The 71,414-nt window shown below is 42.2% G+C and overlaps 2 protein-coding genes across 6 annotated transcripts; one reads left to right on the top strand and one right to left on the bottom strand.

The window, feature by feature from the left end:
* Positions 1 to 9,780: 9,780 nt before the first annotated feature.
* Positions 9,781 to 20,695, bottom strand: ZNF394 (zinc finger protein 394). 3 transcript variants are annotated; one of them, XM_063088362.1, is made up of 4 exons: positions 20,214 to 20,695; positions 15,679 to 15,805; positions 12,533 to 12,647; positions 10,764 to 10,850 (listed from the first exon to the last, which is right to left on the bottom strand). In XM_063088362.1, exons 1-3 carry the CDS (start codon positions 20,607 to 20,609, stop codon positions 12,562 to 12,564), a joined length of 609 nt encoding a protein of 202 aa, XP_062944432.1. In that variant the 5' UTR covers positions 20,610 to 20,695; the 3' UTR covers positions 10,764 to 10,850; positions 12,533 to 12,561. The 3 variants fall into 3 exon arrangements, with proteins under 3 accessions (XP_062944430.1, XP_062944431.1, XP_062944432.1); XM_063088360.1 differs by lacking the exon at positions 12,533 to 12,647 and having other exon boundaries at positions 9,781 to 10,850; XM_063088361.1 differs by lacking the exons at positions 15,679 to 15,805; positions 20,214 to 20,695 and having other exon boundaries at positions 9,781 to 10,850; positions 12,533 to 12,641.
* Positions 20,696 to 28,344: 7,649 nt separating this feature from the next.
* On the top strand, positions 28,345 to 52,555 carry ZKSCAN5 (zinc finger with KRAB and SCAN domains 5). Of its 3 annotated transcripts, none has more exons than XM_063088347.1 (7): positions 28,345 to 28,778; positions 28,868 to 29,384; positions 34,077 to 34,215; positions 42,502 to 42,584; positions 42,870 to 43,005; positions 46,799 to 47,407; positions 50,141 to 52,555. In XM_063088347.1, exons 2-7 carry the CDS (start codon positions 28,971 to 28,973, stop codon positions 51,253 to 51,255), a joined length of 2,496 nt encoding a protein of 831 aa, XP_062944417.1. In that variant the 5' UTR covers positions 28,345 to 28,778; positions 28,868 to 28,970; the 3' UTR covers positions 51,256 to 52,555. The 3 variants fall into 3 exon arrangements, with proteins under 3 accessions (XP_062944417.1, XP_062944416.1, XP_062944418.1); XM_063088346.1 differs by having other exon boundaries at positions 28,345 to 28,594; positions 28,865 to 29,384; XM_063088348.1 differs by having other exon boundaries at positions 28,345 to 29,384; positions 42,873 to 43,005.
* Positions 52,556 to 71,414: the final 18,859 nt, after the last annotated feature.

A 71,414-nucleotide genomic window follows, 5' to 3' on the forward strand; every position in this document is an offset into this window, starting at 1 on the left:
AACAATTTATACTCCCAACAGCAATAGATAAGAGTTCCCACCACTCTACATCTTTGTGAATACTTGCAATTGATACATTTTAAAATATTGGCTAATCTGTAAAATGTGAAATATTATCTAATTGTGGCTTAATTTGCATTTCTCGTGACTCATATAACTGAGCATCTTTTTATTTTTACAGGCTTTGGTTCCGATTTTGTTTATGTCTTTTCCTAATTTTAATCAATCTTTTATAGTTAGTGCTTTTTGTTAGAGTTGCTGCAATTTGCTACCAGTTTACTAAGTTTGTTTTTTCCTCTTCCTGGACATACAGCAAGGCTCTATTTCACAACGTGTAGTTAGTTGTTAAATGTGGCTAGGCTAAGTGTCATGGAACGCAGGTGGAGATGATGGTTGTTGCTCTCAGCTTGGCTCATAAGAACCCTCTCACACCTCCACGCTCTTTTCTCCCTTCCAGCCCACTGGGTTAGAAACCCCCAGGCGATTGTGGAAGCCAAATATTGAAAATGGCAGGGCCGCCATCAGATGGCCTGCATGGAGAAGAGCCACTCTGCCAATCATGGACATGTGCCTCAAATTGTTACACAAGTGAAAAATAAACTCCTGCTATTTTTGAGCAACTACAGATGTTCCTTGACTTACAATGGGGTTATTTCCCATAATCCCATCATAAGTCAAAAATATTTTAAGTCAAAAATTCATTTAATACCATGATAACCCCATCAGAAAGTCGAAAACCCCCAAGTCAAACCATTGTAAGTCCAGATGCTCCTTAACTTACAGTGGGGTTATATTCCCAATAAACCCATCATAAAGTCAAGAAATCATAAGTAGAACCATTGTAAGTGGGGGACTGTCTGTGCACCTTTTTGGGCCTATTAGAACTGTTATCATTAAGCTAACATAACAAGTTTTGTTTAAGAAATTGTAATCGAAGGTCAGAACAATATCTTCTACATTCTCTTCCAAAAGTCAGGAAGCATTTCAGTAAAGAACTGAATGAATTATTAAGCAAATAATTAAATTTGTTCTTTTGGCAGTTTCCATCTGTTATGGGCTGAGTTGTGTTCCCCACAATTCATGTGTTGAAATCCTAACCCCCAGTACCTCTGAATGTGACTATGTTTGGAGACAGGGTCTTAAAAGAGGTAATCATGTTATAATGAGGCCACTAGGGTAGGCTCTAAACCAATATGACTGGTGTCTTTCTAAAAAGAGGAAATTGGGGTGTACACCTATGTAGAGCAAGACCATGTGAGGACAAGGAGAAGGTGACCTTCTGCAAGCCAAGGAGAAAGGCCTTAGAAGGAACCAACCCTGCCCACAACTTGATCTCAGCCTTTCAGCCTCCAAAACTGTGAGACAATAAATTTCTGTTGTTTAAGCCACCCAGTCTGTGGCACTTGGTATGGCAGCCTTAGAAAACTAACACACCATCTCAGCAAACTAAGGTGATAGTGGAACGAATCTGTCAACGTATGTATTCTACTGTTTGTTTCTCATGTGATAGCTAAGCTTTTATGGTCCTTGTAACTCCCATGTCCCTGGGTCTCAATCACCTCAACAGAAATTGTTTTCAACCGATGGCCCTCAGTTCCCTGCAGATCCAGAATCCATAACTCACCTTCTTGTTCTAGCTTGGAGACTAAGTGTGGAATGGGAAATGAAAATTCTGTCCATGGGAAGGCAAAAGGGACTTTGTGATTCAAACTGGCTAGACAGCTCAAAGCCAAGCATACCTACTAGCTGGGCAAACGGGAGCAGATTGAAAAATGTACAAACATTCAGAAGAAAAATAAGAAACTCTCCATAGAGACCATGGGGGAGAATTGGCCATAATCAGAATTCACAACTGCAGACAAAGAATGGCAAAAGGTAGAATTTAAGTCATGTAGAGGATGTCTTAGCTAGCAAGACCTGTTCTCAGCAGTGTTTCCCTTTACATGCTCTTCTGAACGGTGTCTCCTCCCTCCACAAATGCTGCTGTATCCTGAATTGATGCCATCGACAGAGTTGAGACTAGGAGGGGAAAATGGACTGACTTGTCTGAATACATTTAATCTCAAGGTGTAAAATGGTGAGGAAAGGGTGCTGAGGCCTTAGGGAGCAGCTATCTAATGAGAAATGTCAATTGCACCGAGGGATAGGAGCTAGCAAGGAAGGACTAAGGGACAGTTGGACAGAAAGGGGACATGAGCACCCTAAAGCAAGAGTCCCCCTAACTACTATCTTTGTGCATGAAAATCATGGTCAGAAAAGCATGGTCACCATAAAGGACAGCCTTAGAATGATTTATAATTAGTACAGTCCAACTACCTACTTGACCATGGAAAGCAGCTGGTTGACAAAATTTGTATTTATGATTCTCCACAATGACCACTTCAAGCATTCATGCACCTGTCAGTCACATTAATCCTTGTGCTTCAAGAAGGTACAAACAGAGGAGAATTGCTTCTAATCCACTGGGCCACATGGACCTGACAGATCCAGAGAAGGTTTGCCACAGAAAATGGGCAGTCATGTCCAAAACCCACCCATCCAGAGATGTGACTTCAAACCCTTAGAGGAGCTATGGAACTTGTCCAGGCCAGGGACCCTTCAGTTGCCATCGTCCCCAAGTAGCAGAAGCCAACATCATCTCCACCCCAGTCTAGCCACAGGTCTGTGCCCTGCATGTCTGTCAGTGGGCCACCACTGCACTGACTCCCCCTATCTGATATTCCTCCAAGCAGATGCCTTCTCTGCCTGACTGTAATTTCCACCCCAGCTCATCTGCAGCAGAGAGGAAAGTGATCTCCCAACCAAGATGGTAGGTGCCGCTACTGCAGCTGAGCACAGACACCCAGCTTCATTTTTATAGAACCAAGAATGAGGAAGCCCACTTGCTCTACTGGAGATGACTTTTATTTTCTATTTTATTAATTTCTACATGAAATATTCAACTTTTCTCTAATAAGCATTGTGATATTATAATATAATAAATACGTAGTTGGTCTTCATCCCCAGCTACTGGCACAGAGCTCCTATACCCCTTGGAGTTCCTAAGTGACGAGGGTGCTAGGAGCATCTTATGTTGGAATTTTCAGCCATCCCCATACACCCGGCCAGGGGAGAAAGGCCAAAGATTGAGTTAGTCCCTCATGCCTACACAACGGAGCCTCCATAAAAATATTTAAGAGACGGGTCCTGGAGAGCTTCCAAGTCGGTGTATGCATCCACATGCCAGGAGGGTGGTGCACCCAGCTCCAGGGAGACAGAAGTTCCTGAGCTCGGGACCCTTCCAGATGTCTATCTACTCTTCACCAGGCTGTTCATCTGTCTTCTTTATTATATCCTTTTATAATAAACTAGGAAACATAAGTGTTTCCCTGAGTTATGTGAGCTATCATAGCACATTATTGAACCTAAGGAGGGGGTGGTGGTAACTCCCAATTTGTAGCCATGGTGGACAGAAGTGTGGGTAGCCTGGGACCCACTACTTTCAACTGCTGCCTGAAATGGGAGGACAATCTTGTGGGACTGAGCCCTTAACCTGTGGGGTCTGCACTAACTCCAGGTAGATAGTGTCATAATTGAATTGTAGGACACACATTTGGTGTTAGAAGTGTTGTGTGAGTGAATAGAGAAATGGTGAGTTTTTTCTTTGTTAGTATTTCTTTGAATAGTTAAAAAAAAAAAAAACCCCAAAAACAGAACACAAAATTTAAAATCATACCATCTAATTGGCACTCCAATTGCCTTGAGGAAAATTAAGAACAGTATGGGACATCATTATACATTTACCAGAATGGCTAAAATGTAAAAGGTTGATACAACTAAGTTTTGGCAAAAATGTAGAACTGAAACTCTCACATTGCTGGTATGGGAACATAAATTGTTACCACTACTTTGGCAAACAATTTGCCAATATCTACTAGAGGTGAACATATCCTTAACCCTATGACCCAGCAATCCACTCCTGGGAATATTCCCACCAGAAATGCACATATATGTTCTAAAAATATATCATAGAATGTTCACAGAAGTATGAAGGTACTTCAAGAAGTTCATGGAAAAATAGAATTAAAAGATAATATGGGAGGGGAAAGATAACTCAGATCTTTCCATGAATTTTTGAAATACCCTCATACTATTCATCACATCCCCCAAATGGAGACTCCCAAGGTCCATCAACAGTAGAATGGAAAAATAAAATTGTGGCTTGTTTTAACAATGACATATTACACAGCAAAGAAAATGAACACTGTATTAGGCAACTTGAACTTCCATAACAAAATATCATGGACTGGGTGGCTTAAACAACATAAATTGATTTTCTCACAGTTTTGGAGGCTACAGGTCTGTGATCAAGGTTCTGGCCAATTCAGTTTCTGGAGAGGGCTCTCTCCCTGTCTTGCAGATGGCCACCTTCTCATTGTGTCCTCACTAGCTCTTTTCTGGTACGTGCACCCACAGAGAGCAAGCAAGCGCTTTCTAGTATCTCTTCTTATAAGGACACTTATCATATCAGGGTTCCACCTTTATGACCTCATTTAACCTAAATTGCTTCCTTAGAGACCTCATCTCCAAATGTAGCCACACTGGGTGTTAGATCTTCAACATATGAATTTGAGGGTGGGGGTGGGACAGAAACATTCAGTTCATAACAAATATCTACAACTAGATGCAACAATGTGGATTAATTTCACAATCATAGGGGAAACAAAGCAGACAGAAGACTACATACTGGGTGATTCTATTTATATAAAGTACAAAAATAGGAAAAAGTAATCTATTTTGCTTAAAGACAAGATAGCGCTCACCTTTGGGTTGGGATATAATAATTGGAATGGAGCACAAAGTGGAAGGACTTTGGGAGCTAGGGATATTTGGTTTATTGATCTGGATGCTGGTTACATGGGCATGTTCAGTTTGCAACAATTCATTTGTTTATATTTTAAATTGTACTTTATTAAAAAGTTTTTTTAAATGTGAGGGTCCAGGGCCTGGCTGGTTTGTTCAGTTGATTAGAGCACGGTGTTATGACACCAAGGTAAAGAGTTTGGATCCCCATACCGGATGGCTTCAAAAAAAACCACATATACACACACACACACACACACACACACACACACACAAAAAAAAAAAAAAAAAAAACCAATTCCCCCCCCCCCCAAAAAACACCACCAACAAAAAAACTGAGGGTCCAGTGACACAATGAAAGAGGCACTTCCAAATATCAAGATGTTTAAAATACCCATACCCTTTTAAAAAAATTCTGAAGTTGCTGTTCTTTGAGAAAGTGCTGGTGTAATGTATTTCACCAGAGAGAAGAGGAAGACTTGAACTTGGCTCAGTAGGATATCTACAGAGATGTAAATCCTAGAGAATTAGGGAACCATGGTCTTGCTGGGTAATGGCACTGTCCTTACAATTTGGCCTTGTTTATATCTTCATATATATAGTATCCAAGCCCAGTACATGTAAATGTCCACAATTCCAAAATCCAAAAAGCACTGAAGGCAAAAATGTTTTCTCATAACCCATTAGGTTACCAAATGTGAGCTAAGCGGAATTCATCTGTTGGTGAAATAAATTATTTAGAGTCTTTATCCCAATTGGCCTACTACTCATAAATGTGTTCCAGAAATATTAATGGGTTGAATTTATGGAGTACTGGCCCAAACCCCTATGCAGTGTCATATAATATACCTTACCTCTAATTGAAAAATTCTAATTTTTGAAAGACATATGGCCCAAGGCTTTAGATCAAATCTGCTGGCACCTTGGTCTTGGACTTCCCAGCCTCCAGAAGTGTGAGCAATAAATTCCTGTTGTTTATAACTTACTCAAAGGTATTTTGTTATAGCAGCTCAAATGGATTAAGGCATTATTATAGGTTAGTAAATATTCTGAGATAGAATAATTGAGAAGTGACATTCAAAAACTATGTTATGAGTGGAGTTTTTTCTTCATTAATTTGGTAGTCAAGGGGCTGGGGAATGGGAGCTATAATTCCAAGCAGAGGAAGAATCTTGACCAAAGGTATGTAAGTCGAAATATGTGGAAAATTCAAGTAGTATGGAGGCAACAGTAAGTGTCTATAGTAGAAGATGAGAAGAATAGAGGGAAGACAAAAAATGCAGAGAAGACAGTGCACTTCACTGTAAGTTTGCAGAGTTCCTGTAAGAAAAGCACTATAGGCTGGCCAGTTAGCTCAATTAGTTAGAGCATAGTGCTGATGACACTAAGGCCCAGGGTTTGATCCCTACACTGCCCAGCTACAGAATTAAAAAAAAAAAAAAAAGCCCTAAGATCAGAACCCTGTACCAGGTTTATATATGAGTATACTTATTATTTCTTTTTTTCTTTTTCTTTCTTTTTTTTTTTTTTTAAGATGACTGGCAAGGGGATCTCCACTCTTGACTTGGTGTTGTCAGTACCACACTCTCCCAAGTGAGCCACGGGCCGACCCTTTTTTTTTTTTTTTTTTTTTTAACTCTTCATTGTCTTTACAAGGATACTTCTAAGTACCCTCATCTGACTCTATCACTTACTAGCTACATGTCCTTAGTCAATAAACTTGATAAGCTTGGGGAAAACACTGGTATACTTTACAAGGTTGTCTCCTTATATGAGAAATGCTATAAAATAGAACCAAGAAACTGATGCACAGAAACAAAATCATACAGCTATTTCTTGGTCCTGCTTGAACTGATACCATGTACACATCTCCTCATCCCCAGCTCTGTTTGTTCGTTTGTCCTTCCTTCCTTCCTTCCTTTCTTTTTTTCCTTTCTTTCCTTTTTCTTTCTTTGTCTTTCTTTGTCTGTCTGTCTGTCTCTCTCTTCCCCCTTCCCCCTCCCATTTTTTTTTAAAGATGACCGGTGAGGGGATCTTAACCCTTGACTTGGTGTTGTCAGCACCACGCTCTCCCAAGTGAGCTAACCGGCCGTCCCTATATAGGGATCCTTACCTGCGGCCTTGTTATCAGCACCACACTCTCCCAAGTGAGCCATGGGCTGGCTCTCATACTATCTCATTTAAATAAAAGTTAAATTCACACCAAGGTCAAGGGTTAGGATCCCCATACTGGGCAGCTGCCAAAAAAAATAAATAAAAATTTAAAAATGACATAAAATCATCAAGTTAAAAACAAAGTTAAATTCTTAGCGAGACACTTTAAAAAATCCTATTAATAAACAGGGGACAACAGCAGTGGGGCTGCTCAGCGAGACCCTGTAACGGCTCAATGCACCTACGCCAGCCTTCTCAAAATTCCTTCCTTTGGGTATAAGAAGAGTCAAAGGAGAGAACATGCACTACTCCCCTACCATGTCTGAGGTCGAGGAGGTAAGTTCTAAAATGTAAGTGAGTTGGTTTTGGTTTTTATACATTTACGAAAAAAATTAATACTATGCAAAGTGACAAGGCTAGAGTAGAATTCAAATAATAGAATGTAATTTGGCACTCGCTTTGGGAGAAAGCAAACGGGAATTTGTTTTAAGAGCCAAGAAATAGTTCATATGCTGACCCAGGAATTCTATTTCTGGGTGCCTACCCTTAGATTCTAAGGAACAATCTACATCTTACTAAAATTAGATTAAGATATTCACTGCAGCATTGTTTGCAACAATATAAAATTAGAAATGCCTGAAATATGCAATAAAAAGAAAATGGTTCAATTATTATATTCACTTGATGAAAAATGCAGCCATTAAGCATAGACCATGTAAAATCCTTAAGACAGTTAAAGATATAAATGCATTATATATACATATACATATAGGCAGCTGCTGTTATGGGGATCCAAACCTTTGACCTTGGTATTATCAGCACCATGGTCTACCAAGTGAGCTAACTGGCCAGTCCATATAATTTTTATCATATAAAAATACACACGGAAAAAATCATAAGGAAATACCCAATAATGCCAATAATAGCCTGGATCAGGGTGGTGAGATTATGGGTAATTTTTTCCCTTTCTTATTTTCCCAAATATCTAATAATGTGCTTTATTCCTCTGCTTAGAACAATTTAAAGTTCTAAAAGAATTTTTTTTTTTTGGCAGCTGACCAACTTTGGGATCCAAACCCTTGACCTTGCTATTGTCAGCACCATGCTCTAACCAAGTGAGCTAACCAGCTACCCCAAGGTTCTAAAAGAATTGGATGCAATACTTGTTATTGGTGTGTAGAGCTGGAGAGATAGTAAGATATATTGAGGCTGGAACCTCAGTTCTTTCAGAAGATAGTTCTGTGCCTAAAGTTAAACCCAACAGGGTCATGAAAGCCAACTCCATAGCCTTCCTTCATCAGGTTACAGGGGTGAGGAAAGACAGTGCTGGAAAGTTAAGGAAGTCATGTTTCAACCTCAGAGCTTGAATTTCCTGCCATACTGGTCATGCACGCACCCACTGTCCTCTGTCGCTGCTCCTGGACTCCATAGCTGCCACTGCAGAGGCTCCAGCTGGAGCAGGTGCAGAGGAAGACAAGGCAGGGAGAGACAGTGAGTCATAGGGTGGGAGGTGTTCACTCAGGTAAAGGGAACACTTGCAATGACTGGACAAGCAGGAAGATCCTGAGTTCTGAAGTGTCAAACCTGAGTCTCAGTTTCTTCCTTTATAAACAGGGATAACATAGGTTGATTCCTACTTACTTTGGAGGGCTCCTTGGAAATCAAATGGGGAAATGCATATGGATGCATTTTATGAACAGAGTATTAGATAATGTCAGTGAATACTGCTATTCACAAAATGAGAATCAAAGGAGATTTTGCGCACAGCGACGTTTCTTCTGGAACACTCCAAGGTACTCCTGCTGGAGCACTTCCTCACATCCCACACAGGGACAAGCTTCCACAGAAAACACATTTGAGGCTATGTGATATCACAAAAGCCCTCCCTCTCCAAGCCCCCCCCCCCAATTCATTGAAAGGCTTAGTGATGACCTTTTTCAGAAGAGAAAAGTTACCCAGTAAAGGACTCCTATTCAATGAACTGTGAAAAAGTTACAATGACAGAAAATGTGTGTGCCTGGGTAGTTTATTTTATTCTTTTAAAACAAGCAAAAAAAAACCAAAAAACAAACAAAAAACCAACAACAAGCAAGTGTTCAGATCCCTGTACCAGCCAGCCACACACACACAAAAAGAAATCAACAAGGTATAAAACTGACCTCCTCCTAGACTCCTAGAATGGGGAAGAAAGAGGGATTCTGCAAAATTAATATTTTTTTTTCTTATTGGCAGCTAGCTGGTAAGGGGATCTGAACCCTTGACCTTGGTGTTATCAGCACCATACTCTTACCAAGTGAGCTAACTGGCCAGCCCCCTAAAATTAATTTTTTAAAAAGCCCCAAATATAGAGTGCCTCTTGTATGTACTGAACTTTACCAGGTGTTTTGAGGATTATGAAGTAGTTAAAACCCTCTTCAGCATCTAAGGAGAAAAACAATTGAGTGAATAAAATAATTCTTAGGGAAGTAATTGAAGTGGATCAGATTTGGTCCAAAAACAGAGGTAGGAACAGTGATGACAGGGACAGAATTCTGTCACGTCAGCCCTTGCTCTTATCATCAGAGGTCTCCTACATGGCACCAGCTCATGTTCTGGAGGGTTTCCTACTTCATTCGTCCTTCACTGAATACTCTATCAAAGTATGTGCTGAGCCTCAAGTCAGACAGAACCTATCTCATGGGGGATGGTGAGGAAATATGATCCGTAATTGACTGAAATACCCCAAATGCCAAAGAATGTAATTTCTGGACAATGAAATAAACACATAGGTCACACATGAGCATATCAAAATGATGAGAGTTTATTCTGATGGATTCTTTGGTGTCGGATAAGGTGTGTACTTTGTCTAAAGCTTTCCCCACACTCAAGACACTTGTAAGGTTTTTCTCCAGTGTGAGTTCTCTGGTGTTTAATGAGGGTTGCACTTTGACTGAAGCTTTTTCCACAGACAGAGCATCCGTAAGGCTTCTCCCCAGTGTGGATTCTATGATGTTTGAAAAGGTCAGAGCGCTGTTTGAAGCTCTTCTCACATTCCTCACATTTATAGGGTCTCTCCCCTTTGTGTAGTCTCTGATGTCTAAAAAGGTTGGAAATATGGCAGGTTTCCCCACACTCCTCACATTTATAGTATTTCTCTCTGCTGTGGGTTCTTTGATGCCGATTTAGATGTGAACTCTGCCTGAAGCATTCCCCGCATTTCAGACACATGTATGGCTTCTCACCTGTATGTGTCCTCTGGTGTTTAATCAGGGCAGCACTCTGACTGAAGCTCTTCCCACATGCTTGGCATGCATAGGGCTTCTCGCCTGTGTGGATTCTCTGGTGTTTAAAGAGGTCAGAGCGCTGTTTGAATCTCTTCTCACAGTTATCACATTTATAAGGTCTTTCTTCACAGAACTGCCTCTGGGTCTCGAAAGAGCCAGCACTATGGAAATTTTCTCCACTGCCAACAGCCTTGTGAGGTCTCACTATATCTAAACTCTGTCTGCATTTGTTCCCATGGTCATCGCTGTCAGTGGGCTTCTTTGTTGTCTGGATGTGCTGACAAAGAACAAAGTTGGAACTTTTGGCACTGCTCCAAAATTCGTTATTTTTAGAGTCTGTCTCTTTGGTGGAACCCTTCTTCTTGAGATCTGAGACACTGGTGGGGCCTTGCTCTTCAGGAGAATTTTCAAATTTCATCAAGGAGGGGTTTCTTGACTGCTTTTCTACTCTGTCCTCATAAATATCGCCACACTCGGAAAACAGGGGGGCCTTCCCTTGGGACACTTCTTGCAGCCAGCCCTGTGGCTCTGCTTCTTCTAAAATTTCTTGCTTTGGAATCAACTCTTTGTTCTCGACTCTGTTTTCCAAACCTGAAACATTAAAATAAAAATTGCTGCCATGTCATCCCTACGCAATAACGAAATAAGCAAGTGCTAGCAGAAAGACAACCCAAAACCCTCCTTTAAATATTCTCCATTAAATTACATCTGAAGTTAAATTATTTTAATGAAATTTCCAGAGGTGCTCACACTGACCAGCACAAACCCTGCTTCTTTCCTTCTATACATGTGCCTATTCCCACCAACCCATCTCTTTTTGCCCTGCCCCCTCCACTGCTTGGAAGTCACTATACTAGGAGAGGTCAATTTGGAAGGGGTGTCAAGAAAGGCCATATAGTCCTTAGCCCATAAATGAGGGATGGTTTAACAAGAGAAATCCTATTTGCATAATGAGTTATAATAGACACAGCCAGTGCCTTCAGTGTCTGCAGGCAGGTTCTGGGTGGAAGATCAATCTAGGACTTGGTGAAAGTCTATAAAATAAAGGAACAGTCAAGCCACCAGATTACATCCCCCAATAGCTGGAATTTTTGCAGTTTACTCTTCAGGAAGGCTGCAGTAGATAAATCCTGGATCATGGACATCTAACGGGGGAAAGGTACCACTATCAAATAAGGGCAATCAAGTGAAAACTGACACACAATTGGTAGAAAGTTCAATGCACTTTCCTCTGCTCAGGCCCCAAATTGTTAGCCCTAAAGCTTACATCCTCCAGGCAGAAAGGACAAGGATTTTTAGTCCGTTCATAGGCTTTATTCACAATTCTATCTCTAGCACCGAGAACAGCACCTGGCTTACTGCGGACACTCCAGAAATATTTGTTGAATGAATCTCTCTATGGTTGAACTTACCAGCCCAGGCCAAAAGACCTCGAGACACTGACATATGGGAATTCTCAAGTCAAACAACACCTGATAACTGACCCACAGCGAATATCACCAGTCCACAAGTCTTTTACCCTGTTACACAGAGTTTCCGGACAGAATTCTCATGTTTGACTATTAAATACAAATGGAAAGTGAAAGTTTACCAATATTTCAGGGAAACCTCCAATGTAAATGCTGGTGAAACATGTACCACATGAAACAAATGAAAATCTAATAACCTATATTAATATTCTTATAATATAAAGATAATATATCCAGGAAACAAGAAGCCTATAGGAAAAGGACTGTTTAAAGAATAAGAAAAGCTCATGAAAACATAAATGATAGCAGAAATATTTTAGCATAAGGGTTGGAAAACAAAGCTAAGAAAATCTCCTAGAAAGTGAAACAAAAGACAAAGAAATGGAAAATTTGTGTGTTGGGGGAGGCATGCAGAGAGAACCTTGGAGGATCAGTCCATGAGTTCCAACGTCCAGCTAAAAGAAACTGCAGAAACGGGACAGAAAAAGTGCAGATATAAACAAACAGATAGTTAGACAGATAGATAAAAGAATACTATAAAATATTTCTCACAAATTCAAAGAGACGAGCATCTATATAAGGGTCACCAAGTACTCAGAACAATGAAAAAAAACCCAAAACCTCTCACACTAAGCCACACCCATTGTGAGATTTCATGTTACCAGAATAAAGATCCTAAATGCTTCTACACAGAATAAACAGATCACGCACTGTTTTGTATTCTTTTTATGCGATGGTCAGTCAGGTATAGCCACAAGAGGAGACTGAGGAGAGGCTCAGGAAAACAAAGTTTACTATACTCACAGGTCTTAGAAACAGGAGGCATGCCAGGGCTATATGGGAAAGCACCAGCAGAGGTCAGGAGGCAGAAGGGACAGTAGCGAGGGGAGAGCCTGAGCCATGACCCTTATTGGAGTTTCTGCAAGAAAGGCAAGGCAGGGCAGGGTGAACAGTTTAGGGCTGGCTGGTTTGAATAATTTCAAAGGGCTCTAAGCCATACAGGTGGTCCTTAGTTGCCTGGTACCTGGCCCTGGGATGATGAAGGTGGAGGAATGTTGCCTCCTAGAGTGTAGGGGACAGAGAAAGGTGGGGTTCAGGATGGGTTAATTTGCCTATGAAAGGCATACATCAAAGGTTAAGCTCTTTGTTATTTCTAAGAATTAGCTAGCACTGGGAGGGGTAGTTTCTCTCTCTCGCCAGAAAGGGTTTTAAGACATCAAAACATCATAATATACAGAAAATAAAAAATAAACAATACGAACACCAAGGATAAAATACCACAATGGCATCAGATTTCTCAATAGCAACATGATAAACTAGCTAGAACACCCACTGTCTTCAAAATTATTTCTAACCTAGAATGTTATATTTCCCAGAGTTATGGCCAAGGGCCATCCTAATGACAGCTGTGGAATAGGCCTGGGGAAGAAGCAGCCCATTCACACTGCAACAGAGGAAGCTTTGGGAAGGGTCTCTCCAAGGGGATGTGTAAAACTGACAGCATATCTGATATATCTGAACATACCCAGAGGAGTTTTACATTTCTTTCTTTCTTTTTTTTTATTTTTATTTATTTTATTTTATTTATTTATTTTTATTAATCTTTTTCTTTCTTTTGAACTTTTTGTGCTTTCTTTTTTTTGTCGTCTTTTTTTTTTCTTTCTCGTGACCGGCACTCAGCCAGTGAGTGCACCGGTCATTCCTATATAGGATCCGAACCCGCGGCGGGAGCGTCACCACGCTCCCAGCGCAGCACCCTACCGAGTGCGCCACGGGCTCGGCCCATCTTTCTTTTTTTTTTTTTTAAAGATAACCGGTAAGGGGATCTTAACCCTTGGCTTGGTGTTGTCAGCACCACGCTCTCCCAAGTGAGTGAACCGGCCATCCCTATACAGGGATCCAAACCCGTGGCCTTGGTGTTATCAGCACCACACTCTCCCAAGTGAGCCACGGGCCTGCCCTGAGAATTACAAATTTTTAAATATGTGCATATTGGAGGAACAGAATTCTTCCTCTTCCTCAGTAGGCAGTTAAGAGATACTAATTGAAATTGGGGGAAAAAATAGTAGAATAAGCATCTTACGTAGAAATATGAAATACCTGAATAAACAGTCACAAGATTTTAAAGTTGCTGCCTCTACAAAATTGAAATTGGGATTGGGAAGGGCCTGCTATTTTCCTAAGACTCAAAAAGCACAAACCATTAAAGTAAGATTGAAAGATTTGACTATATGAGAATACTTCAAAAAGTTCGTGGAAAAATGAAATTAAAAGAATACAAATCTTTCCATGAATGCTCTCAAGAACTGTCATGTTAAAATTTAAAACTCTACAAAACATACCAGCCAGCTGCCAAAAAAAAAAAAAAAAAAAAAAACAAACTACATAACAAAAGACGCCATGGTAAAAAGGCAAGCCACATATATAATCAATAAAATAACAAAGGATTATTATCAAAAATTTAAAGAACTATCACAAAGCTGTTTAAAAAATGACAATGGAATAAAGGAGGGGAAACAAAGGATACAAACAGGTAAGTTACACAAAAGCAAGTCAGAATACCCAAGAAATGTCTGCAAAGATGTTTAACTTAGTAGAAATTGGAGAGATGCAAGTTAAAACAAGATACCATTAATTCCTTAATTCACCAAGTATTTACTGAGCACTTACTGTATGCTAGACACTATTCCAGGTGCTTGGAATATACTAATCAATGAAACAGACAAAAATCCCTCTCCACGTGGTTTACATTCTAGAAGGGGGTGGTCAGACAATAAACATAAAGTAAATTAACATAGGATATTAGATGGTGCTAAATGCCATGGTCAAAGCCTAGAACGGTGAGGGATCAGCAGTGCATGGGAGGAGGGGCTTCCAAGGAGGGGGTGGCCATCACTTCACAGAAGGCAAATGGCAGTATTAAGAAGCAATGTGAGAAACAACCTGAAGCAAGTCAGGGAGTTGGCTAAATGGCAAGCTGGAGGAAGAATATTACAGGCAGGGATCAATTAGTGCAAAGACCAGGAGGCAGGACACCTAGCATGTTCAGGAGCAGCGAGGCAGTGTGGTCGCAGCAGAGTGGGCAAGGAGCAGAGCAGGGGGTGGGCAAGCAAGGCTTTCACCCTGCATGAGATGGGAGCTGCTGCAGGTTCTGAAAAGAGCAGGCGCATGACTCCAAATGTGAAAGGGAACACTCGGGCTATTGCATGAAAACAGCATGCAACCAGCCAATAACACCAAATGTGATGAGAATGTGAAGAAAGAAAAATTCTCACTTACTGCTGGTAGGTTTATACATTGGTTATGAACTCTTTGGACAGCAAGATGGGCATATATCTCTAAGCATATTCTCTTCAGAAACTCTTATATATGCACACAGAGAGAAATATACAGGAATGTTCAGTGTAACACTTTAACGGAGAAAAACTAGATGCCTAAATGCCTATCAACAGAATGGATGAATGAATTTTGGAGTATTCATACAGTGAAATATATAGGTGTTAAAAAAAAGCTACATGTATCAACATGGATAAATCTCAAAAATGTAATGTTGAGTGAAAAGTATTATACAATAATAATATACAGTTTGTGGCTACATGTATATGCATGAAAATGATAAATACCATAATCAGGATATGGGGGCGGGGGGGGGTGAAGCCAATATAGCCAAATATTAAGGTCTGACAAACCTGGGTGGTAGCTTCATAGGTGCTCCTTATCGTTCTTAAAAATACTTTTCAATATGTATGAAACATTAAAAATGAACCAAAATAAAAAGCTGAATCTATCACCTAGCAATACAGAACAGAAAGGTCCTGCCTGGGTCACAAAAGAAACGTGAAGGCTCTCAGCCCATGTATGTGAATGGCGGACTGGCTCAGGGACTGTAGTGGACCGAGCCATTCACAAATCACATACCCCCATAAACCAGCAGGGTGAAAAGCACTCACTAGGTGGGACTGTGCTCCTGCAGTACTTCTGCACGCTCTCCCTGCAGAAGTCCCTCTCAGCTGGATCCAGATGCTCCCACTCCTCCCAGGTTAGAGACTTAGCCATGTCTTCAAATGTCACCAACACCTGTAACAACAGATCAGCATTCAGTACCTGCTGGCCCTGGACAGTGCTACCACTAGTTTCAGGATGGGGCCAGACTCCAGAGAGTAAAAGAGGAAGCACTGAGAATCAAGTAACAACCACGACTGCTGAGTCTTTACCAGAGGCGGTACTGACCAGGGAGTTTTGAAGAGACCAAAGACAGAAGCTGACATTCTTCTGTAATTCTGAAAAGCCTTTCTGTGGACTGGCTACATTAATTTGACATAGGAGCAAACAAAATATTTGAGTTATGTGTCAAAACAAAAACCTGATATAGATTAAAAATAAACACATAACCAGGAAGTCCCAAGTTCCAATGCTGGCTGAGATGCTGTTTCCTCCTGTGTGGAACATACAAATATCTGAAGATGATCAAGGTACTTTACCCACAGCAGGAGTTCAGTGAAACTGCCTTTCCCTTCCGTTGACCACTTCACAATAAGATAATTATCCAACAAGATGATCTTCTGAGACAGCTTTTTTTTTGCAGCTGGCCAGTATGTGGATCCAAACAGATGACCTTGGTATTATAATACTGTGCTCTAACCAACTGAACTAACTGGCCAGCCCTGAGATGGCTTATTTAAATGTAAGTTGACCATTCACAGAGGTTAAAGACACAATTCTTAAAAAGGGAAGGTTCTAAAACTGGTGAGGGAGATGTTTGTCCAGATTCCAGTGATGGGTCACAAACTGACTCCAAGGCTCTCTCGCTCATTGTATTGTACTGTATTGCGCGCGCGCGCGCGCGTGTGTGTGTGTGTGTGTGTGTGTGTGTGTGTACTTTTTACTTCCTATGTATTATGTTTTGACATCTTTAAAAACCTTTCTGTTGGATCCCCATACAGGCCAACCACCAAAAAACCCCCACAGAAAACCAATACCTTTCTGTCTAGGGAAGAAACAGTCCCTCCCAGATAGCCAATTCTTAGAGGAAGCAAAGGGCTCAGCCAGGAGCAAGCTTTTGTTATGCAAACTTACCAATCCAGAGCCCTCTTCCTCTATCTGGCCCCTGGCCCCTATCCCTAGGAGATGTTCCTCCGCCTTAATCATCCCAGGGCCAGGCACCAGGCAACTAGGGATCACCCCTATGGCTTTGAGCCCAGCAAAATTATTCAAACCAGCCAGCCCTAAACTGTTCACCTAGCCGTGCCCTGCTTTCCCTTTCCTGCTTTCTCATGGAAACCTCAGTAGGGCTCTGGCCTAATGCTCTCCCTTCACTCCTGTCTTCTATCTCCTGACCACCCTGATGCCTTTCCCATGTGGCCCTGGATAGCATGCTGTGCCGCCTATCTATAGGACCCATGAGTATAAATTTTATTTTCTTGAGCCTCTCCTGTTTCTGCTCTGTGACCACACCTGACTGACCATCTCAAAAGAGAATATAAATAACATCTCTCAGTGGTTCCCTCTCTCCCTCAAACAGCCAGGCCCATCACCCACCATCTCTTGCTTATATCATGTTAAGATCCATAGAAAAGACTCAGCACTCACTATAATGTGTGATATGTGATACCAGGGATTGTAGAGAGTGTGACAAATGCAAAAAACCTTCCTGGGTTCCTCCCTCCTCATATGAAGTGAGGAGGAATGAGATGGCTAGCCTCCTCCTTGGGCTTCCAGTGGCCTCAGCAACGTGTACCTTCCCTCAGTCTTTGGCTTAACGCCACACCTCCTGTAGTTCTATCTTAAGTTACACACTGTCCTTGCTGCTAGTTAGATGATGACTATGACAGTAACAATGAGGTTAAAACCAAAAGGCAACCCTGCCTGAATCTTACCATTGCTTCTCTCAGACTTTTCCCTGCTAGGCAGAATGGCATTGAGGTTAAGTGCATGGACTCTGGAAACAGTCATGCGGGTTTGAATTCTAGTTCTCTACTTACTAACCACCATGGTACCCTAGACAAGGTGAAAAAATCTTCTAGGTTATTCTGATACTTTACCTTTCCCTTCCTAGGCCTATCTCCTTTTATTTTAGAAATGTCAGGACTTTCAGAAAAAATGAAGGATGGACTGTATATCCTTCAAGAAATCCTCTATGAATATTCCTTTTTCTCCCAACAGGGCTTTTAATGACACTGGCCAGCCATTAGTTTGTAATTATAGCTAAAGGAAGTTTGTGGAAAGGAGATATACATTTCAAATTAAGTGTAGACTAACATCCTACTTGAAGAGTTTAACCAGAGGCCTCATATCTCCCCATGGAAGGAGAGCGACTGACCCAGTTCAGGCAGGGATAAGAGTGTCCACTGTAACACAGACAGGAATGCAGGATCAAAACCTTCAAAATTCTGTCTTAGATTGTTGTTTCTCAACTGGGGGTAATTTTGCACCCCTGGAGACATCTGTCAGTGATGGAGACACTTTTGGTTGTCAAAAGTGGTGGTGGGGGTGAATGGCATCTAGTAGAGGGTAGAGGCTAGGGATGCTGCTAAACATCCTGCATGCACAGGACAGTGCCCTGTAACAAAGTATCTGGTTCGAATGTCAATACTGCCAAGGTTGAGAAATTGAGAAACTCTGCCTTTGAACATGACTAAAATAGGAAATTTTTTTTTTTTTTGGCTCTGGAAAATGTTTCTTTCTTTCTTTTTTTTTTTGGCAGCTGGCTGGGGAACCAAACCCTTGACCTTGGTGTTACAAGGCTGTGCTCTGAACAAATGAACTAACTGGCCAGCCCCTGGAAAACGTTGGAAGATTAACTTTTCACACTGACAACAATTGTGAATTGTCTCACAAACAGCACATCCACATTCTATTTCAAAACCTGCAATGGAGAGTCTTCGAGAATATTACCCTGTTTTTCCAAGTACTCTTTTGGAGGGTCATGCATACTTCTCTATTTGAATATCTGCAAAACCAAAAATTACTAGGACTATAAATAAGATGTATGCAGAAATAGAGCAGTAAACCAGAAATCAAAGGTACAGGCTGCCCCTCTGCTGTTATTTCACTGAATGATGTCATTTCACAGATGAGGAAACAGAGGCCCAAGGAGACTAGAACATAAGGCTGGAAGAGGCCCATATGCTACTGAAACCTGGATCTTCTAACTCCCAGATCAGCGTATTTCCTATCTTAAGTAGTTATATGACTTTAAATCTTTCTGTGCCTCATATTCATCTTTAAAGTAAGAGACGATGGCATCACTAAGGTCTTTCTTAACTACAACATTATTTGTCTTAAATTGCTGCAAAAAAGCATATGCTAATACCAAACATTAATGACTTTGGCCTATACACTGTGGACAATTAAAGATAATTAAAACAAAACCTAAAAGCATGCTGCAGTGACACAAATGAACACATTTTCAACTCGGTCAGTGTTTAGAAACTACATAAGAGACACAGGGAATCTTCAGAGAAATGCTTTGCAAACAAAGTACTGGGATTCCTCAGTGCTCAGGACTGAAAAACCTACAGTTGTGTGATAAAGTCAATCTACTTCTTATGCCAATGACATTCCCTTCTTTCCACATTTAAAACCAAAGTTGGAGAACTTTGATCAGCTGTTTAATGGAGTTGATACAAACACAATAAAATGCCCTTTCAAATTTTTGTTTTTAGTGAAGAAATGATATGGGGTTATATGCAGAAGTATGAAAGGTCATCAATGAAAAAGCCTGAATAACTGACACAGCAATGAACCAAGATCCCACATTTCTGCTGTCTTAATACCACATCACTAAATATTTGATTCTCTCTACTACCGCACAGTATGTTTTTGATGACTAAAACTAGTTAGTTTTGTTAGGTCCAGCAGCAGTTGTATAGGATGAAATGACAAGAAACAATAAGTACATAATTAGGTAGACTGGTTGCCCCTTAGTGAAACAAGATTTATTTAAAGTTCAACAATATTCTATGAATTATAACTACATCGAATTTGCTTTTGCTGAAAGCCCACCAGTGCTGAACTACAAACTCTCCATGAAACACCAGGTAATGTTTGTAGACCGAAAAATAAAAAAGGACAACCACTATCAATGTGGGAGGAGGGGGTCGCCAAACCGTTAAAACGCAAAAAGAGAGCCTCACATTCAAATGGTGGACAACTGCTGTTCTAGCATAAGTTTACGGACATGAGCCCACTTTCCATCCTGATATCTTTCTTTCACAAAGCGTATAGCAAGACAAGAGGGTATCTTACAGTGGGTAAACAGCAATCTCTGTTGGTTTTATGCTGAGCTCTATAACTCAAGAGTCATTTCCTGCCTGATATATTTGCCACTGCTTCCGATGGAAAGGAAAAAAAAATATATATATACATGCACATCCTCCAGTTCGCACAAAATGTAACAAGGAAGGAAAAAGGTCCGAAACTTGGAGCACCACACACACATCTACTCTCCACTCCCACCACCCAGAACAGGGTTTTCACTTCTCACCTGGGGTGAGGTCCTACCGAGCGCTCTCTGAAGAGCCCTTACCACGGCCACAGCCTCCTCCCCGCTCTCCGGGCCGTGCTCCCGAACCCAGGCCTGGAACTCCTCGGGCAGAATGGACAGGAACTGCTCCAGCACCAGCAGCTCCAGGATCTGCTCCTTCGAGTGCACCTCAGGCCTCAGCCACCGACCACAAAGTTCCCTGAGCCGGCTCAGCGCCTCTTCCGGTCCGGACACCTGCTGGTAACGCAACTGCCTAAAACGCTGTCTACAAGTTTCAGGATCTTGCCAGTCGCCTGCCGGGTCGGATTCCCGACCTCCGGGGGAGTCTTCCTCCATTTTCACTACCAAAAGCCCCTCACGCAGGGGCGGCGCGGCGACCCTGGACCTCGCAGCCATCGGCGTCACTGCCGCGCCTCTGGGCGGTCAAGCTCGAACTCGCCTTCCTCCGGCATGCGCTTTCCCGGAACCCTGCCTTCAGGCGAGAAGACAGCAACCCCAAAGACCTCACCGGCCCTCCCCGCAGCGGGGACGCGCCACTGTCCAGTCCCAACACCACCCCGCCCGGGCCCTCTCCTGCACTCCCTCCCTTCGGCCGCTATGTCTCCTAGAAGCCGCTTGGTCACGTGACAAAAAACAAACATCCCAGGCCGGAAGTGCGCCCCCGACTCCCCGCAGGGTCCACCCCCAGCATTTTCGTGGCCTCTCTAGGCCTCCCGGAGGAGTGAGATGCATCTCGGTAGTACACCTTCCCCGCCTTGGCCTGGGTGGCTTCCTGAAGCCCAGGAAAATAATGGGCTTCCGAGCGGGTGGCCGAGCGCCGGCGCGAGAAACGTTCAGTGTCGGAAGAAAAAAAAAAATTTTTTTTAGACTAAGTGCTACCATGTACATCAGATGTTATTGCTTTTGATCCTAACAAAGATGAGGAAATTGAGGCTCAAAGAAATTGTGTCTTTGCCAGATATCAAGCTGCTGGTGATGTGATGGATGAGACCAACATTCCCATTTCAAACTCCCAAACTAAGGGCTTTCCACCGCTACAGTGTTAATTAATTTAAAATTTTTTTCGCCTAAAGCTGCCTGGTTCATTCGTTCATTCATTTATTCATTCAAGAAATGTATCTGACCACCTTCTGTGCTTCTGCTCCCAGAAAAGCAGCAAGTCGAATTTTATGTGTTGATATATTTGCCACAGCACCTCCCTAGCACAGTGCATGGCACACAATGTGCCTTCAGTCATCAACTGCCCGATAAATATTTCCCAGGCATCCATCGCTGTTGAGTCCATAAAGGAGGAATAGGACTCTGTCCCTGCCCTCCCTTATAGTGCTTGTATGACGTGAAGGGGGAAGGGTAGCGGTCATGGTGGGGGGGGGGGGGCGGAACAGCTAATGCTGCCATACAAAATACCACAAACTGGGTGGCTTAAACAACAGAAATTTATTGTCTCACTTCTGGAAGCTAGAAGTATAAGGTCCAGATGTCCACAGGGTTGGTTCCTTCCGAGGGCTGTAAGGGAGAATCTGTTGAAGCTGCTCTCCTAAGTTCTGGTGGTTTGCAGGCAATCTTTGGTGTTCCTCGGCTTATAGAAGCATTACCCCATTCTCTGCCTTCATCTTCACAAGGCATTCTCCTTGTGTGCATGGTCTGTCTCCAAATTTCCCCTTTCTATACAGTCACCCGTCATAATGGATTAGGGCCCACCCTAATGACTTCATTTTAACTTGGTAAAGACCTATCTCCAAGATCACTCTCTGACTTGCTGGGGATTAGGACTTCAACATATGAATTTCGGGGGGACACAATTCAACCCATAACAATATGCACTATATAGGTTTGTTAAATAAGTTTCTGAGAAGTGTCTAGGTTCTAAAAGGGCAAGTGGGAGGGAATATTCTAGTGCAAAAGAAGGAGTTAGAACTGAGAGCAGCCACCAATTCTCACTACCCCAAAGAATGCTCACAGGAAAACTCCCCAGCCTTCTCAACTTTCTACTTCTCAGTCTTTGCCCATTCTCTCCTGGATAGTATAATTCATAATAAAAGCCAACATTTATTGAGCACTTATTATATGCTAAGAACGCTGAAAGGCTATATCTCAATCCTCTTGACAACCGTCTGGGTTTGTGCCATTAACTGAAACCCAGAGAAAATAAAGAATTTACCCAAAGTTTACACAGCTAGTAAGTGACAGAGGTGGCACTGGAACAGGATAGCAATACCTAACTCTCTATCCCTATATTGGTTTAAAGTTTTTATTCCAAATCCTTACCTTATGGACAACTTGGAGATTTATTTATTTAGGCTGCTGGCCAGTAAAGGGATCCAAACCCTTGACCTTCGTGTTACCAGCATAATGCTCTCCCAAGTGAGCTACCTGCCAGGCCCTTGGAGATTTATTTAACACAACTTTGAGAGACTTAGTGCAGAGAATGCTGGACTAGAAGTTAGAAGACCTAGATTTTGTTTTGCCAAAAAGTTGAGATATGGCTTTTAAGAAGTCATTTAAGGGCTATTGAAAGGGACCTTAGCCAAAATACAGCCATCTCTGGGTAACTAGGTCCAAGCAGAAAATTTCAGTAAGCCATTAACTTAAGAACTGATAATCATCAATTGCTTGAGGTTAGTAGAGGAATTGAGAAACTGACCACATGGCTGAAACTGCCTGGGGATGAAATCAGGCCCCAAAAGGATCCTTCTCAAAAGTTTATTTCTGTTTACCACCCATTACAGCCTCTCATGTTGATTTACTTTAGATGATGGACACCTAAAATTAAGAATTGAAACTAAGTTTTGTTGTTTTCCTGACCTTTCCTAATCAACTGCAAACAGAGGAAATGCGAGAGGAAGGCAAAGCACCCTAGCTGATTATTAACTCCCCTTCTTGCTTAAAGGAAAATTACATCCACATTAGTTAGAAGTACATGTCAGGTATTTTTATGTTCCAGTGATGCTTGACTGAGGTTATTGTCTTTCAGCTCTCCCTGGAGATAAGGACTCCAACCCTGAGATAACATCAAAGGTTTGAAGCTGACCAGTCGCCAACTGCAGACTCCATGATGCCAAAGCACCCAGTCCATCATGGGACCGTGACATCTGACTCAGACCCTGTGCTGATCCCATGATCAGCCTCCCCCTTTGCCTGCAGGACAAAACTCTTATGTCACCTTCCCACCTCTTCCCTTTTATAAACCCCAGAACAGGCATCAGCAGGTGGGATAATTTTAGCCTGATCATCTCCCAGATGCCGGTTATCTGAATAAAGCTTCGAATCCTTGCGCCAACTTTTGGATTTATATGTCATTTGTTTAGTGTGAGAGGGCAAGCTGAGCCTGTTGCTGGTAACACTATGAGACTTATTTTTCTAATAGCTAAAACTGGGATAAAACTATCAATAATCTATTAAAAAATGACTTTATTTATTTATTTATTTTCTGGTTTAATTCTTTCTTTCTTTCTTTCTTTCTTTTTTTTTTTTTTTAATGAAAGATGACTGGAAAGGGAATCTTAACCCTTGACTTGGTGTTCTCAGCACCACGCTCTCCCTAGTGAGCCACAGGCCAGCCCCCTGGTTTAATTTCTAATCACACAAAAACTCTTGAGAAAAAAAAGTTTTTCTTGTCTGTCTTGGTTACTCTTGAATATTCAGCACCTAAAACAATATCTGGAATACAGTAGTTTCTCAATAATAGTCTGTTGGTTTGGGGAGATATGTGTAGGAAGAGATGTTAAGGGGACATGGTAGGAGCAGTAAGAAACCAGAGATGGAAATGGTTGAAAAGTCACAGCTAGTGTCAAAGACCCCACAAACCAAACATCATTTATTTCACAATGAACACATATGTGTGTCTAAGACCAATCTCAGGCACGTTTACTTTAAGAACTAGATATAAAAATATCTTCTATGGATGGAGTCTCATAATGCTACTTTAGCTACTGTCCATAGCTTACAAATTTTTGTACAGTCATAAATAATTGTCTATTAAGATTAGCAGTGGGAAAAGAAATAAAAAAGCTTAGAACACATTTGTGTAGTAAAGGATTAACTTTGCCCAGTGGTAAGTTTGGTCTTTGCCCTCGGCTACTGGGAGGTAATCTCTAAGCACAAGGAATATCCTGCTTGATAAGAGTGTCTTTGTCTACCCTGGGTTCTTGGGCCATGCCAGACAGTCTATGTTAATGATGTAATTTATGGTGTGGTGCCTTAGGCAGTGGGGTATCACCTTGACCTCTGGAGTGGCTAGAGACTAAGGTCAGCCATGTGGGTGACAAACCATATCTACACGTTTGAGTCCCAATAAAAAGTTTGCACATCAAGGCTCAGATGAGCATCCCTGGTGATTGCTGGGTGATTTTAGCACTGTCTGCACCACCCCACTGGGAGAGAACAACTGGAGGCTCCAAGCTGGGAATTCTCCAAGATCCTATCCTACACACCTCTTCTCTTAGCTGATTTTAATTTGTATGATTTTGCTATAATAAACCATAAGCATCAGTATACCAGCTTTCAGTGAGTTCTGTGAGTACTTCTAGCAAATTATCAAATATGAGTGTAGTCCTGAGCACCAGTTGGTGTCAGAAGTGAGAATGGTCTTGGGCACTCCCAAACTTAGCAATACATGTGTCCTTCCTTTGAACTAGGTTGGTAGAGCATTTCCTCACATGATAGTATTAATTCTTTCAATTCCTGAAAATGTAACATAGAGGAAACATTCAGGCAAGGTCAAGAGGGATACCTAGTGAAGTCTTCCAAATATGAACCTCAGAGGATAAAAATATATTGTTATCCTGGGTGCAAATGTTGTCACATGGGGAGTGAGACATGAAGACTTGCCCCAGTCAGAGTTGTTGGAAAGCAGTCTTGCATTACTGGACATACCTGGGCAGTGAAGAGAAACATAAAGTGTTGAGATAGGGTGACCCCCACTTTCATAACATATGCAATTCGCTTCTGTGAAACTGCTTGCTGTGTGACAAGGTAGATTGAATTGCTTAAAAAATGTTGTTGTTTAAAAATCCCCCTTGGCTCTTTAGCCCCCCCTTGATAGAAGTTAAAAGCTAAATATTAGCCTGCACTTAGAGAAGTTTGAATTTTGTTTGATGTTCCCCACCCAAGCTGCCCCTCAGTGATTAACGAGCTGGTTTCAGCTTGTTATCAGCTTGCGCTAGGCCTCACCAAACCCCTTCCTCACGCCAGGAGGGTATGTGTAACTATATGATAACTATAAGTGTGTGACTATTTGATAATTTTAACTGTGTGACTAATGTAAAAATGTGCCTTTTAAAAGATTCCTTAAACTCAGGGCTGCTTCCTTCCAAGACTTTTTTGACAGGTTAGGGGATCACAACCCTTGGCTTGGTGTTATCCGCACCACACTCAGCCAGTGAGTGCACCGGCCATCCCTCTATAGGATCCGAACCCACGGCGCACCACACCCTCCCGAGTGAGCCATGGGGCTGGCCCCTTCCAAGACTTTCTTGGAGGGACAGTTGCTGGCTGGCCAATAAAAACCCCCTTTTAAATTCTCAATTAGGTATTCTGGTTCCTTTTCCATGTGGCAGCCTCACAAAAGTGTCACTACACATTTGTACTTAAACTCTCTAGGTGTTCTTATGTTATCTAGGGCATTCATCTAATCAAATCAGATATATATAGACACACACATATATATGAGTATACATCCATGAGTACAACAGCTTTCAGTGAGTTCTGTGAGATATATGTATATATATCTGAAAAAATAAATGTAACTTTTTGGCAGCTGGCCAGTACAGGGATCCTTGACATTGGCATCTCAAAGCCACATTCTAGACATCGGCATCTCAAAGCCACGTTCTAACCAGCTGAGCTAATTGGCCAGCCTTATCTTACTTTTTTTTTTTTTTTTTTTTTTTTGTCTTTTTCGTGACCTGCACTCAGCCAGTGAGCGCACTGGCCATTCCCATATAGGATCCGAACCCGCGGCGGGAGCGTCGCCGCGCTCCCAGCGCCGCACTCTCCCGAGTGCGCCACAGGCTCGGCCCCTTATCTTACTTTTTGACACATCAATTTCTCTTCTAAGAATATATCCTACAGTTATATTTGCACATGTCTAAAATGACAATATATACACGGATATTTCCATAGTGGAGCATTGCTTATTATAGGAAAAAAATGAAGACAACCTAAATGCTGACCAGAAAGGATTAAATAGAGTACAGTACAGTATATTCGAATAATGCTGTACTATTCAGACAGTGAGAAGAATGAGAAAACTCTTTATGTACCGATATGGAACAATCTCCAAGATTTATTACTTAAAAAATAGTAAGGTGGAGAAAGGATGTAAATTGTGCTGTCATTTACATATAAAACATAACATCTACTTGAATATTCGTGGAATAAGGGCCGGCCAGTGGCTCACTCGGGAGAGTGCGATGCTGATAACACCAAGGCCACAGGTTCGGATACGATATAGGGATGGCTGGTTTGCTCACTGGCTGAGCGTGGTGCTGACAACACCAAGTCAAGGATTGAGATCCCCTTACCCGTCATCTTTAAAAAAAAAAAAAAAAAATTCGTGGAATATATCTTGGTAGGCTAACGAGAAACTAGTCATACTTAGCTCTCTATTTCTTTAAGAAATAAGTGAAATTATTAAAATATACAGTGCATTTGTAAGTCACTTAAATGGTGGCAAGTTAGAAAAAATGGATATTCACCTTAGGTAACTTTTATATACAGTAAACAACTAAGCTAATTCAATAAGAGCAGTAAAATTAAGCCATAGCCGCAAAATTCTATACTACACCTCCCCCTATCGATTCTTCTATTTTTGTTTTTAAATACCAACTCGCTAACACACAAAATACATACAACGCAGACATTCACCAGAGGTTTAGTCCTAGATAAAAATCTACCTACAATGCATGATTTTAGGCCCCCTGAAAAGAGACCTTTAACTTCTAAGTACCTTCTCATCTGTTTGCAGATGCTGCAATTCCACAGCAGTGTGTTCCACCGCGCTGGTAAATGAATGTCGATAGTTACAGCTTTGTAAACGACGAAGGGCTTGGAAAACTGTGAGGCACGATACAAAAATGAGAAATTCTTAAGGATGGAACCTCCTTGGCTGGGGAAGTCCCGCGTAAAGAACGCCCCTGTCTCGTGGGGATGCTGGCCGTCTCCCCCACCTGCCTCGGCAAGGAGGCCCGCGGCATCCCCCATGCACTGCCTTCCCGCCCAGCACCCGTGGACACACCTCCCTGCCCTGCGGCCTTCTGATAGGCCCGCGAGACCGAGGCTGCAAAGAGAGCCGCCGCCCTATTGGCTAGCTGGCGTGGCCCGCGCGGGGCTTCCTGGGAGATGTAGTTCTGAACGCCGCAGACTCCAGCTACTCGCGGGTCAGACGTCGGAGGCTTCGGCCCCGTGGGCTGACTGCGGTGGTAAGAAGGTGTGTGTGTTTGGAGAGGTTGATGGGAGGAGAGGCGAGGATTGGTACGAAAAATACTGAAGAGTCCAAAATTAAAATCAGCTAGGGTTGCCGGCTCGCAGAAAGGTATGGACCTACTTCGAATTGGGGAACAGAGCTTTTGGAATGGGGGGAGGCGCGAGTTCCACGGCCCAATCAGACGCCAGCAACTGTTGCCCGCCCTTGAGGCTCCGCCCCCGTTCCTCACTAAGGAAAGGGGAGGAGCTCGGACTCTTTAAATGGCATTGGGTGTTGGGTGAGGGAGAGGATGGCTACGTCTTCTTTCCCGCTCTAATGACGCTGTACCTGCGGCTTCGGGGTCCTGGGAACAGCCGGATTATGGAGGTGGACAGGGACCCTGGCCTGCGCCCCAGCTCCCCGCCGATTGGTCCGCAGCCCGAGGGGGCGGGGCCCGGCGCAGGCAGCTCCCGCCTGCGGCGAGGCGAGGACCTCCGGGATTCCTAGAGAGGACTCGGAAGTGCTCTCGTGGGTGGGATTATGGCTCAACCCCGTTGGACAGGGAAAACCCGGACTTGCTTACTTCCGGCAGGGAGGTGTTGGGAAGTGTCTGCCTCGGTTTTCTCTTCGTTTTTAAGAACCCCCATCTCCCTAGCCTTCTCTGCGGGGAGCTTGATCTTCCAGGAGAGCTCCCCGGGACTGGGGCCTTGAGGGGAGGGTTTGGGCTTTGTATCCGGACGGGGGTCCCTAACCTTGACCGGGCCGGTTTCCTGACTCGGGGTCAGGGGCGATTCCGGGGAATCCTGGTCCAAATCTGTACCTATAACGCTCCTTGTCTTCGGGACTGATGAAGTCTCCCGTTGATCTGTCAAGCTGTGTGGCTTGAAGGGCAGGACCAGTTTCGACTGTTGTAACGTTTTTCACCCCTATTCTGACTTACGGTAGAGAGAAGGAGAGGCTGCGTCCGGACTAGTTAGTAAGTCTTCTTTCATTTTTTATATGAAACGTGAAATTCTTCACCTCTTAAAGTGTGCTTTAGGTTGGGCCTGATGTTAGATTTCCATGGCTCTCCATTGCATTTTTTAAATGTTTGAGATATTTTCTATTAGTAATCATTTTATAGGTGGAGCGATGGCTACCTTGTAGTCCATGGTTTTTAAGTAAGTTATTGTATTGAGTAGTCTTCTTTAGTATAGATGACCTCTTTGCCATCTCTCTTTGCTAATAATGATTCCCAATGTATTAGTAGGTTGTACACTACTGAAAGCATCCTTCAGAAGTTCTTAAAGAGCAGAAAACAAATTGGGTTAGTGAAACACAGCCCGCCTCGAGAGACTTCTCCCTGAGCTGGAATGATAATGACAGAATCCCGGGAAGTTATAGACTTAGACCCTCCAGCTGATACTTCACAGGGGCAGGAAGACCTTCTAATAGTGAAGGTAGAAGAAGAAGACTGCACGTGGATGCAGGAGTACAATCCGCCAACGTTTGAGACTTTTTACCAGCGCTTCAGGCACTTCCAGTACCATGAGGCTTCAGGACCCCGGGAGGCTCTCAGCCAACTTCGGGTGCTCTGCTGTGAGTGGCTGCGGCCAGAGCTGCACACCAAGGAGCAGATCTTGGAGCTGCTGGTGTTGGAGCAATTCCTAACCATATTGCCTGAAGAGTTGCAGGCCTGGGTGAGAGAACGTCACCCAGAAAGCGGAGAAGAGGCGGTGGCTGTGATAGAAAATATACAGAGAGAACTTGAGGAACGCAGACAACAGGTAAGTCAAAGAGGAGATCTTTGAGCAATGAGGAAGGAGAGGAGAGAGTTAAGGAGCTGCTGAGCAGGGGTGAGATTCTTAGCCCTCTGGTGCTTCATTCATATTCTTTTGTTCTCCTGGGATTAGGTACACTATGAAGATTTCCTGCCGCTCCTGCAAAGAGAAGCAATATCCAGTGTGTTAACCTGTAGAAGATAATCTGCGATTTTATTTATTTTTAAAATTACTATATTTATTTTTTGAGTGACATAATACAAAATTCAAAAAGGTACACAAAGTTGTAATGAAAAGTAAGTTTTCCTCCATCCCTAATTTCCCAGCTTCCTGGTTCTCCTCACCAGGAGAATCATGTTACATAATACCTGTGCATCCGTCCAGAGATATACAGTATTCTGAATCTATAAGCATATACATATATGACATGTGAAAAAAAAACACAAATGTTTTTAAGTCACTGTGCACTTCTGCCTCTTGCTTTTTTCTTGTAATATATCTTGGTTCGTTCTATGTCAGTGCAAATAGAGCTGCCTCACTCTTTGAAACTGCGTTACATTCCATTGTATGGATGTGCTATAGTTTACTTAACTCTTATTGAAGGAGTTTAAGTTGTTCCGTTTATGTTGTTCCTTTAGATTGTTTCTAAATTTTTACTGTGACAAATTTTGCTGCAATGAATAGCCCTTATATATATCATTAATTGTAGAACAAATATATAGCAGTCAGATTGTTGGCTCAGAGGTACATTTGTAGTTTAGAAAAATTTTTTCTTTTACTTTGGCGGAAGGACTGTAAAGGGATCCAAACCCTTGACCTTGGTGTTATCAGCACCATGGTCTAACCAAGTGAGCTAACTGGCCAGTTCAACATTTGTAATTTTGATAGCTGTTGATAGATTGCCCCCGTAGAGGTTATGCCAGTTTATATTCCCACCAGCAGTGTATGAGAGAACTTTTTTACCTACTGCCTGATAACAGTGTTATCAAACTTTTAGATTATTGCCAACTTGAAAAATGCAATATTTCATTTTTGTGCAATTTTAACTTGCTTTTCTCTTGTGAATGTGACCTCAGTACATACTTTTAAGGGCTATTTGTACACCTTTCTTTTGCTAATTATCTGTTTATATTCCTGATCTGTATTCCTTGCCTATTAGAAACAGTAAGAAATGTGTCTGTCACTTTAGAGTTAGTTACAAGTGTTATTTTTCCAGTTTGTTATTTGTCTTTGCTTATGGAGATTTTTGTTTTGCAAGTTTTTAAGCTTTTATGCAATAAGTTTATTGCTTTTATGGTTTCTAGGGGTTTTTTTGCCATTCTTAGAAAGGCCTTCTTCACTACATGTTATGAAAACATGTTGTCATAGTTTCTTCCCCACTTTTTTTACACTTTTAAATGATTGCTTTATCTGGAATTTATTTGGTATAGGGCGTTTGGTGTGGTTACAACCTAATTTCTTTTTCAGATCCCTATCTTGTTGTCCCAGCAACTTTTATAGTAATCCTTTTTTTCCCTCACTGATTAAAATGCCACCTTTATCACATATAAGATTTCTGCATGTATTTAGGCCCATTTCTGGTCTTTCCATTTTATTGATCTTACTGTCTGTTCCTGTATCAGTATTTTAATTACCTGAGCTCTGTAAAATGTTTTGGTATCTGGTAGGGCCATTCTTACTCCCTCCAGTTTCTTTTCAGTATTTTCTTTTCCCCTTATGAACTGTAGACTTACTTATTTAGTTTTCACCATTCCAAAAATCCTGTTGGTATTATTGTTGGGATTGCAGTAAATCATGTTACCAACAACAGGCTTGGCTTGCCCTTTCACGTTAAACAAATGACCTGTAAGTCCAAAAGTTGGCGCAAGGATTCGAAGCTTTATTCAGATAACCGGCATCTGGGAGATGATCAGGCTAAAATTATCCCACCTGCTGATGCCTGTTCTGGGGTTTATAAAAGGGAAGAGGTGGGAAGGTGACATAAGAGTTTTGTCCTGCAGGCAAAGGGGGAGGCTGATCATGGGATCAGCACAGGGTCTGAGTCAGATGTCACGGTCCCATGATGGACTGGGTGCTTTGGCATCATGGAGTCTGCAGTTGGCGACTGGTCAGCTTCAAACCTTTGATGTTATCTCAGGGTTGGAGTCCTTATCTCCAGGGAGAGCTGAAAGACAATAACCTCAGTCAAGCATCACTGGAACATAAAAATACCTGACATGTACTTCTAACTAATGTGGATGTAATTTTCCTTTAAGCAAGAAGGGGAGTTAATAATCAGCTAGGGTGCTTTGCCTTCCTCTCGCATTTCCTCTGTTTGCAGTTGATTAGGAAAGGTCAGGAAAACAACAAAACTTAGTTTCGATTCTTAATTTTAGGTGTCCATCATCTAAAGTAAATCAACATGAGAGGCTGTAATGGGTGGTAAACAGAAATAAACTTTTGAGAAGGATCCTTTTGGGGCCTGATTTCATCCCCAGGCAGTTTCAGCCATGTGGTCAGTTTCTCAATTCCTCTACTAACCTCAAGGAATTGATGATTATCAGTTCTTAAGTTAATGGCTAACTGCAATTTTCTGCTTGGCCTCAGTTACCCCAAAGATGGCCGTTCTCAGGCTAAGGTCCCTTTCAATCATATATTAATTTAGGGAGATTGATATCTTTATGGTGCTACGTCTTCTTGTCCTTTACTCATTTGTAACCTGACCCTCTACCTTCCTTTTGCTGCTAGGCTCATGCTTTCCTAAACTTTAATTTATTTACTTTTTTTCTATCAAAGAAACGAAAGTCTTGAGATCATGGTTCAGAAGAGTTTGAAGCTAGTTAGAGAATTTCTTCATTCTTTAGAGCCATTGCATTTAAGTGTAATGTACTGGTCTCATTGTCCTTACCCTCTGGGTGAGAGATACTTCAGCGTTCCAGAACATCCTCAGGCTCTCAGGCTGGTTTAGCACACTCCTTGATGTAGAAGGGGTGGCTCCTGAGCAGACTGTGCGGTTGTCCTGAAACACTGCCCTGCAGGTAGAAACTTTGAATCTTTCTTTTTTTTTTTTTTTTTTTTTTTGTCGTTTTTTCGTGACTGGCACTCAGCCAGTGAGTGCACTGGTCAGTCCTATATAGGATCCGAACCCGCGGCGGGAGCGTTGCCGCGCTCCCAGCGCAGCACTCTACCAAGTGCGCCACGGGCTCGGCCCAGAAACTTTGAATCTTTCTGTCACCACTGTCTTAGGGCCCAAAGTAAAGGTTCATGGTGACATCCAGTTAATCCTTTCTTTTAACCTATTCTGGGACACTAATAGACAAACTTTCCCTACTGTTCTACAGAAATAAATATTCAAAAGCATTATTTAGAACTAAAAGGATTTTTTTTTTTTTTTTAAAGATAACCAGTAAAGGGATCTTAACCCTTGACTTGGTGTTGTCAGCACCATACTCTCCCAAGTGAGCCACGGGCTGGCCCTCTAAAAGGATTTTTTAAATAGAGAATTTATGGCAGATACCATACTTTTATCTCTCATGATATATATATAGCCCATCTTTGTTAGGGACACAGAGAAAAATTTTTTGGTAGCAGTCCGGGATTTCGGCCCTGAAAAAGGGACTTTCCTCAGGGCCTCCACAACTCACTTTACTGTTCCCTCAACCTGCTTTCTGGTGTCCCCAATATTGTTCCTCAACTTTATCCAAGCAGTTTTTGTCTCTGGCAAGTGTTTTCTCAGGCTCTCTCCTTACTCCTGCCTGGTTCCTTTGTCCTCATCTCTGTGCACCTCAAGGGCTGCTTTGATTCTTCGGTGCCCTTTGTTGTACTTGGAATCATCTTAACTCTTGTTCTGAGCCAGTACACAAAGACACGGAAACTTCCATACAAAGTGCTACTTGTCACAACTGTTTTGCACTTGCCTTTTAATGTAACTCCTGCACCTTATTTTGCCAGTACTAGGACAGTTAAAAGTTTAAGTGCTTTAAAACCTAAGGGAAGTGGGAAAGGAGCATAGAGATTCTATCTCAGTGCAGGATCTTATTACCTTCCAGTATGCTAGCTAGTACCTTCTGAAAGATTCTAGAGAGAGGTGGTGGCAGAGTAATTGGAATTGTGTATACTCTAGGGTTGAGCAAGAGCCAAGGATAGAAAGGTGGAGGACTGTAGCATACTGGACATGAATAGCTCAAGTCTTAGTGTTGTTCTGTCCGAGAGTGACTTCCTGAGTGCTGTAAAGACCTTTCCAACCTCCCTCTACACCTCTCTCCTCCCTTCACTAAACTTTGCCCACACTGGCCTTCTTAAGGCTTCTTAATTGTATCAAACACAATCTTTCTGCCTGGGGCACTTCTCCCTATTGTTCTCCTAGCTGCTGCTTCTCATCCTTTAGGTGTTTACTTACGTGCCACTTCCTCAGAAAAGCCTTCCCTGGTCTCCCAGTCTAAAGTAGGTCTCATCTGTTCTGTCTCATGACACCATGTTCATCTCCTTTCTAACATGTAGCACAGTTTGTAATTATGTATTTACTTGTGTGTTGATGTGTTTAATGAAAGTCTTCTCCAACTTGAAGTAAACCATGTTTATTAAAGCAGTGTATCTGGCTCATTGGAGACACACGTTAAATACAGTATTTGACAGGAGAATGAATGCAAGTCCAATGTGACTCTACTAGATTCTTTTATTGCCTTCTCTGTAACTGTGCTCACTGGTTGTGGTTGTTAGATTGTTGCATATCCTGAGGTGCTTTCCCAGAAGATGGTACCACCTGGAGCCGTGCAGGAGTCCTTCAGTCACCAGCTCCTGGCCGTGGACTCCCAGCCTGAACAAGAGCCACAGAAGCCTCATCTTCTGGAGGAAAACGGTGAGGCTCAGTGATTCAGTGGAATAGATGTGATGAGAGAGTGTGTGCCCTGCCCTGGCTGGGTGGCATGTGGTATCTGTCAGACAGAGACTTGAGGCCGGGCAGCTTCTCTGTAACAAGCAGGGTGCAGAGGTTGGGAATGGCTTGGGACCTAGAGCTTCAAGGGTGGCTAGGAACACCGTTTTATTCAAAAGCTGTCATACAGGTGATGACAGCTTTAAGTACAAGTGCTGTTACAAGATCTACAGAAGTCTTTTACAGAAGTGTCATGGTCATCTTACAGCAGTTTTTCACCTCTGCCTCATAGATTTTGTTGTCTTAATGCTTATGTGAAAAAGGCTCTCTAGTTCCTAACTGCGTTCATTCCTGGCTGTTCAGTCATTCACCTTGAAATCTTAAGTGAAGCAGTTTTTCAATGACCTTTAGAGCACTTGTTGTCTTCCTCTCCCTCCCCCTTTCCTCCTTCCCTCCATCCCTCCATCCCTCTCTCTCAATTTTATTAACCTGTTCTAGATACATCAAGGAAGAAAAGTGAACAGCCGAGTATCATTTTTCATGATGTATGTCTGCAAGTCTATAATCCCTAATCAGAAACCCTTGGTATCACAAATATTTTAGAATTAAATATTTTGCAGATTTAGTAAGATACTGTTATGTATATACTATATGTTACACTAGCAGCAGGATTTGAGGTGACACCATAATCACACACACTAATATTTCTGCAGTGAAATGTATGCATATTTACAGTAAGTCAATTAAATAAAGAGTTTAAATCAAATCAGTTCAAGTAAGGTTTTGCTGTCAAATTAGTTCAGTACCTAGCTAAATTGGGAAAAAAACACCTTTGGTATTTAGAGTTTTTGGATTACAGGATTGTGGACAAGGGACTGTATTTCCTCTGTTTGGCTCCAGACTTTCTTCTAGGCTCCCTTTAGTGATTAGGTCTTTGCCTGGACATGCCCCACTGCCCTAATCTTTTCTGGCTTTCCTTTCACTGTGGTAAAAATAACAGCAGCAGCAGCAGCAACAGCAACTGTTACCTACATAGCATGTACAGTGTGCAGCAATTGTTCTAAGCATTTTACGTGTAAGAGCTCATTTAATCCTCTGTGTACCAGGAAAAACAGTCCTCATCATTTACCATCTGGGACCAATGGATCCTTTACGTTTTTTATATTTTTAAGTTACTTTATGAATAATTTACAGGAGAATCAAAGGATAGTGAAAAACAACTTCTTTAGAAATTATAAGAACTAAACTTCTTTGTATCTAGGACATTTTGATGAACAAGCATCGTAAAAGATAAAAGAATACCGTCACACAATACTGTCCTTTTAGCAAAATGGTCTTGTGAAATACTGCATGAAATCTTTCCAGTCACATGACTCACTGGATGAGAATGCCACATTTCCTTTTTGAAATTAGAAATATATTGTTTATAGTTGATTCTTGATTTATCATTTGAAGACTTGTTCTAAGATCTCCCTTTCACTTTCAGTTTTGTCACCATCGTTTTCATTAGAGCACTGCCGTCTTTCCATGGCATCTTCTGAGTTGCCTAGTGATAGTGAATGTGGTCCTCTCCAGATGTTCTTATCTTTTTCAATATGGGCAGCAAATGAAAAATTCTGAGTTCTTCACTATGTTTGTGAAAGCTAAATGTGAGTGTCAACAGTGGTTTTTTTCTACCTCTTGAAGAACGATGGAATGGTTTGGGTAACACATACACTATTTTGAGAATAGTGAAGAATGTTGACATTTCACTTTTCCATGATCCTAAATATTTCCTTTATTCTCCCATTCTTATTATTTTAGCCTTTTGTGAAATTGTTCAGAATAATGAATAATTATTAGTAATAGTGAAGTGATTCTTAGGAAGATAAAATAGAAAAATGTTTCAAAGTATAGGAAAAATAAGATCATACAGATCCCAAACTGTATCTTAGATTTGTAGAAGTGTCCAGTGGATCCATGTAGAATTTATAAGATAAAATGAGTTTTATTCTATTTGTAAAATAAAATGAAATAATTTCATTTTTGTTCTTCAGAAGACCTCAAAAATAATAAAAGCTGTATAATACTAATCTTAAAAAATAGTTAAAACTGCTCAGAAAAGAAATTAAAAAACTAAAATTGTGTGCAGTAGACCTTGTTGGTATACCAAGAGTTAATCCTTCCAGTAACCCAATGGAATAGGTGTTATTGTTAACTTCTTGTTAGAAATTAAGAAGCTGCGGCCTAGAGAGTTGAGTAATTTGTTCAGGGTCACAAAGCTGTTAAGTAACAGCTGAAGTTTTAAACCACACAGTTTAACTCAAACATATACTTCTACACTATGCTGGGAGATCTCGCCTTCGCTTTACTACCAGGTTCTCCCAAGCACAGACTGCCATCCTCCTCAAATCACTCATGTCCCCTCCTCTTTCAGAGTCTCATCATCCTCTTTTCTTCTGTATCTGGGTGCTTCTTGTCTTTTCTGCCCTGTTAACCAGACCCTAGCCAGTTTCTTTATTTCAACAGAATGACTGCTCACTCAGATATAGATTCATTGCTTTCTTCAAGTCCTACTTGAACTCTTTAGCCAGTCCTGTTTCAGATCTCTGTTTTTGGTTTTCGTCTCTAACCATTATCCCCTCCTTTTTGTGTCATTGCTCATTGTGGTGCAGGAATCTCAGATCCTTCTGACCCTTCCTGTGCAGGTCCTGAGTCAGATAATCGAAAGAAGATACAGGTAGCTTTATGCAAGGTAGACATACTTTGTTCTTCCAATATGAGCTTCACAGACATGCTTTATTCTCAGACACAAGCTCAGGCTCTACTCCACTGACCATGCTCTGCCCTCCGTCCATGCTCCACCGACCTTCCAGGCTCTGCTGACCAGCAGTTCAGAGCAGTTACGTTTATGCTCTTAGTACACAATAGCGGCCACAAGCCAAGCAATACATAATTATGACAGTCATGCTGAATCAGTAAATGGGCACACATGCACAGTTACACTACTTTTATGACTTGTTTCTAGTGAATGTGCTGAATCTTGCCCATTTGTAACAGCTGTAAGGCCAGAGATCCTACTAAACTTTTTCTACTTTCCTTACAGTCCACCCCTTCAGGGTCACTCGCCATACAATCTATGTGTTTGGTCTTCTGCATGTTCCCTTAGCAAGGATGAATGACCCTTGTATCCATAGGCCACAGTAACAATATAGGCTGTAGCAACATGCTACTAAAACACAAGCACTCCTTCCCAGTACAGCTAATTTACCATCATGAGAAAGAATGGTTGTAGGAACAGGTTTATGATACCACACATTATCAGCTAAGACTGTTGGATCTGTAGGTTCTACATGTAATAGTATAGGGGAACTCGTAATTGGCCACAATGGTAGTACAAATGTACCTTTTAAAACAGAGCATTTATCTGTTCCAGACCATGTTACCTTTACTTGGGGAGGCCAGGTACTTGTCACCCAAGGTGAGACTCGCAAGTCTTCTAATCCTCTTCCCCAAGGTCCAATTAGGCCTGCCCATCATACGTGGGGGGCTTCTATTCTCCAAGGCCATCCCCACTGTACTGTCTGCCTCTGCTGTAAACAGGTTGGGGCTGGTAGGAGAATATTTCCATTCTTACTGTATCCTGGTTTCAGGAGATTATCTTCAGTAGTAATGTGTAATTGAATAGGTGCTGCAGCTCTGTGCAACAGATCTTCCACCAGAGAGGGCCCGCCTTTGTGGGGTCTCTCATTTAGGATCCTGACTGTTGGCCACAACTGATGTGTCCATCTCTTCAATGATGGGGGGCTGGCAGACAGCTTTAATCCCCTTTCCAAAAGACCATACATGACCATAAGGCTGCTCAGTGCCTTCACAGTGCTTACCTGGTCTGGGGCCCCACAAGGCCATACAAACAAGACCAGTAATTCTCTGACTTTGGCAGTGGTCCCACAAGATCCACCTGCCACCATGTCAGGGGCACTCTCACACAGGATATCTGCCCATCAGGGGCACCTGTCTGCTCATCAGGAGCACATCTGTCCATCAGGGGCATTCTTGTTTATGTGGCACCCGGTGGGCCATCGACTACATGGTCTTGCAGCCAGTATGCTGCATTCTTCAATGTAGCCACAAAGCTACATCAGCTGCTGGAGTTCTCTCCAGCTACCTTATCTTAGCCAGCACATCAGCTTCATCATTGCCCAGACTGGCTAAGAGGGAGTGTCCTGTGACATGGGAAAAAGTTACTTCCTTTTCCTGTCCTAATTCCCATAACTCTTGCCACATGGCTTGCCCCCACAAGGGCCAGTGACCTACCAGCCACTGTTGATACTTCCAAGTAGAGATCCAAACGGTCAAACCCTTGAATACAGCCCAGCTGTCAGTACAGATGGTTAATGGCCCAGGCTCATTTTTTATCACCATTTATATTGTTTTTAGTTCAGCCCACTGGCTGCTTTGCCCTATACCATTCTCATACCACAAGGTATCGGTTAAGGGCTAGGACAGCAACAGCCATCCACGATGCTGAGGGGTCCCATGCTGGAGCCATCTGTGTACAAAGCCTCCTCCTGAATAGGTCCCTTCCCCTCATGGAAGGGTGTGGTCTCCACCTCCATGGGTATAGGTTGTGTCAGAGTTTCCTTCATAACCCCTACTAGTCCTAACACAGTTTGCAGTTCATTAGACAATGGACTAGTGGACATAGTTCTCTGTTCTATATGTGCTCCCCATTTAGACAGAACGGGAGTCTGAGCCACACCAGTTTTAGGAGTGGTTGTCCACGTGTGTAGCCAACCTAAGGTATGTTATCCTTACTAGGAGCTTGGCAGTTCCTGTAATAGCTTCAATGGCCATCAGGGTGGAATACACAGCTGCTAACTGTTTCTCTATCAGAGAGTAACACACTCCAACACCCTTCTAGAGCTGAGACCAGAATCCTATAGGCGTTTGGAATTGGGCTTGTCTGCCGCATACCCCATCCTGACGCTTCTTGGGTTATGTGTACATCTAATTCAGAAGGCTTACTGGGATCAGCCACTTGCAAAGCCTGCACTTGTTGTATTGCCCTCTTAGTAGCACAGTAAGCTTGTTCTACCTCTTCAGTCCAATCCCAAGGAGCTCCTTTCTTTATTAATGCATCCAGTGCCATATGTGGTACAGAAACTCTCCAATACCCCAAAAGTCCCAAATAAGCCTGTAGCTGGGCTACTGTTGTGGGCCAGGGGTATGCCTGTATCTTATCTATAATGGCTTCTGGGATGACTCGTGTGTCTTACCTGACCAAACAACTCCCAAGAATTTAATAGACAGCCCAGGTCCTTGCACTTTGGTTGTGTTCAAAGCCCACCCACATTATTCCAAATGGCCTAACAGCATTGAAGCTGCTTGGGTTAAACCTGTAAGAGAATCAGAGGTTCGTAAGACATCATCAATATCATGAAACATTGTAACTGTGCTGGGCCTAGTCCACTTGGCTAAATCCCCAGCCACCAAACCATGACAGATAATTGGGCTATGCAGATAACCTTGGAGCAACACTTGAAAAGTTCACTGTCTTCCTTCCCAGGCAAAGGCAAACTGTTCTTGGCTATCAGCTGAGAGAAAAAAGCACTTGCAAGGTCTAGTACATAATGATAAGTTTCCAGCTGAGTCTTCAGCTGATCCATCAAGTCATGAACTGAAGGCAAAGCCGCATATAAAGGAGGCACTACTTTGTTCAGTTCCCGATAGTCCACAGTCATTCTTCAAGTACCATCAGGTTTTTTCATTGGCCAAACCGGGGCATTAAAAGGACCACATGCAGGATGAATGTTGCCAAACTTTTCTAACTCCCAGAGAGAGGCACTTATGTCCACATGTCCTCCTGGCAAGCGATACTGTTTCACGTGTCCCCACAACACAGGCTTTACTGTCCAGATCCGCAGCCAGAATTCTCCAACTGTTGTTTGCAGGTGCAAACCATAAAGTACATCTGCACCCAAGATGCATTCAGCCACTGGTAACACATACACAGTACATACACAAGGGCGCAATCATCCAACGCTCAGCAGCAAAGACACAGCTTTGACTTTGATAGTCTGTCCTCCATAGCCACCAGTATTCACTGTGGCCCCCAGAGACTTACCAGGGTTGCTGTGTATCAGGCTACATTCTGTGTTGGTGTCCACCAACACTAACACACACTGCACATTTGCTATCTACCCATAGGTCCCAACAACAGTAGGAGCCAAGCAAGTAGGCATTCATTTTCTGATGCACAACAGGTCATGCAAGGAGGTGCACAAGTTCTCTCAACTCACCTTCAGAGTCGTCATCATCCTCAGCTTCAGAAGCAGGGGTGACCTGTTGCTGTACTTCAGTGTCCAGCAGGTCTGCCTTTTGTTTCAACTCTTGAAACCATGCCGCATCATGGAGTGCCTGGTCCATATGGGCTCGCAGTGCAGTGAGCAGCATCCAGTCCATCCGGCCAGCCGCGCACTGGGACTCCTCCTCTTTCACCACGGAGCCCAGCACCTTGCGAGCTTTCTCCATGCTCTTGGGGACTCGTCCACTTGGTCCCACATTTCCAATGGAGCCCGAGTCCACAGGAACGCTGCCCCAGGTACCACATGCTTGAGGACAGCCACACCTCCTCCCCCTTCCTAGGGGCTCGAGGCTCCCTTACCTGCTCATCCTGCCAGACTACACCAACTGTCGGGCAGGAATCTCGGATCCTTCTGCCCCTTCCTGTGCAGGTCTTGAGTCAGGAAATCGAAAGAAGATACTGGCAGCTTTATGCAAGGTAGACGTACTTTATTCTTCAGTTGTGAGCTTCACAGACATGTTTTATTCTCAGACAAGCTCAGGCTCTACTCCACTGACCATGCTCTGCCCTCCTTCCATGCTCCACCGACCTTCCAGGCTCTGCTGACCAGCAGTTCAGAGCAGTTACCTTTATGCTCTTAGTACACAATAGTGGCCACAAGCCAAGCATTACGTAATTACAACAATCATGCTGAATCAGTAAACGGGCACACATGCACAGTTACACTACTTTTATAACTTGTTTCTAGTGAATGTGCTGAATCTTGCCCATTTTTAACAGATGTAAGGTGAGAGATCCTGACTTAACTTTTTCTACTTTCCTTACACTCTTTATTTCCTAGTTTTGGAAATCAGCAAGCCACATACACACCTAGATCCTCAGGACTGAGGAAACCGTAGCACGTTCCAAACTGTTGGGTTAAAGGTTAATCCCAGGTAGGTCTGTCCAAGTCAGGGCACACATAAACAGTGAGATCCAGATGTGCCATGAGCCTTAGATGAAGAACAAGCAGAAGTGGCAGCAGAGGGTCAGATGGTCCTCAGCACCTACAGATGAAATTCTGGGCAATGCACATGCTATCACTCTGCCAGGAAAGCACCCCTTCTTCCCACCCCCATCCTGCTGCCCAGAGTCACTTGCTGTGGAAAGGTTTTTCTGCCACTCCTGCCTCCCCCTCTCTATTCTGTAGGTGCCCCTGCCTCTCTGTCCTCTCTGTGTTCCTACAAGAACTTGGGCAAATGTGAATTATAGTACTCTTCACACGGTGTTTTAAGTATGTCAGGCTTACCTGTCTGCCTTCCCCATTAGGCAGTAAAGTTTTTGAAGGCAAGACTTGTTTTATCTGCCTATTCCTATAACACACAGAGTAAATACACATTTCTTGACTGAATATAAACTAACCATGGAAATTCCTTGAAGGGAGAGACTGTGGACTGAGGCCTTGCTAATCCAAGTGTGGTCCAAGGAGCAGGAGCACTGGCATCACCTGGGAGCTTGTTAGAAATGCAAAATATCAGGCCTCCCCCAGACCTCCCGAGTCAGAATCTGCCGTGTACTAAGATCCCCAGGTGATCTGTTTGCACACTGAAGTTTGAGAAGCCCAGCTCTCTAAGGAATGCTTCAGCTTCATGGATGGTATGGGACTGTGGTTGTTCTTTGCAATCAGTAGATTTGATCTGGGCAGAGCAAAATCCATCCTTTATAGGGAAATGGCCCAGGAGGGATTAGCCTGTTGGAAGCAGGGAGTCTGGTTTTTTGCGGGTAGGAGGAATAATAGGAAAGTGTGAGAGGGGCCGTAATATGGAGTGTCTGGAGAACGAAGCAGAAGAATTTGGCTTCAATGTAGCAGGGGCCATTGCAGATTCATGAGCCAAAGAGGAACGTGAAGGCGATGAGAAGAAGCAGGCTAAAAAAAAAAAAAAAAAAAAAAAAAAAAAAGAAGAAGCAGGCTATTCTCACTTAAACTTCTTTTTCTCCTTTTTCAGCCCTTCCTGTTCTCCAAGTTCCTCCCCTTCCCCTGAAGGACAGCCAGGAGCTGACAGCTTCACTTCTCTCAGCTGGGTCCCAGGTGAGCTGGCGCCCCTCTGCCCTCAGTGAGGACCCATACCTTTCCTCTGACAAGTAGCTGCCTTCATCTCAAATCTTGATCAGGAGTTCTGTTTCTTTAACTCACAACCAGACCCATTTTGGGTTGGTACCTTCATTCCCTTTTGTCTTTTTCCTTTCTGCTCAATCCTTTTTTGTCCTCTTTGAGGTATAGTCACTCCCCTGTTTCCTTCCTTAATGCTCCCAGTTCTTCTCCTCACAATTTGAACACCGGGAATGAGAATTTAGTAGAGATCTCCTGTTTCAGAAGTTGGTGAAAATTGAAGATGTGGCTGATGTGGCTGTATCCTTCATCTTGGAGGAATGGGGACATTTGGACCAGTCCCAGAAGTCCCTTTATAAGGATGACAGGAAGGAGAATTATGGGAGTATTACTTCCATGGGTAAGAATTATTTCATCTGTATGCATTAGGACATTTTCATTTTGTTTTCTTGTAAAGAATATTTCTAACACACCCTGTAAAAGCATGTATGTTTTAATTGCAGTGACTTTTTTTTTCTTCTTTAGCTTATTCTGATTATTTCCATCTTAACAAGGGTATGATTGAAGACTGATAGTACTTGGGGAGACAGTTTTTGCAATCCAGCAAATGTTAACGTTTTACTGCTTTAAAATAAAAGAAAGATCTTAAAATGAATAGGTTTGGATTTCAACACATTTTTAGTAATTTTACTCTATGATAAATTGGACAATTCTTAACAGAATAATTCTGATTTATGAAAACATCTCAGACTTTGCTAAATAACTGTTTATTATAGTAGTTATTACAGTATCTCAGTGGCATTAATTCTTTTTTTCCTATCTTCTAATGCACAAATGGCTAGTTGTTTACTCTGTTACCATGCTAAGATCACTGATACTGGTTTTACAGTGTTTGCCTTGACATCTACATTTTACATGTCATATTGCTTCTCGAGTTTTGTGCCCCTATTTCTAACTCAGTTATAATCCTGAAAGCTAGTGCTCAGTTGTGCTGCCTGGAGCAATTATAAAAATCTCAGTGCTTTTGTAAACATTTTGGAGGTTATAGCTTTTAGCTTTTTTTAATTCTCTTAGAAAAACCACTATATATTAGGTATGCTGGTGGACTTCAGATGAAATACATACACAATGGTAAATTTCTTTTGAAATGCATTGTGTCAGTTTACATTGTCTAAGGGTTTTAGTTCAATTATAGGCTTTTATTTGAAAGGTATAAAGCTGACTCCTCTTTTAAATTTTTTTATTACTGTTGATATTTATTTATATTTCCTTTTCTTTGATTTATTTGTGCATGCCCTCTGTTCATTAATCTGTTGGGATCTTAGTGGTAGCCTTTTATCTCAATTAATTATTTATATAGTATAAAGTTATATTTAATGCAGTTTTTTTTTTTCACTCTCTTTTTTTCAATTTCCAGTAGCTCACTTGTCTAATTTGAGTCTGTTAGTAGCTTTATTTTTTTCAGTTACTTTACAGGTGCTTAGTGGGTTTCAGAGTTTGAGGTTCTTGGCACAGTTCTTTTCTATACCATTCTCCAAGCAGTTTTAAATTCTTATTTTCTGATTTTTTTCTCATTAACTATCTCTTTGTTACAACATCTTCACATCTTTAGTATACTCTTCTACATTAAGAACATGTCCAGTGGTTTCTGCCTCCTTAACTTCTCTTGGAGGGCCACATTAGATTATTTTCATGCCTGTGGTTTTTAATAGCATCATAGAAGGACAGAATTTTAAAAACTATCCATTAAATTTGAAATGAGATTTAAAAAAATAAATGAATCTGGAGACACCAGTTTCTAAGGAGTGATTGGGGTGTTGGAGAATGAGAGACAGCTTCTTTGGAGATTGCAAAGGAGAAGCATTTGAGAAAGCTGTCGTAGATAAGCTTTCAAGGACTTTGACTCTAAAGGGGAAGAGAGAGAGGCCTGATCACTGAAATAGTACCTGGGTTGAATGGATGGATTGATTTTGTATGTTTTTTTTCGTGGAAGAAGTTTTAATATTTAAATGCTACTGAAAAAGAACTAGTAGAGTTGAACATGGAGGCAGGGAAGAGCAGATAACTGTTGTAGGGAGGTCCCTGGAAAGCAGGAAGGCCCCGGGAGATCCAGGGGATGGGAAGGAGGAGGTATTGACCTTGGCTAGGGAGGCAGACATCTCTGCCTTGTGAGACAAGGGGAGGATGAAAGGATAGGCTGACAGGAAGTCTATAGATGAGGCTGTAGGACGTTCAAGGAGTTCTTGGCTGGAGAGCTTGGACTTTCTCTGGAATAGGAGATAGAGTTACCTGCTGAGAGAAAGCTGGTGATGGAGCAGGTGGTGGAGGGAGTAGGTGGCACAGTAGGCAGTTTGGGTGCAGTGGGGAGCTTTTGCTTTTAAAAGGTCACACATGCACATAGTAAAAAAACTTGCATAGTATAAATATTATAAATAAGTAGTATAGTATAAATAGTATAAAACTACAAATAATAGTATAAATCGATGGGTATAGTGAAAAGTAAGGCACCTACCCCTAGTGGTCAGTCCTCTGGCTTTCCTCACAGAGGCAGTGACTTCTACCAGATTCTTGATTGTATCTCTAGACATATTCTGTGTATATAAGTTCTTGAAAAACTGATAGCATACCATTCACACTGTTCCATTTTTTAATACAGTAATATATCTTCAAGATATGATGGAAACAGTTTTGATATAGCTGTTGAGAAAAATACACAGAGAAAAGAGCCAAGAGTAGAAATGTGGACTTGCTAGACAGGGCACCAGGGAGGTTGAAGCTCATGAGACTGTGAAAGCCGAGAAGAGACGGGGGAGGAGGAAAGAAGCCAGTCTGGAAGCCGACTGGTGTAACAACCTGTGTAATCACCTTCTCTGGAAAAGGACAATTGTTAATAGTTCCAAAGAGGTGCATTAGGCTAATCTGATTTTTTTCAAATTTAGTCCTGGAAAACAGACAAATAATAAAAAAAAAAAAGAAAGAAAGAAAAAAAATTTACTTCTGGAAAAAGAAAGCCATATGCTTAATTTGTCAAATGGGAGAGAATTATAATAAGAATAAAATGTGTGAACACAAATAGATTTGAATAAAAGAGAGAGAAAAATGCTGTGGTAGTTATAATTACCTGCCTAGTTAAATGAAGGAGGGAAAAACATGTAAAAAGTCCAGTTTTGTGATAGAGTTTTTTGGATTATGTTTCCACTGTTGAAATGTTTTTTAGTCAGAGTATTAAGTAAAAATAGCTATCCAATAAATTAAAATTAAAATTGTGTTCACGGTGTAAGAATTATAATTTCTGACTGTGTCAAAGAAGGATAGTAATAGTACCTACCTCTATTAAAAGGATCATTGAAAGGATTAAATATGCCATAAAATTATAAAGCACTTAGCATAGTGCCTGGCCCATCGTAAGCACTCAGCAAAATTTATCTCTTATTACCTTTATTATATAATACTGAAAACTCTTTTTTCCCCTAAAAATAATCTTATTAGGAAATTCTCAATAGTTTATGATCTCTCTAGCATTTTAAAAATAATATTCCCTATTTTTTGGTAACTACTGAAGATTTGTCTCCGCAAACCATATTAAACTTCAGTGTTTTGAGTAAAATATCTGATTATAGTCACTTAAACATCTACATGCATCAGTGACTACTGAATGTTAACCTAGCTCTTGAAAGCAGTAGGTTATCCTCTGCATTCTTCATAGAAAGAATGTCTTTTTTCCTGTAGACTAATTCATACCAGATGGAAATCCTTTGGGGACTGAAAACACTAGAAAGACCATCTTTCTTCTTCAAGCTGTAAACTCACAGGAAGAGGAAGGCAAAGACTGGGTTAGCTGTGTAACACCATATAAAATTTTATTAGGAATATGAGTATTTAATACTGCACAGATATTCAGACAGGCACTGTATGTAAGTAGCATACCAAGTGGATATCCTTTTCATTAAGTGGAATGACTGCTCTGCAGTCTCATTCCCTTGAACCATTCTTGCCAGCTCTTCTTTCTCTAACCTGCCTCAGTTTTCTGCTTGTGTATTCTTTATCCCATCCCTGTATTGCCAAGTCATTTTACAAAGTCATGCATACCTAGCACATGTTGGTTTCCCTTAATTATCCCGTATCCCTCCATCATCTTCTTTATTGTAATGCAGGGATTAGCTAAGTTCTTCATTTTCTTTTTATTATTTCAGATTATAAGTCCAGGGACAACAATATGGAGCTCATAGTAAAGCAGATTCCTGTTGAAGCTGAGTCACACTGGATGGCATCTGGAGGTACTGAAAGGAACGTTCCCCAGAGTCAAGAGTTTGCAGAAGTTAGTGACCTTAAGGGCATGGTACAAAGATGGCAGGTCAACCCCACTGTGGGGCAGTCGAGGCAGAATCCTTCGCAGAAAAGAGATCTCGGTGCTATCCCAGACATTACCCGCAAGCAGAACACAAATGGTGAACGAGGTCACAGGTGTAACGATTGCGGGAAATTTTTTCTTCAAGCCTCAAACTTTATTCAACATCGGCGAATCCACACTGGCGAAAAACCATTTCAGTGTGGCGAATGTGGGAAGAGCTACAACCAGCGTGTGCACCTCACTCAGCATCAGAGAGTGCACACGGGTGAGAAGCCCTATAAATGCCAGGTGTGCGGAAAAGCTTTCCGGGTGAGCTCCCATCTCGTGCAGCACCACAGCGTCCACAGCGGAGAGCGGCCCTACGGCTGCAGCGAGTGCGGGAAGAACTTCGGCCGGCACTCCCACCTGATCGAGCACCTGAAACGCCACTTCAGGGAGAAGTCCCAGAGATGTACGCGTGAGGTGTTTGTCTTCGGGGAATACATGGAGAAACACATTGTTTTATTAGCTTAGTACAGTAGGACAGATGGCTTGTGATACTGGGAGCAGTAGGAAGGGACAGATTAGTTTATTTCATTCTGACACTTGGATTAATTGTCAAATTAATAGGCAAAACGCTGTCCGTCCCCCCCCCGCCCCCCCCCCCCCGCAACTTCCCTTTCCCCAGAGGTACCCGCTTTCAGCTCTTGTCTGTTCCTTCTGGTAATTTCATACTTTAAAATACTACTGTTATTACTTGACTCATCAATTTTAGGCATTATTTCTTGACTCTCTGTAGTAAATGAGGATTTTGGCTCTTTTAAATGCTTCTTTCTTCCTTCTTTCTCGATTTACTTATTTCACGTATTTTATCTTAAAATGATAAAATGGTAATATAGGAAGTTTAGAGGAAAGATAGAGGGAGAAAAAAAAATTGCCTATAATTCCACCAACATAACTAAAAGAACTATTATTATTTAGTGTATTTCCTTCTATCTTTTTAATGTAAGCTGATTTTGCATAGTTATACTCACAGGGTACAGTTAAATATTAGATATAGACATTTTCCAGTTTTGTTCAGCCCTTCTGTTTGTAGTTTTTGACAATCTGCTGTTGTGTCAAAATAATTTACTCAACTGTTCTTCAGTTGTTGAACTTCTCATTTTTCCTTTTGTTCTGATAACTGTGTATGCCTGTGACTTTTTCTGTTTTTAGGATTATTCCCTCCTAATAGATTCCCAGAAGTGGAATTAGTAGATGAGAGGATAAAAATATTTTTATGGCTCTTGATACATATTACCAAGTTGCTTTTTAAAACAGTTACCCCGTGGGCTGGCTGGTTAGTTCAGTTGGTTAGACCGTGGTGCTGATAACAACAAGGTCCAGGGTTCCATCCCTGTGTCAGCCAGCTCCCAAACACAAAACAAAATAAAATAAAACAGTTGTACCCCATGAGAATATCAATTTTACTAAATTTTTGCCAGGGTTATTTAAAAACTTTTTAATAAATTGAGTAAACAGAAGAGAATTCTTTGCTGTTATTCATTTTTGTTAATTTGGTTATGAATAAGGTTGAGTAATTTTCTTGTTTACTTGTTTTTTTAATCTGTTCGGGGGACATTGAAGTTATGTTTGGGTGAGATCACCTTAAACTGCTATGAACTTAAAGGCTCTTACTAATATTATTCAGATAACTATAAGTCTGGCCAAAGTTCATTTTTAATTATGCCCTTTGATATCCACAAGCCCAGCTACTGGTGATTCACATTAATAGCCACTGCCATATCTTCCATCATGGTATAGATGTTTATGAAGTTCATAGTGTCTTTAAGGTTCTGAGTTGATCCAGTTTTATCCCATTCTACTTGGCAACTGCCTCATTTGGGAAATTCATCCGATAGTGCTCTATACTTGAAAAGCAATTGCTTTATTATTATTATTATTATTATTATTATTTTATTTGTTTTGTGTGTGTGTGCATGTGTGTGCGCGTGTGCGTGTGTGTGTGTGTGTGTGTGTGACCCGTAAGGGATTGCAACCCCTGGCTTGGTGTTGTCAGCACCATGTTCAGCCAGTGAGCCACCAGCCATCCCTATATAGGATCCGAACCTGCAGCCTTGGCGCTACCAGTGCCGCACTCTCCCAAGTGAGCCACAGGGCCGGCCCTTACTATTTTTTTTAAAAGATGACCGGTAAGGGGATCTTAACCCTTCACTTGGTGTTGTCAGCACCACGCTCTCCCAAGTGAGCCATGGGCTGGCCCTGAAAAGCAATTGCTTTAAAAGAGTACCTTTTCTCTTTTCCCTAAAATTGTTCCTATGACTAGTTTCCCAGTTAATACTCACCCACCTGCCCCCATTTTGTGGGATCAGAGGAGGAACACTCTTTGCTCATTCCGCCATATTTTTTGAGAGTCTCTAGTATGAGGTGCCCAGGATCTGGCAGATATGGTTCATGCCCTCGTGGAGCTGACGTCTGGTGGGGGTAGCAGGTGTTCTAGGTGATGAGCATGCTCAGAGGAGACGTCTGAGGTGCTCTGGGAGGGAGACCGGAGCCAGAGCATTGCCTGGGGGCGAAGAGGGCAGGGGTTGAAAGATCCCTTACCGTCTTGATGGTATTTTTTGCTGGCTTTTTTCTCTCGTTTTCCTGGCTTCTAATCAGGTATTCTCCCAACTCCATATCCCCTTCATAATCCTTTGCTTCCTATTTTTCCAGTTTTTGTCAGTTGTCACTATCCAGTTTGTATTTCTATCCTACCTCACTCTGGCTGCCTAACTCGCTGGGGTAACAAGCCCCTACACATTGCCTGCTGCCCTTTCATTTCAGAGTTACTTTCTCTCTTTCCTATATAATAAAATTTTTTTACTTGTCCCTTTTATTGCCTAAACTCACTCATTCTCACCACCCTTCTAAGTAAGCCTCTTTTTTGTCTTGTTCTTTTCACTGAATAAATACGAAAAGCTTTGTTCTTTTTATTCACATTGGTGTCAAGTACATATGGGGGTACTTCAAAAAGTTTGCAGAAAAATTGAATTACAAGATAAATTCATTCCATGAGCTTTTGGAAGACCCCTCATACATGCATCCCTCCTGTTACTCCTATTACATCATAGTTTCATCTGATTATCCTCTTTTTCCTGACAGTTTATTTTTCTTCTGCAAAAGAACTGGTGACATTTGTATTTGCTCTTTTTTTTTTTTTTAGGCAGCGACAAAAGAAGTAAGAATACAAAATTGAATGTTAAGAAGGAAATTTCAGAATTTTCAGAAGCAGACATGGAACTGTCTGGAAAAATCCAAAGAAATCTTTCTCAAGTTCAGGATTTTGAAGAAGGCTTTGAACACCAAGGAAAGGTGGATAGAAAGCAGGGGATTCCCATGAAGGAGATACTAGGACAGCCCTCTTCAAAGCGGATAAATTACAGTGAAGCCACGTATGTCCACAAAAAATCCACAGGAGAGAGACCACATAAATGTAATGAGTGTGGAAAAAGCTTCATTCAGAGTGCACATCTTATTCAACATCAACGAATCCACACTGGGGAGAAACCATTTAGGTGTGAGGAATGTGGGAAAAGCTACAACCAACGTGTGCACCTGACTCAGCATCAGCGAGTCCACACGGGTGAGAAGCCCTATACCTGTCATTTATGTGGGAAAGCCTTTAGAGTGAGGTCCCATCTTGTTCAGCATCAGAGTGTGCACAGTGGGGAGAGACCCTTCAAGTGTAACGAATGTGGAAAAGGCTTTGGGAGGCGCTCACACCTTGCTGGACACCTGCGACTCCACTCGAGAGAGAAATCCCATCAGTGTCTTGAATGTGGAGAAATATTTTTTCAATATGTTAGCCTAATTGAACATCAAGTGCTCCACATGGGTCAGAAAAGTGAAAAAAATGGCATTTGTGAGGAAGCATACAGTTGGAACTTAACAGTGATTGAGGATAAGAAGATTGAGTTACAAGAGCAGCCTTATAAGTGTGATATATGTGGAAAAGCCTTTAGTTACAGTTCAGACCTTATTCAGCATTACAGAACTCATACCGCAGAGAAAACCTATAAATGTGATATCTGTAGAGAAAATGCTGGCCAGTGTTCCCACATAAAACAACAGCAAAAAATCTATTCTAGCACGAAATCCCATCAGTGTAGTGAATGTGGAAGAGGCTTCACTCTGAAGTCACATCTCAATCAACATCAGAGAATCCACACTGGTGAGAAGCCCTTTCAGTGTAAAGAATGTGGAATGAGTTTCAGTTGGAGTTGTAGTCTCTTTAAACATCTGAGAAGCCATGAGAGGACAGATCCCATAAATACCTGAGGTGTATAGGTATTTCTATTATAAAACAACAGTTACTCAATTTTAGAGAAGCCTTCCTGAAGAGCAGCTCCTATAATGAATGTAATAACAGCTTCAAGAATTTTTCCAACTTAACCACCAAATCTACAGCTATGTTGAAAACCTTCAGTTAGAACTCAGCCTTTAGCAACACTGCAGAATCCACAATAAATAGATACCTGTTCACTTTCCCCTTTGAGAAAGCATCTTTATGCTTGGGAATTGAGACAAAAAGAGAACCTACGGATATGGTGGATGAAGGAAAGCCTTCAGATGACACTCCTTTTTCATTTGAAATTCAGACAGTTGACACCGGGAAAGCCTCATGAATGCAGTAGGAATAAGCTTTATTTGTAGTTTCTGCCTTGTTTGACAGCATATCTATTCAGGGAAGAGCGCAGTGAAAGAAAGAACTCTTTAGCATGATATATCTGTTTTGGTACCTCAGCAATGAACCTTTTCTAGAAGCGATTATCCCAACTAGGATACTCCAATCAGCGTTCTCATCTTGAGTATTAAACCCTTTGAAAAGAAATTGACTTATGGCATTTATATTTTGGCTGGCAAAGTTGCGGTTCAGAGGCAGGATGGTGTGTGTTGCTGCTGCATTACTCAGTCTTCACCTTCTCCAAGAAACACTACCTTGTTTTTGTTTTGACTCTACTAGCATCACGGTTAGCTAGTAGAAAGATGAGTTATGCTTGTAAATTCAGGAGAAGTGGTGCTGGTCAGTCACATCATAAGGCAAAGGGAAAGGGATCTTAGGGTAATAGAGAAGAGAAGACATACAAAACAGTGGACTGGTTTATATGAGGGTACTTCAAAAACTTCCTGGAAAAGTAGAATTAAAAGATAAGATACAATAAATATACATATAAAATAAAGATACAAATTTTCCTGTAAACTTTTTGAAGTACACTTGTATTACTGACAGGAATGAGGGCAGCTAAATCCATAGAAAGAACTGTACCAAATTGAATTGAGAATCTTGGTCCAAGTAGTGTGTACCAATTCCCAGGTACCCTGGGGATAGACCTCCCCTATAGGGTGATGGCAGATAGAATGAGTTTTAGTTTGCGTTGCAGCTGGAATTGAAAGCAAACAGTAGTGAGCAGTTAGATATGTGGTCGAATTAGCCTTGCCTGTGGGAAGTTGTAGGTAGGGGGTTAGAGGGGGAAAGTACATAACTTGGGTCTGTTGGCTAGAGAGGGAGAGTGCTACTGGGTTTTGCTGAGGCCCTGCTTCTGCTGCCTTACCTGGCTTACAGTAAATGCCCAATAAATATTTGGTGGTTGTGTGTGTTGTCTGCTGTGGTTCACTGTCCAGACCCCTTTACTGAGGTGGCACACCTGTCTCCTGGCTGCTAAGTCCTCACAGCTCTCCTGCCTCTCCAGAGACTGGAGAATTGCCATACTCAGGAGTCACTCCCCGTCCAAGCCCCCCAGCCAGTGACCAATCAATATGGGGTACAAAAGGCTGGTTCACTTGCCTCAAGTGGGGGAAACTATGGTGCAGTTTATGCTCCAGAACCCTCTCTGTCAGTCAGGCCAAGGCTAGGCTTTATCTGAGCCTACATCCATCCATCTCAGGTTCTTTCCCTTCTCTGTCCTGTTTCATTCTCTCCCTCAAAGGCTTTTCCTGAAGGGTATGCCTTCAAGAAATCATGTGGCTCTGAATCCCTGTCTCAGGCTCTGCTTTAGAGAACCTGATGTAAGACATTTGTTGCCATGAGTGGCTGGCTGTGAGTGGACTGTGGAGGTGGTCACTCACCGTGAGGGACTGAGGACCCCATCACTGATGGTGGGTGGAGTATTGATAGTCCCTGGCATGTGGTACATGTGAAATAGCTGAGACGTTCACTGATGGTGAACTAGGATGGGATACAGGTGGGAAGGGATGGTTTGGGACAAACAGGAATATAATACAAGGATTATGGAAACAGGTGGCTCTTGCTGAAAGCAACTGACTCCAAGAGAGAAAACGACAAGGCTAATAACCACCAATTCAATGCAAACAATGGTCAGAGGGCCTCCTTGGTAGCATTTAAAGAGACCCTCATCTGCAAACAGAATCACAAAACTAAAGTTCAGGCATAGGACTTCATTGAGAATGGCAAATTCAGCAAAGCCTGAATTCTCAAGGCAAGTCTACCCTGATTGTTGACTTACAAGGAAAATATGAGGAGGAGGGAAAAAAAAAGAATCCATTAAATTAAATATGGAGCTGGCTGGTTAGCTCAGTTGGTTAGAGTGTGTGGTGTTATAACACCAAGATCGTGGGCTCAGAACACTGTACCAGCCAGCTGCCTCCTCTACCCCCAGATTAAATATACTTTCTGCCAATCCAGGCCTCCAGCCATGTAGTTTGAATATTCAAGAGTGGACACTTGTAAATCATCCAACTCACGTAAGAAAGTTTAATTTCCAAAAGATAGTAAAGATAGGAAAGAAACTTGATACACATAACTTCTTCCAGTTGGAGAAAAGAAATCACCAGATCCTAAAGGATCTCTCAATTCTCTATGTTTGACTTGTGAAGGACAGAAAAAAAAAATTCACTGAAGAGTAATAATGACCACAGGTTGGCAGCATTTATCACATAGTTTTAGTAAATGTGGAGAAAGTGAAATAATACAATAGTTTGAAATACTCAAAATTCAAATCTGATTTGAAAAAAAAATTGTTGTTATACACACAATAGTGAAATGAGAAAAAAATGGTATGCTTACAAGGCTAATAACCACCAATTCAATGCAAACAATGGTCAGAGGGCCTCCTTGGTAGCGTTTAAAGAGACCCCCATCTGCAAACAATCACAGAACTAAAGTTCAGGCATAGGACTTCACTGAGAATATATTCACAATATATGTGATTTAGTTTTGGGCAAGGCAAAGTCCAGAGTTCAGAAACTCACGCAGGAAACTTTACAAGTTTGATGATTATGATAAATAATGATACGAGGTTTAAACAGACTCTCTAAAACTTAACCTTGGGGAAAAGTATTGTGACTCGATGTTGACATCCTTTTTGTAAACAAAGAATTCATGTAAGTTCTTAAAATTGTAGATGTCCTGATTAATGTATACAGCCTGCTAACTCTGAGTAAGCTGCCAAGTTATTTGTGTGCTGTAATCTGTAACCAATAGTCATAGCTTCTGTATTTTACCCACCAATGAAAATGGGACAATTCTAGTGTGGGAAGTCCGCTGCCCTTTTCCAAACTTTCCCATAAAATCTTTCCAGCTTGTAATTGGCTTTGGAGCACTTCCCAACTTTGTTGGTTTGTGTTTCCCTGGTCGATTTCACATTTGATCTCTCAGTATACCTTCGTAAAATTATTTCTGCCCCAATAGCCTTAATTTCAGTCCACAATTATGGTAGAACTTTTATGCTAACATAAACATCAGATAAGGTTACACATAATTTACGGATGAAATGCAAAATCCAGTTTTACAATTACAGCAGGCTATGGTGAAAAAAACTATTTTGAATAAGGTAAGAAATGCTAAATAATCCTATTGTTTTGCCTACAAAGTGTGAGCTATATAGAACAAATATTGTTAGATGTGTGAATTTCCAAATGCAACTACTTCTCTCCGTGTGTATTACTTGTCCAGTAGATGGCACAGTTGGAGAAGGGTCATAGACATATTTAGTAGACTGCTCACAAATAGTATGAATGGAAAGAATATTACAACGCCACACATGTGCATGGAAATGGAAAAAATGGATTGCAACAGAAAATCTTTGAAGATAGTTCTTGAAAAGCATTTTATATAAGGTGCTCTGTACATTTTTTAAACTGGATAATGAATGGTGTAGCAGAACTGACATCCAGAAGTACCTTCAAATAAAACGTTCTTGGAATGAGAGGGGTCAGGAGTCTGGAAGTCTAATTATAGGAGGAAAATACAATTGGTGTCAAGTTTGTTCTAAAACAGTGGGATGGTGTTTAGAAATTCTCAGGCATCATTGGGCCAGTCTCCTTAAAAATCTGGGTGGAGCTGAAAGCATAAAATCTTAGGCTGGCTGCTTAGCTCACTTGGTTACAGCATGGTGCTGATAAACACCAAGGTCAAGTGTTCGTGTCCCTGTACCAGCCAGCTGTACCGTGCCCCCCACCATCACCAAAAAAGAAAACCTCAGCTGGTATTTTTGCCTCCTTAAATGAAGGCCTGCTTGACTTGAAGTTTAGCTTGAAGCCAAACTATGCTGTATTTCCTGTAAACTTTTATTGGCCATCCTTTATCAGGATACTGGCCTATTTTTGACAATTCTTTCAGATCTGCTTGGTGTGTTTATGTAGATGTAACTTACAAAGTGTTATGGGTTGAATTGTGTTCTTCCCTTCCCCCGCAAAAAGAGATGTTGAAGTAACTAACCTTCAGTACCTCAGAATGTGACCTTATTTGGTAATAGAACCATAGCAGATATGCTTAGTTAAGAGGAAGTCACACTGGAATAGGATGGGCCCCTAAACCAGTGACTGATGCTTTATGAGAAGCCAACCATGTTAAGACAGGCATACACAAGGAGAAGGCCATGTAAAGATGAAGTCCAAGGTTGGAGTTAATGCAGCTGCAAGCCAAAGAAAACCAAAGATTGCAAGCAAACCACCAGAAACTAAGAGGCAAGGGAGGATTCCCTTACACGTTTCAGGAGGAGCATAGACCTGTTGACACCTTGACTTCTAACTTCCAGAACTGTGAGACAAAAAATTTTTTTGTTTTAAGCCACCCAGTTTTGTGGTACTTTGTTACAGCAGGCCTGGGAAACTAACACAGAAGTGTTACCTATTTTGTAAAGCATATTGTTAAGGGCTGGCTGGTTAGCACAGATGGTTAGAGCATGGTGCTGATAACACTAAGATCCAGGGTTCAATCCCTGTACTAGCCCGATAAATAAATAAAGCATATTATTGAAAAGATTTTTTCTCTAATTTTATTTTCCCTTTCATTTTTTCCTCTTATCCTTTTCAATGTTAACGTTTATAGAGCATTTACAATGTTCTAAACATTGTGTTAAGTACTTTATGTGGATCTCACTTAATTTTCACAAAATTACAAGGCAGTTTTTCTTAGTATCGTCATTTTACAGTTGAGAAAAACCGAGTTTTGGAAGGGTTAGGCCAGTTGCCCAAAGTCTGAACCCAGATCACTTTGCCTCCAAAAGGCAAGGTCTTAAGCCCTGAACTATATTATCTCATATTATTAAATATCAAAAATTACAGTCTGGAGAAACTCTGTTCTTGTCACCTGTGTGGAAAACAATTTTGATCCAAGATATGATGAAATCATACAATTATAGGATCTTAGAGTTGGAATGGATCCATGGGATCATCAAATCCAACCTCCCACCCAACAGAGTCCTCATTCACTTTGTAGGGATGGGCATGTAACAAATGCTTAATAACTGTGTTGAACTGGAGAAAACATTTTCTGGCAGCTGATTATCCAGCTTCTTCATAAAATTCTCCCTCTCAATGGGAGTTCGTTGCCTCTCATGGCAGCCTATTCCATTTAAAAAGCACTGATTGCTAGAAACTTCTTTCTGAGCTCAATTATGTTGCTCCGCAGTCTCACATCTTTCTCTCATTGCTACTAGTTACAGAAAAAGTTAAGTTTTATGATTTGAACGTTTGACTGAAACATTTTTTTGCTGACATTCAGTCAACATATCTATTACTGGCAGCCAGGCTTGGCTTGCCCTCTCCCTAAACAAATGACCTGAAAGCCCAAAAGTTGTTGCAAGGATTAGAAGCTTTATTCAGATGACTGGCATCTGGAGAATGGGCCAGGCTAAAATTATCCTGCCTGCTGATGTCTGTTCTGGGGTGTACAAAGGGGAAGAGGCGGGAATATGAGGTAAGGGTTTTGTTCTGCAGGCAAAGAGGAGGCTGGTCATGCAATCAGCAGAGGGTCTGAGTCAGATGTCAGGGTCCCGTGATGGACTGGGTGCTTTGGCGTCATGGAGTCTTCAGTTGGTGGACTGGTCAGCGTCAAGCCCTTGATGTTATTTCAGGGTTGGTGTCCTTATCTCTTAGGGAGAGCTCAAAGACAATAACCTCAGTCAAGCATCACTGGGACATAAAAATACCTCTAACCAATGTGGATGCAATTTTCCTTTAAACAAGATGAGTTAATTATCAGCTAGGGTGCTTTGCCTTTCTCTTGGACTTCTTCTGTTTGCAGTTCATTAGAGAGGTAAGAAAAACAAGAAAACTTAGTTTTAATTCTTAATTTTAGGTACGCAATCTCTAAAGTAAATCAACATAAGAGGGTATAATGAGAGATAAACAGAAGTATACTTCTGAGAAGGATCGTTTTGGGTCCTGATTTCATCCCTGAGCAGTTTCAGCCATATGGTCTGTTTTTCATTTCCTCTGCTAACCTTGAGGAATTGATGATTATCAGTTCCCAAGTTAACGGCTAACTGAAATTTTCTGCTTGGACCTAGTTACCCCAAAGATGGATGTTCTCTGGCTAAGTTCCCTCTCATATCCACAATATCCTTTCTCTTCAAACCTCCAAAAGAAAAGGGAAACAAATATTAGGGTCATATATTTTGTTCAAGTTTGGGCAAGTTTGACCAAGTTTTGTTTGCTTGAAATGCTACTTTCCTTATCCTTTGTAACATTAAAATGTTACCAAAGGACTTGAGGCAAAAACAAACAGAACAGTAGAATCTGCTTTCTAATTACATCAATAAATGGGTGAAGGGAGCATGTTGGTGGAATTCTATACAAATGTTTGCAATGATACTGGGACAGCGAGGATGCCTGTAATTGAGTCTACCAAAATTTTTTTGTTGGTGCTGTTTTTACAAAATTACTGGGGTTGTTACTGGACTCAGGTCTGGCTGCCTGCACCCTTGAGAAGGAAAAACAAACCCTCAGAAGTCAAATGGCTCGTGTTAGAAAAGCAGATGTGTTCAGCTGAAGGAGATGGTAGGCTATCCCATCTGAAAGATATAGATTTACTGAGGGATTTTTAAAAGAAGCGTTGAGGGAATGGAATGTGGGACGTGAAAAGCAGGAGAGAAGTGAAAGAAAGTGAGCTGAGATGCTGGGTACCGTTCAAGCTTTTTAAAGAAAGAAATCTGCCAGGCTGTACTCAAAATGGAGGACAGGCCAGGGCTGCCCTGAAAATAGGGGACAGCACCAGGTGTGGGGGTGGTAGAGCTTATATTGGTATGTTGGTGCCAAGAGCTAGGTGATGTAATTCCGGGGTGGGGATCGAGTTAGGTCATGGGGATGGAGGGTTCTGCACATGTGGAGATGCTGAAAGTTTCATTTTCTCTGAAACCATGAGGCTTCTTGTAAAAGAGAACGGGGGAGGGGAGGGGAGGAGGTGGACAGCACCATTTTGTACTTGGGCTTGTCCAAGATGGTGCTGGTTATGTTGCAGATCTATTATTCCTGCCTTTTAAGTATAGGATAAAGGGGGAAAGGGCAGAGGTCTCATTCTTCTGAAGCTACTTCCTGCTGGAGATGGGCAAAGATATGGAAAAATAAAAGATTTATGTTGGCGGGCAAAACAATTAGGTGGCAGGGTATTGGTTTTGTGTGGGGAGACCGTATTGCTCTGGGGAAGGGTTGCTGATTCTGAGGGGCTGATATCCTACTCGCAGGAACAATTCAGCGACATTTTGGTTCATGAAAGTCTGCATACGTTCCTGCAACAAATTAGACAAACACCAAAAGAGACAGGGACCAAAAAGTAGGATGAGTTCCAGCACAGTTAGAGGTCCTTGTAGGGGCGCAAGTACCCAAGTATCCTACTTGGATACTAGGGTATCCAAGGGTTCAGTGAAATGGTTTAAGTTGTCTTGGATCACCCCGGACTCATTTACATAATAACAGCATTTCTCCCCCAAGAAGAGGCAGGTGACTTCCTTCTTAGCTGTAAGAAAGTAAAGGGCCTGATGGTTCTGTAAAGCAACTGTCAACTGCCATGAGTGACCTGTCACAGGAGGGAGGAGATGCTCTCCATGCTTAGTTCTTCTGAGACTTTTTGATAGAACTGAGAGGTAGTAGCAGGACCCACTGTGCCAGTTCCAGTTGCAGGAAGGATCCCTGCCCCAGTTAGAAGGTACAATTACTGCCCTACGGAAGCGGGGACATTTCCTGACAGGGGGGCCAAAGTTAGTCCCAGTCCCATCTCCATGTCTCCATCTGTCTGGAGGGTGATGTCAGGGACAAGCCCAAAGAATATGCAAGAAATCACGTTAGGGGGCAGGCAACAGGATAATGTAGTTTTACGTAAAAGAAATATATTCTGGTTTTAGGGCATGGATGAGGAGGGTGTAAGTGAGTGGTAGTATTTGGTGTTAGTAAGGCAGAGTGTGGGCAGGCCCCGCATAATGCTGACAGTCCCCACTGAGGTGAGATTAAAGGAGAGTGAAGAGGTATTTGTGGAAACATTGCAGGATGCATTGACAGGGAGGGAAGTGACCACAAAAAGTTTCTCATGAGGTGAGAGACCGATGAGTCTCTCAGGGATTAGTCAATTCGCTGAGGACTGCATCATCCCTGCGGACCTGGAACCACCATGTTCCAGGTAAGGGGGAGCATTGAGATAGGAGGAAAAACACAGGAAGGATGCGAAGCATTAGGGAGCCAAAAGAATTTGAAGGGGTCATTGCCACAATGAAATCGCTAAGAAGCATCCTACTGATAGGAGATAAAGGAGTGCCAGGAGAAATCTTCCTATAATGTTACAATCTTTTGGGGCAGTTGCTGCCAATCCTATAGCAAGTACTAGAACAGATAGTATAATAGCAGCTCTTGTGCGAAGGACGTGAAGTGGGCCTGCAAGAGTGAGAGGACTGTCACTGGGGGAAAGATCATCCTTTTTCTGGGATTGGGGAAAGAGTGGAGGTCCTGGAAATTTTTAGTTTTGTGGATCCTAAAATGGATGAAGTATGAGAAGATGTCGGGTTGGCAGTTGAGTAGAGGGACCCCTCTGGCTTGGTGTTAGCAGATTTTTGGGTAAAGTCTCGGGTGCTAGTTTTACCAAGGATAAGTGATACCAAGGGGCCTTTCCTAGTACTTTTACTATTGTGGGGGTGGTGAGAAGTACTGTATAAGGCCCTTCCCAGCATGGTGAGAGGGGCTTTGGGATTCGGGTTTTAATATACACTTGCTGTCCCTGGCTCAGTTTAAAGTCTGAGGGGGTGGTGGAGAAAGGATGAGGTAATAGAAGGTTGGCCTGTTCCTGAAGAAGATTCCTAATGAGCAAAAGGGTAGGGAGATAGTGGCCTAAAGGCAATGATCTGGAAGGGAGAGGTGTGAGAGTGAAGGGTCTGCCACACATAAGCTCAAAGGGGCTAAGGCCTATGGGCTTGCAGGGGGCAGCCTGTAGGCGAGTGAGTGACCGGTGGGGAGGCCAAAACGAGGGATGATTTCTGAGGGGAGAGCATGCGTTACTGCAGTAGCATCCTCTGAAGTGCAGGGAAAAGCCTCAATCCAACCTGAAAAAGTATCTACTAGGGTTAGAAGATAGTGTGTCCTTTTGTGGGGAGAGTAATATAAGGGCTGAAGAAGGTGTAGTTGGAGTTCGTAGCCTATATGAACTGAATTATGGAAATCTAAAAGGATTTGCTCAGCTTCTGTAGTAGGGAGGACATAGTGACCAGAGAGGGTACACCAGTTGCCCTTTCTCTGTGCCCCCAACTGTTATTGGGATAAGGGCATAGGGGCCATGAGAAGGACCTGAGCAGAAGAGAAAGAGTGGGGTCCTGGTGATTGAGCAGCCTGTTTTGTGGTTAGATCTGCCAGTTTGTTTCCCTGGGCTATGAGGTCATTGGAGGTTTGGTGTCCTCTGCAGTGCATAACCCCAACTTCCTTTGGAAGTTGTGCAGCCTCAATAGCTTGTGTTAGATTTAATATGGCATAACCCACCTGGGGGGGCAGGCGTGGAGGTGGAACTCCCATCTATGAACCACGTAATGGGATGTGGGGAGATGTGTGGAAAGGGATTGAGAAAGAGTTCTAAAGCTTCCGTGTAATTATGTTTTGAGAGTCGTGAGTATTTTGGGTTAAGAGTGGCTAGATTTTAAGGGAGGGCAAAGTTTAAAGGAGAACTGGGAGTTTTCAATGAAAGTAAAGTGAATAAGTTGTAGGTGGGAAAGGGAGAGAATTGACTTGGCCTTATGGCTAAGGAGGTCTTGACTGTTTGTTATCCAAAAGTTAGTTTAGATCTTTCTTGTGCTAAAAGGGTGGCTGCTGTTAAGGCCTGTAAACAGGGGCCCATTCTTGAGCTGTGGTGTCTAGTTATTTAGAGAGGTTTGTAACTGGGGAGAAAATATGTCCTGCCTTTTGTCCCAAAACCCTTACCACCAGTCCTTGGGTTTCAGTGATGTATACGATAAAAGGATGAGACAGGTTTGAGAGAGATAGAGCTGGGGCTGAGAGGAGAGTGGCTTTTAATCGCTGGAAGGGAAAATGAATGGGCTTTGTGGGATCTAAGGGAATGGCAGAATCCCCTTGGCTGCCCCATAAAGTGGCTTGGCTAGCAGCCAAAGTTAGGAATCCACAGGCAAAGATACCCTGCAAGCCAGGAAAGAAAGGATTTCACCCTTTGTGGTAGGAGTAGGGAGTTCAGAAATTAGACTCTTGAACTGAAGGAGAAGAAATGTGGGCCTTGCTGGGGGACACTCGATATCCCCTGGAGGCCAGGAAATTAAGGAGGACAACAGTGTGGGCCTGTGAATCCTCATAGGAGGGGCTGCAAAGGAAGGGGTCGTCCACATATTGTATTAAAGTGCTAGAGGTTGTTGGGGGGGAGTTCAGATAAGTCTTGAGCTAAGGCCTGGCCGGAGAGTGGGCTCTATCTTGAAACCCCTGAGGTAGTGCTGTCTAAGTAAGTTGTTGGGAATGGCGCGTTTCAGGATTAGTCCTGTACTAAATGGTATGAGCCATTAGGCTTTATAACTGGAAGGATGGGTGTATTAAAAAGTTAGTGGGTAAGCCATGAGAGATGAGAAGAAAGGAGTTTGTGTGTGATGGGTTTTAAGTCTATTAGGTGTTTGTTAGTGATGGGGTACTGTGGGACATTAGGGAACAAAGAAGGGTTCCACAATTTAATAAGGATAGGGGAATGGTGCATAGCAATGGAGGGTGAAGAAGCATCCCATACTAGGGATTGACCTTGTCTGAGGGGGAGGGGGAGGTGGAAGCCCCAGGGGCCAGGTCTGGGTGCAGCCTGTAACAGGAGTATTGTAGCCGGAGTTAAAGTGTTTAGGGTAAGAGTAACTTTGAATTTGAAAAGGATGTCCCATCCCAGTAAGGGGGCTGGGCATTGAGGCATTATTAAGAATTTACATGTGAATTGGTTGTGATGTAGGGTATAGGAAAGGGGTTGAGTGATCTGTGGGTGGTATTCTGATCCCCTGACCCCTACTATTGTGATAGAGGATGGGGTTGTTGGTCCTGCATATTCAGGAAGCGTAAAGTAAATAGCCCCTGTATTGATGACAAAAGAGATCAGCTTACCTGCTATGAGGAGAGTTACCCTGGGCTCACTTGTGGTGATCTCCGTGGGGGCCTCAGGCCCTGGGCATCATCAGTCCTCCTCCTGGGCAAAGCCTAGAAGCTCCAGTAGGGATGGCTGTGAAGCCAAAGGCTGTAGGTTGAGGACTGGGCCACTTCCTCTCTGGCAAGTGGTACAGTCAATCTCTCAGTGACCTGGCCGTTTGTAGTGAGGACGGATTACGACAGGCCCATACTAAGTGGCTCGGTTGACTGCATATGAAGCAGTTCTCGGGTGGCTTGCCCTTAGAGGCAGCTGACTTTAGAGTATGTGAGCCATGGATTAGCATTAGCCAGGAGCTGGTATTTGGCCTGATCTCTTATAGTTTTTTGAATATCAGGGGCTGATTGGGTAATGAAATGAGAGTGTAAGAGGGCCATGCCTGCAGGGGAGTTTGGGCCTACATGTGTGTATTCATGGAAAGCCTCAGAGTCGGGTTAGGAACTCGCTGAGATTTTCAGTGGATCTCTGTGTGATCTCTCTAAGCTTGTCATAATTGACTGACTTGTGAGTAGCCTTTTGGAGGTCGTGAAGTAGGGGTATTATCATATTATCCTGGAGATCCCACTCCCTGTGGCCAGCCTGGTAGTTCCAATTTGGGTTCATGCAAGGAACAGCAATGGCTCCCACAGGCTGCCTATTATTTTGAGCATGTACCTGAGCTGCCATCCAGACCTGCTACCCGTACATAGACTTGGACTATTCCTTCAGTCCCAGACACTTCAAGGAAGGGTTATAAAAAGCCAGAGCTGAGGTGGGGTTTTTACCTGACGAAGGGGGAGAAGGAGAGGAGTTGGGCTGAGGATGAGTGTCTGGAGGCCAGGTGTGGGGAAGAGAGAGAAGTGTGGAGGGCTGATGGATCAGAAGTGATTAGAGTCTGGAAGGAGAGGTCGAGCATGAGCTAGGAGAATTTGACACATAGGACAGTTTTGACAGAGAGAAGGACATGTTCAGAGACAGGAGAAGGCCTGAACAAGGAATCTGTAGTTTTGCAGTTTCGGTGAGTGTCTAAATTAAGTGCCATCTTTTGGCCACTGGGATCCATTGTAATGAGGTGTCTGAGTTTTAATGTCTCCCCAGAGGCCGAAAAATTGGCCAGGAGACAGCCCAAGGGCATAGAGCGTGGAGGTTTGGATCGTGAGGATCCCATGTAGAGGGTGAGAAAGGGCAGTCAGTCCTGGTAGAAGAAGAATGCCAGCAAACTGTGTCCCCTTTGGTGCCCACCTTCTTTTCAAGAGAAAAGCCACCAGCCAGCTAGAGGAGCATCCTCCAGTAGCTGGGGGGCATGAGAAGAGTTCCCTTGGCCAGGTGCCTGGGCTTCGAGAATGAGAGCAAGAGCTAGAGCAAGTCAGGGGAACCCGAGATGAGACTGGACTGACCCACTGACTCACCCTGAGTTGAGGCTGATGTTGGATGCATTGGTCTGAAACAGCAAAAGGAGAGAGAGTCCCTAGTGTACCCGGTTTCAGCAGGTCCGGGAAGGGTGGCCGAGGGCCAATCACCCCAAGAGAGAGGAGATTGTCCACAACATTGGCCAAAACCCTTCCCGAGTTTCAGCACCAAAATGAAAGAAAGTGAGCCGAGATTCCGGGTACTGTTCAAGCTTTATTAAAGAAAGAATTCTGCTGGGCTGTACTCAAAATGGAGGACAGCCTGGGGCTGCCCTGAAAATGGCAGATAGCACCAGGTGTGGGGGGTGGTAGAGCTTATACTGGTATGTTGGCGCCAAGAGTGGGTGATGTAATTCCGTGGTGGGGATTGAGTTAGGTCACGGGGATGGAGAGTTCTGCACATGTGGAGATGCCAAAAGTTTCATTTTCTCCGAAACCATGAGGCTTCTTGTAAAAGAGAATGGGAGAGGGGAGGGGAGGAGGTGGACAGCACCACTTTGTACTTGGGCGTGTCCAAGATGGTGCTGGTTATGCTGCAGATCTATTAAGAAGGAGTTGTGAATTATGAGGGGTCTGTTTCCATGGGTCACATACAAGGTCTTACCAAGGATTAGTCTGGTTTCTGTTGTCATCTTCACTGTTATCTCAGGACCCTGCAAGATTCTGATTTGTGCAGGTGTATTTGGCTGGTGCCCAAGGTCACTTTCTAGTCATTTGGCCTTGATCATTTTTCAAAACTCTACAAGTGTCAAAGAAAGAACTTTTAGCTTTATAAAGTACTAATTAGTTTCTCGGCCTTGTTTTCCTACTTAGCAAGCCAGATAAGAAAGTCAGGGGGTGGGATAAAAGAGTGGAGAAGAAAAAATTGTCCTTTTAAAAATCTTCCCCCCACCTCCACAGCCCAGGAAGTTTTAGGTCCCAGCATGGTTTCAGTCCTGCTCACTCTAACAGGGTCATCTGATTGTGACTAGGCTCTGGAGAATAGGTTGGGGCCCTGTCCCTAAAGAGGGAAAATAAGAACAAGATACCATGTGCTAGTCCTCAAAACTTGTGACTTGCACCTTCCACCCAGGAGGCTGGATTCTCCGTCAGTCCCTTATTTCTTTTTCATTGGTGAGGAGCTGCTTCTAACACTTGGTCTTTTCCTCAGAGTGTGGAGGAGCTTAAATTCTCTTAGATTTATAAGAGGCCTAAAGGAACCACTGAGACGAGACCTCCCAGATTCCTAGAGAAAACCTATGGTGGGGGGGGTTGAGTTCCGATGAAGAGAGCGGGATGGTGGCGCACTTCCGTGGGCTTTCCTTGACTTGTCCTGTGTTTGCTTTTTTTTTTTTTTTTTTGTCTTTTTCGTGACCGGCACTCAGCCAGTGAGTGCACTGGCCATTCCTATATAGGATCCGAACCCGCCGCGGGAGCGTTGCCGCGCTCCCAGCGCCGCACTCTCCCAAGTGCGCCACAGGCTCGGCCCCTGTGTTTGCTTTAAGGGGTCAGTGTTGTACACCCCCTTCCACCCCTTGCAGTGTCAACCCCACGCCTCTGGGTTCTGGCTGCGGGTGGTAGAGAGGGCGCTTGGGGTGGTAGAGAGGGCGCTTGGGGGACGTGAGATAGTCCAGGCAGAATGTGGAGTGGAGCCCATCTTCCACCTGTCCCTGTCCACCTGCCCAGCCCAGCTTTGTTCTTTGATTTAACCTAAATGAGCGGACTAGGAAAAGCACTGGAAGCAAAACATAGGACATTAGCATTTTTCTGCCCTTGTGCAAAATCACGGTATGAGTTCACGGAAAGTGCAGCTCTGGTAGCTGGACCTAAAGTGAAAACAGAACCTTCCATTGGGAGAAAAATACAAAAATGAGGGTTAATGTAGATTTGAATCTGCCAGATTTCCAGATAATAGAACTGTGAGACACTCCTTGAAATCAGAATGCTGTAAGGAGAATATCAACAGAAGTACACTTGCTGTGTAGGTAGTAAACTTAAGAAGTACCTACAGAGATATCAAAAATAGAGCAGATAAAAAATCAAAGATATTCAAGGACGAGCACCAATATTGAAGAAGGAGTGTTTTTTTGGATTTTATGTCAACGACAATTTTACCTCTTCACAACATATCTGTCCCTTAGAACGCCTGACAGAAGCAAAAAAATGAACATGGTAAGTCATGAGGCTGATGCAATATGGCAACTGCTTTTTTCATTCCTGGTTAGAAATTACAAGTGTACTTTATCACTAATCATGAAGCTGACCAGAAGAATATAACTGGCTTAGCACAAACCAATCACTGGGTCTCGATCAATAAACCATTGGGGCAATAGCATACTCTCCTTTATAAGAGAAACGAAAGTTTTATTTGTTGTGCTTTCTTTTTTTCTTTTCTTTTTTTTAAAAAGATGATCGGTAAGGGGATCTTAACCCTTGACTTGGTGTTATCAGCACCGCACTCTCCCAAGTGAGCCACAAGCTGGCCCTTGTGCTTATTTCTGCACTAAGTTCCTTATGTGCTTACCATGTATTTACAGTAACAAGTGTATCCGAGCCTCAGAAAGTTCATGATCAGATAGGTATTGAGAATTGGAATCAGAATTGAAAGAAACAATGATATGCCCGGCTCTGAAGCCTGCTTTCTTTATAGCATGTGGAGTATTTTTTTTCTTTTTTTTTTTTTGGAGTATCTTTTTTCTTATGGACGAGTATTTATACCCCATATTTATATAGTGCTTTAAATTTTCAAAGCATTGTTATATAATCTTCGAAAGTTCTGCAGGGAAAACAAGCAGTATAGTCCCATCTTACAGTTGAAGAAGTGAGGCACAGAGATAATATGACTTGATCATAACTAATTATCTCTAAAATGGAGCCCTGAAACTCAGGTCTCCTAAATTCTAACCTAGATAATGCTCTAAACTGCAATGAGAGAAAAGATTTGTATCCGATGTTTTTACAGCTTTCTAGTTCTCTCATTCTGGTAGCAAATTACTGGAGCTCTCCTCCCCATTCCAGCTGGTCTCCAGATGAGGAGGGGTGAATGGGATGTGGGGACATGAGGCTAATTCCTTGCATGTTCCTATCCTCCCTTGGAGGCTTTAAGTTGGCATAACTTTACACCTTGAAAGGGAGCATATCCCTATTTCTCTTCCCTTAAGACAGCAAGATGTTGAAAGACTGCCTTCTATTCTGCGACCCTAGCCAGTCTTAGTCCAGGAATGGGAACCCTGGAGCATTTCCTCAGACAAGTTAAGACAGCTCCCCTATTGTGTCTAACTATTAACTATGACCTTGAGCAAGTCACTATTTTCTCTTGGGTCTTGTTTTTTTCTCATCTGTAAAATGAAGTGGTTGCATTAAATAATCTCAAAGGCCCCTTCTAGGTATAACAGTATAATTCTGTGACTCTTCAAATCCAGATAAGAGTGAGAAAGAGAGATACTGATCTAAAATCATTCATTCATCATTGCATTAAACAAGTATGTGTTGAGGACCTACTATGTGCAACATTGACTGAAAGCCCAGATTACAAATAATTTAAAATTATGGGAAATATCACAAAGGGAAAGGGCAGGATACAATGAGAATAAATAACAAGCAAGCCCTTTAGATCGGTGGACAAGGAAGGCCTCTAAGGAAGCCAAATTTACACTGATATCAGAGAGAAGGTATGGAGCTGAGAGACAATATAAAAGTGGCCAGTGGCCAGACCCACAATCTGCAGCAACCAGCCAAGGAAGCCAAACCATTATGTATAGTAACCAACTCAGGAAGCCAGATCAGACTTGAAGGAAATCAGACCACAATCTCTAGCAACCAGTCCAAGAAGCCAAAGAACAACCCCTGTAGTAACTGTCCCCACATGGATTTAAATAATAAATGACAGCTCTAATCTTTGCCCTCACTTCCAACTTAGGGCCAAACAGAGAAAGCCAAATATGCACTACTAAGCAATTGCATAGGATGTCCCACTTCTAGTGAGTCACCTCCAGCTTCCCCAGACCAACAGCCTCCATCAAGACATATCTGAGCCTTCCCTTTTCTACTCTAAAGCTTTCCCATTCCTCTGCCTGTCTTTGCCCAACACAAGTGATGGTGGATGACTCCCTTGCTATAGGAAGCTCTGAATAAAGAGCCTTTACTTGTTCTCACTTAGGTGGTCCCTGTTTATTTCCACAGAGCCAATCAGGTGAATAAAGTGAACGACTGTGTTCTGCACAGAGGAAACTGACAGGAGATCAGGTGGCTGCAGCATGATGACCTGGAGGGAGAGTGGTGCAGTGTATGGTGAGCTGGGATAGATGAGCAGATCATCCAGGGTCTTATAGTAAATAATTAGATTTTATTCTAAATGCAATGTGAAATTATTAAAGAGTTTTAATCGGAAGAGACACAATCTTGTTTATATTTTTCTGTATTAGTCTGTTTTCTGTCACTGATAACAGAATACATGAAACTGGGTAATTTACAAAGAAACAAAATTTATTTTTATTTCTTACAGTTTTGGTGGCTGGGAAGTCCAAGGTGGAGGGCACACATCTGGTGAGGGCCTTCTTTTTGGTGAGAATTCTCTGCAGAGTCCCAAGGCAGAGGAGAGTATCACATGGCAGGAGGGCAGAGCACGTGTGCTAACGTGCTCACTTGTTCTTCTTATAAAGCCACCAGCACCACGCTCATGATAACCCACGAATGGACTAATCCATTCATGAGGGCATAGTCCTCACAATCCAATCACCTCCCAAGGGCCTCACCACTCAACATTGCCATACTGAAGACAAACATTCAGACCATAGCATTGTTAAAAGTTATTACTGACTGAAGAATGGGTGCATTGAGAGCAGAAAGAAGCAAAATCACTGAGGTTATGCTCCTCAGTGCCTTAGGGCTCACATGGATGGTAGAGGCTTGGAATCTAGCAGGAGTGGACTGGAAAGATGTGGACTAAGTCAGTTCATTATTTAAAAGCAGAATTACAAAAATCATTGAATTGTACACTTACACTGTAATGGCTGGATTTTATGGTATGTAAATTATACTTACAATAGCTGGATTTTATGGTATGTAAAGTCTGCCTCAAAAACATGGTTTTTACAAATTAGGTATAGAAGGAAAGTATCTCAACACAGTAAAAACCATATATGACAAACCTTCTGCCAATATCATCATGAATGGAGAAAAGTTGAAAGCTTTTCCATTAAGAACGTGAACAAGACAAGGACGCCCACTCTTACCACTCCTATTCAGCATGGTACTGGAAGTACCAGCCACAGCAATCAGGCAAGACAAAGAAACAAACGGCATCCAGACTGGAAAAGATGGAGTCAAATTGTCCCTGTTTGCAGATGACATGATCCTATATATAGAACAGCCTAAAATTTCTACAAAAACACTCTTAGAGTTGATAAATGATTTTAGTAAAATTGCAGGATACAAAATCAACATGCAAAAATTGCTGGTGTTTTAATACTCCAACAATGAACTAGCAGAAAGAGAAATCAAGAAAGCAAACCCATTTACAGTAGTCACACAAAAAATAAAATACCTAGGAATCAGCTTAACCAAGGAGGTGAAAGATTTCTACAACGAGAACTACAAATTATGGTTGAAAGAAATTAAAGTGGACACAAAAAGATGGAAAGATATTCCTTGCTTCTGGACTGGAAGAATTTACATTGCGAAAATGTCCATACTACCCAAAGTGATCTAAAGATTCAGTGCACTCCCCATCACAATACCAATGACATTCTTTATAGAAACAGAAAAAACAATCCTAATGTTTATATGGAACAGCAAAAGACCCCATATAGACAAAGCAATCTTGAGCAAAAAAAAATAAAGTTGGAGGCTTAACACTACCTGACTTCAAACTATGCTATAAAACTATAGTAACCAATACAGCAGGTACTGGCATAAAAACAGGCACTCAGACCAATGGAACAGAATAGAGAACCCAGAAATCAACCCACAAACCTATAGCCAACTGATCTTTGACAAAGGCAACAAGAACATACATTGGGGAAAAGACTGCCTCTTCAACAAATGGTGCTAGGAAAACTGGACAACCATATGTAGAAGAATGAAACTAGACCTATACCTCTTACCACATACCAAAATCAACTCAAAATGGATTAAAGACTTAATATGACCTGAAACTATAAAACTCCTAAAAGAAAACGCAGGGGAAACATTCAGGAAACATTCAGGTAGGACTGGGCAAAGACTATGAATATGACCCCAAAGCACAGGCAACAAAATGAAAAATAAACAAATGGGATTATATCAAACTACAAAGCTTCTGCACAGCAAAAGAAACAAAAGAATATATTTGCAGACTATACATCTGACAAAGGATTAATATCCAGAATATACAGGGAACTCAAACAACTTAACAGTAAAAAACCAAGTAATCTGACTAAAAAATGGGCAAAGGAGCTGAATAGGTATTTCTCAAAGGAAAATATACAAATGGCCAATAGACATGTGAAAAAAAATGCTCAACATCACTTAGCATCAGGGAAATGCAAATCAAAACCACATTAAGATACAATCTCACCCCAGTTAGACTGGCTGTCATAAAAAAGATGGAGAACAAATGCTGGTGAGGATGTAGAGGAAGGGGAACACTGTTGGTGGGATTGTAAATTGGTGCAACCATTATGGAAGATGGTATGGAGATTCCTTAAACAAGTAAAGATAGAACTGCCATATGATCCAGCAATTCCATTGCTGGGTGGATACCCAAAGGAACGGAAAGCATCATGTCAAAGAGATACCTGCACCAGCATGTTTATGACAGCTGTATTTACAATAGCCAAAAGTTGGAACCAACCTAACTGTCCATTATCAGATGACAGGATAAGGAAAATGTGGTATATATACACAATGGGATATTACTCTGCCATAAAAAATGAGATACTGCCATTCATAGCAACATGGATGAACTTAGAGAAAATCATATTAAATGAAATAAGTCAGGCACAGAAAGAGAAATACCATATATTCTCACTCAAAAGTGAGAGCTAAAATAATAAACATATGAACAAAAGAAAGAAAGAAAGATATAACAATCATAATAATACATTGAACTTTCAAAAGGAGAACTGAGGTTACTAGAAGTGGTACAGGGGGAGGGGGGATTGGTAAAGGGCCACAAATAGCAATGACAGAGTATATTATTGAATATAATAATTATTCTGATGTGAGCATTGCATATTGTACACCAGTACTGATATTCAATT

The sequence above is a fragment of the Cynocephalus volans genome, chromosome 3, assembly GCF_027409185.1.
Source record: "Cynocephalus volans isolate mCynVol1 chromosome 3, mCynVol1.pri, whole genome shotgun sequence".
Taxonomy (NCBI): domain Eukaryota; kingdom Metazoa; phylum Chordata; class Mammalia; order Dermoptera; family Cynocephalidae; genus Cynocephalus; species Cynocephalus volans.

Coding starts and splice junctions, on each gene's coding strand:
- ZNF394 (XM_063088360.1), bottom strand. CDS start 20,609: ATGGCTGCGAGGTCCAGGGTCGCCGCGCCGCCCCTGCGTGAGGGGCTT. Junction 15,806..20,213: donor TCGGTAGGACCTCACCCCAG/GTGAGAAGTGAA, acceptor CTGTTGTTACAG/GTGTTGGTGACATTTGAAGA. Junction 10,851..15,678: donor CAGGAGCACAGTCCCACCTA/GTGAGTGCTTTT, acceptor TTAATGTTTCAG/GTTTGGAAAACAGAGTCGAG.
- ZKSCAN5 (XM_063088347.1), top strand. CDS start 28,971: ATGATAATGACAGAATCCCGGGAAGTTATAGACTTAGACCCTCCAGCT. Junction 29,385..34,076: donor TTGAGGAACGCAGACAACAG/GTAAGTCAAAGA, acceptor TGTGGTTGTTAG/ATTGTTGCATATCCTGAGGT. Junction 47,408..50,140: donor CAGGGAGAAGTCCCAGAGAT/GTACGCGTGAGG, acceptor TTTTTTTTTTAG/GCAGCGACAAAAGAAGTAAG.